This window comes from Haemaphysalis longicornis, unplaced genomic scaffold (genome assembly GCF_048455015.1).
Source record: "Haemaphysalis longicornis isolate Haplotype H1 unplaced genomic scaffold, Haemaphysalis longicornis Haplotype H1 scaffold_13, whole genome shotgun sequence".
NCBI lineage: Eukaryota > Metazoa > Arthropoda > Arachnida > Ixodida > Ixodidae > Haemaphysalis > Haemaphysalis longicornis.
The window spans coordinates 8,162,892-8,234,980 of record NW_027526233.1 but is presented as its reverse complement, the minus strand read 5'-3'; the positions used below and the strand labels follow the sequence as shown (position 1 = coordinate 8,234,980).

The window sequence follows — 72,089 nt, the reverse complement described above, 5'->3', positions numbered from 1 at the left end:
GGTGCGTGGTATACAAAATTCCGATGTCATGCCGCAACGTATTCATCGGCCAAACAAGGATGTATTAAAGACAAGGCCAGATACCACTGTGCTTCTCTTAAATATTCACATGGCCCCCATATGTAAACCAAACGTCATAAGTGCGGCTCCAAACCACCGCAGAAAGACATCGCAACCTATGAACGTGGCCGCTACATGTTTTGACGCAACATCTTAGAGGAATTTGATATCACTACTTAAGGAATGCAGCACCGTGTCAGTGTGGACTGTGTAAAAGGCACAGGCAAAGAATATTTCTTTTTGGTACCGATAACGGGTGGGTATATTGGTGATAGTTATTTTAACAGCGCAGCTGGTGTATGTCGAATCTGTGGCGCAAATATTTCAGCAAGCCAGTTTAGAGGAGTCGCGACAGACGACCCAACGACACACTCGCGGCTATAGCACTTTCTTAGACACAAAGAACTCAATGGGAACTATTCGTACGTGTTATGGAGGAGCGGTACAAAGCAGATCTAGCTAGTTCTGGAGACTCTTCGAAGTATCTAAAGCACCTAAAGCCTAACGTGCGAGTACCAGTTTGTCTACTGTTGGTCGTGCGTTACGCAGCGCTTGGGGCATGTTTAGAAACTCGCCAATAGCAGGCGCAGGGGTCTCTCAGGGGTGGTTCCTTCCTCTCCCACTTTAGGAGGGAGAGGGGAGGGATGCCCCCGCCGCTAACACTTAGCCGCAGGCTCCAATCTTCGAGGCGACGGCACTGCCGGTCTCGGGTTGTTATCCTGTCTTCCCGGTAAAATTAGAAGTTCGGCCCTCCTCGCTTTTAACAGGGTAGATCAATCAATCAATCAATTTATTAATATCTCCAAATGATACAGAAGGAGGTCCCAAGGTCAAAGACTGTAGCGGGACCTCCTGCCAAGAATAACTTAAAATACACTGAATAATAGCAGCAAATGAAAAGAGGGATGTGTACAAGAATGATGTAAAGCAGAGTCAATAAGTAAATTACATGGTAGCAATAACTATACACAATCAATTTAGAAAAGAAAACACTGAAAAACAAAGCATCAGGAACAATCTTGGTTACGTCTGAGGCAGGGACATCAGGTAGCACTTTAATTCTTTTTTGAATTTGTGGAATGTGTTAGAAGACTTAATGGCGGGTGGCATAGAATTCCATAGACAAATAGCCGAGAAGTGCGCTGTCTGTTTGCCGTAGTTAGTTTTTACTCTCGGTAAAATGAAATTGTGCCTAAAAGCAAACCTAGTGGTGTTAGTATTAACAAGACTAGCAGCCAAAAAAGAGAAACACGGAAACTCATTGCGAAGCACCTTAAACAAAAAAATACCTAGGTTATAACTCACCAGTTTGGAAACAGACAAAATATTATTTGAACAAAGCAATGAATGAGCATTCGCGCCATACGTGCTTGATGAGATAATTCGAATAGCTTGATTTTGTATTATTTGTAATGGTTTAAGGTGAGTGTCGTATGTATTGCCCCAGCATGAGATGCAGTATGTAATATGTGGATGAATAAATGAATAGTATAGTGATATTAGCGTTGAATGACTGAAGAAAGATCTTGCTTTAATGAGGATGCGCATTCCGTAAGCCATTTTTTTCTTTACATTAGCAATAATTCTCTTTACATTAGATGTGTAAGCCTTTCTTCGGTCCGTGCGGATCGTTAACAAGAATTCCCTGTCGGCGAACTGGACATGAGGAAAATTGTAGACAAAGCAGCTGGATGGAAAGTGGCGAGGAGGCAAGAAGCCCACGAGCAGGTGTTGGGAGTTCGCGCCTCGAACAAGAAAAAACGGTTCCTGTAGTCGGAACCGAACCTCGATTCCTCGGGTTATGAAACCGGGGTCTATCCGATATGCGCTACCATCGCTTTCGGGGCACGCACCGCTTCCTGTGGGTTCCTAGCCCGTGCGTTAGCATTGGACTTTGGCTAAGTTGAAAGAAACTGGCTTCGCAATTCGGGAGTTTGAATTTTGGACTTCTGGAGGGGGGCTTGTGGGTTTTGATTTATCAGTTTGCATAAAGGGAGCGTTCATTTTGAACAATCTTTCTCTTCAGAAAGGGGCGGACGAGAAAGGGGCAGAAAGATGAGTTTAAGCAGGTGAAGACCACTAGCTCCGTTGTTTGCCAAGTCTTCTAGTCTCATTTGCGAAGGCGGAAGAATCCTTTTCTGTTGCTTTCTTCGCAGGCCTCTGAGCAACGTGATGAAGGCAGCTCTTGCCGCATCGCTGTTCGTTGGAGTACTGGGGGCGCTCGGTGGAAGTTTCGCTGCCATTGCGGAGATTGCGTGGCAAAGCAAAGCAACCACGCAGTCCTGTCTTCGGGGCTTCTATTACACCGAGCCGTACCAGCTGGTGCCGACGCCTTTCATCCTCTCGGATATGATTGAATCCGCCATCAACGGCGTAAAAATTCATGTCGGGTAGTGTAAAGGCTGCTTGCATAATTGATTGTAAATATAAAAAAATACATGGTTGTCAGCTAATGCTTGAGAGGCCCCCTTTTGTGACATCAAGTCGTTCCTCGTCATCCTTATCGTCTGAACTCACGGTGACAATCAGCAACGCTCAGAAGAAGCCAGATTCTGTAACAAACTGTGGTATTTAAGAAAATACAAGCTCAGAGGGCTTCTCTTTATTGTAACCAGAAGTTTGTAGAAGGAGAAATAAATGTATTCAATACGAACGTAAATGTTGCGTCTGGAATGCTCGAAAAGGTGTAGTTTTTGATCGCATGTGAAACATGCTCGAACGTCGGAACGTGACTACCTCCTTCGAAAAGTAGACCAGAGACATATCGCATTACAACCACGCTAAGGTTCCTCGGTTGCTTTTAGGAAGAAAAAATTAAAGGCCCATCTCCCCGCGAGGGGTACTCGAGTAAATGCGTCGCATAGGGGGTGGGTGTATTGCGTTAACGTTTAGTGTTTGGGGAGTTGGTGGTAGTGAATGCGTTGTATCAGCAGCTTCTTGACGTAGTTTGAATGAGTCAAGGATATCAGGCGCGTTCGTAGCCTTTCATTCTGTGTCGGTTTTGTGGCGCAGTGGGAAGAGCACCATGTACCTCGCGTTCCGCCCACAGGTAGTGTATGTGTTGTATCAGCAGCTTCTTGACGTAGTTTGAATAAGTCAAGGATATAAGGCGCGTTCGTAGCCTTCCATTCTGTGTCGGCTTTGTGGCGCAGTGGGTAGAGCAGCATGTACATCGCGTTCCGCACGCAGTGTCGTGGGATTGAAAACCAGGCACCGGTAAGTATTTTTTTATATAGTGTAGGGGGAGGGATGCGGACTACTACGGACGCCTAGAACGGGTGACATCGTGAGTTAAAGAAATGGTCTGCATTTAAAAAAACTGTACTTAGGTATCTAGCAATATTTAGGTAAACAAAGACGGTCCCGAGCCCCTACCTAAAGCTTAAGATGTACCCGGAGACATACCCGGATGCCACCTGTCGGGTGTGTCGCGAAGCCCCAGCATGACTCGTGCACATCGTCTGGGGTTGCCTCGCATACCCGTGCGGATCAAACACAAGAAGGATACCGCATGCCTTCGAGGAAGCGGTGCGGACTGAAGATCAAAATCTTAAACTCCAGGCTGTCCAGCGAGTCATCGTGTCACCGGCCAGGTAGGGGGACCCCGGCGCCCCGGTGACGGGGAGCGGGGGGCCTCTAGCCGGGATGGTTACATCTGCGGTGTCGACGCGGGCCAAGTCGTGAATACCTAGTAATAGATCTTTATTCGACGCTCCATCAATTTTTTCTAATCCAATCAAGAGAAAAGCTCCGCGAATCCAATGGTCACCTCTCAGCGGGACGTCTTGACGGCCACGCAGTACAACTGTCTCGACAATCGCGCACAGCTTTGCCTTGCCTTCGAGCTCACCCTTTGCTTGCTGATTAAGCTGTTCGGGGACACTGCTTGATTTTCCTCTGGCGACTCGGAGAAAGCATTGGGCGTCAACTGTTGCCGCCTTGTGGTGTTCAGTCCGTGAATGATTCTCAAATGTCTCTACCGGATTCTTCCACTTCGTAAACGGTACTGTTACGAGGTTCCTACATGACCAATGAGAGCCGTTACTCGCTGCGCTCTTAGGACAAAAAAGTATGCAGATTTTGCAGAAAGCTCCCGTCCGCACATGGGAAAGTGCGAGCCACATTGATGCTGCCAGTGAGACTGAAAGGAGAGCCTTTTCCCGTTTTTGTTACCGATATTTAAAATTTGTGGCTCGGGCATCCATACGTTAGAGTATACCCGTTCTCTGATGTTATCGGGCACGTCAGTGGTATTGACAGACATTTCAATACCATTATCACAAAGAAGGCTGACAGTTTTTATACTGTCCTCGCAGTAATGCGTTCTCTCGACATGCAAGTCTCCAGGTGATGTGATGTTTTCGAGAATAGAGCCGTGTTCTGCTAATACTTAGCTTCCTTCCTAGATGCACGATAGAACTAATTATGCAGAAGTTTTTTTGACAATGGTTCCTTACTTTAATCTACAATTAATTATTGTCGTACGACTCATGCAAAGTTCCGCTATTGAAAGCACGTTAAATAAAACGACACCGAATATCCGTGCATTCAATACATTTCCAATTTCGCGGCATGTATGCCTGTATTAGCGCTCGTTCAGCTAGACTAGATACAGTCGAATCTCGTTAATTCATGCATGCTTGTGTAGGAATAGATGTTACGGTCCTGTGAACGTAATCTGTATTCTGATTGGCGAAAACTCAATCGTGTCATTACCATGGCAGTGAACCCTTTTCATTCCCTAGCGGTTTGTACTGTAATTGAAACACCAACTTACTCTGATCTAATTCGCCGCGTTCCTCCGATTTACACAAGCCCGAAAATTGCCTGCGCTTTGGAACCACCTAACCCATTAGACCAAAGTTGTCCATAGAACATCCGCTGGACATCCGGTGTCGGACATTTGGACGTCCGTTAGACACCCCGCAGAAAGCCATCGGACGTTTTACGGATGTCCGTGGGATTGTCCCATGCAAAGGAATTGCTCATCCTGCGAACATCCGACAGACGTCCCAGCCGGAATTCCCGACATCTTGCGGATGTTCAAAAATCGGACGTTTCCAAACCGACATGAAAAGGCGACGTCCGGGGAATAACAAAATGCGGATATTGGATGTCCGCCGGACTTCCCATTCTGGTCCTAGATTTTTCGAATCAGGGAGAACTTCTACTCGCTGTAAACCTCAGTACATTGTTGATAACATGCCTTGAAGCACTACTCCAGCTTTAAAAATACTTGATACAAAAGTTTCTTCTGTGGCTTGTTTATGCACAACCCTAATTATAAATGCTTGCCCCATGCACTCTGTGGACAAACTCCACACACTACAGTCAAACCCGTTTATAGCGAACTGCATTATGCACTGAGATTAGTTCGATATATCCAATAATTCGATATAGCCGAACCCGCCTATAACGAGCTTATTCTTACGAGTTCGCAATCCGCGGGAGCCCCTCCCCCCCCCCCTCCCCCCTTCACCAATTCCGCCATCCGCGTATGCAGAAACAAACACAGTACAGTAGCCATTACCATACCAAAATAATCCATTTATTCCAAGTAATAATGCTATTTTCCGCCTTAACTGCCCACGTTGCAAAAAAAAAGTGGCGATTTTTGTTTTCACTTACGTTTTGGCGGCTTCAATTAGCATAGCATTCTCTACACGAAACATTGTTTGCACCAGTTCGAGTCCGCGTCCTCAAAACTCAAAGAAGCATTGGAGGAGCACATCGACTGCCGAAAGCGCTTCATTATAAGCGTCGGACGAATTCCACTCGCGACATCATCGGGAACGCTGGCGAGCTCTTCCCACAGTTCACCGATGCTACTGTCTTGGTCTGGTCTTGCTGACTGGGCGGGTTCTGTCGCGAGTCCCGCGCGTCGGAGACAGTTACGGAAAGTATTGGGCGTCACGTCGCTCCATGCGAGGCGCAATAATCTCAGTCACGGCTCTTGCTCCGTGGTCGCGGTCAATCAGCATCTCAATCGTCGCTCCGAGATCATGCATTTCGGCGGCCATTCTAGGCGCCCAGAGTTCGATATATCGGATGTGAACTTCGTTATAAGGAATATGTTTACCGTGTATTTCCGTAATTGAATTATTTTTGTTCGATATATAGCATAATTCGCTCTATCCGGGTTCGTTATAGCCGGGTTTGACTGTATTCACATTTGTCTTGCCAAGAGTGCGAACAGTGATGTTACAAAAGCATAATACACTGAAACGTTGCAAGCTTCTAGTCACGACTTGCACTGTAATATGCACTGCAAACATCACTGCTCCCACTCTTGCCCCGAAAAAATATGAATAGTGCGTGGAGTTGTCGGTTCACAAAGCGTGTGGCACAATCATTTATACTTGGGGTTTGGCCAAAACAAGCTACAGAAGGGGCTTTTGTATTAGGTATTCTTAAAGCTTGGGTAGTACTTCAAGGCATGGTATCAATAAAGCACTGAAATTTACAGCAAGAACAGGTTCTCAAGTTTACTAAAAAACTGAAACCTACACTATTGAGCTTTATCAATCTATACCGAGTGTGTTTGGGATATTTCCTTTAAATTGCCAAGGACAAATCTTCCAGCAATGCACGCTAAAGAACAAAGGGTTAGCTTGAAAAAGTGAAGTATTGAGCAGATGAGCAGACTGCTAAAAACAAATATACTGAATGAAATACATTGCATGTTGCAAAGTATGGCATGCAAAACAGATGAGACAATGTCGAAAAGCTTCAGAGAGAGAGAGAAACAACATCTTTATTTCCGGCAAGTTGTGACGCGGCCTAAACGTCACGTTGGCGGGCCGCTCGGCTTCAGCTGCCTACTCGCACCGCCCCTTCGCAGGGCTGCGCTTTCGGCCTCTGTCGCTCGAGGGCCACCAACGTCTGCTGGACGGCCTCGCGCTGGGCGTCGTAGTCAACCTTTTCCACCGCCTTTTCCAGGCTCGGTGGCAACGCGTCCGTAGTCCATTCGCTCACTTTGCAGTTCCACAGTATGTGCGCCATGGTCGCCCGGCCCTTGCCGCACACCGCGCACACATCACTCGCGTACACCTCAGGGCACACGTGTTTTGCAACAACCGGTGTCCACACCGCTCGGGTCTGTAGTTGACGTAGCGTCGTCGCCTCATGCCTCGTGAGTTTTCGGTGGGGCGGCGGGTACACTCGCCTGCCCTCCCGGTACCACTCCAACACCTCCCGGTAGGAGGTGATCGGCAGCACCTCGTCGTGGTCTTCGTCTTCTGCATGTCGGGGGCTCGGGAACGCGTCGCGACTTGTGAGCGCACGCGCCGCCCGGTCCGCTCCCTCATTGCGGTTCTCTCCGATGCTCACCGTCCCCATGTGGGCCGGGAACCACTTCACGGTGACCGGCATCGTTCTGTGTCTTAGGGCCCCGCACACCCTGGCCGCGCGCGGGGACACATTGTCCGTTGCAAAGTTCATGATCGCGCTCCTCGAATCACTCAGCACCGTGGTACAGTGTGGGTCCGTCAGGGCCAACGCGATGGCCAGCTCCTCCGCTTGTCCCGGGCTTCGCGCCCGCATGCTGCATGACGCTAGTAGCTCTCCGGTAGTCGCCGCACACACCGCCACGGCGTAGGCTCCCGGCTTGTCCGGGTACCTCGCCACGTCGACGTATCGTGCTCCGTTGTCCGTCGCATGCGTGGCCGTGAGGGCCTTCGCCCTCGCCAGCCGTCGCCCTCGATCCACCTCTGGGTGCATGTGGCGCGGGATCGGCGGCACCTGCAACGAGCTGAGCAACCCGCGCGGCAACGGCTAAAAGCTTCAAAATTTTTTATTTAACGCTTTATATCCTCCATTGTAAGTGCAACATTTCATGTGCCCATCACGCTTCATGCCAGGAAGATCCTGTCCCAAACTTTGCCCCAACGCCTCGGTCAGCACCGGCAAAACCAACAGCAACAATTACAGGTTTCTTTTTGGAGCCACCAGGCAGAAACAGTCAAATACGTGTAAATTCATGGTTCATTTAGTCCTATACATGGCTACATTATTAGACACGCAAAATGAATTTTAGCCTGCTTTTGAGCTATTTTGGTTGTCTCGAGCCTACAGCTAATGTAGATTCGAGCAATTTTCGTCACAGCAACAAGAAAAGAAATCAGTGCCGCTTTTGTTGTTCCTGTCGCAAGTGTGAATGAGTCTTTATACACGCGGGGACTGGAAGTTGCGGAGAGACGTAAGTTTGCGCACCGAAAGCCTGATTGGGCAGGGTAAATGCATCTCCCGACCCACACTCCTCATATTTCAAGACTTTTTAATCACCAAGTAGCCAAACTTCAAGCTTGGCAGAGTCAGTGGGGTGCGTTTCGATACGATGCAGGCTTTCCACCTACGCGCTTTGACGGCGTCTATCAATTATGAGGTGTGCGCGCCGTAGTGGAGGGCGCCGGATTAATTTTAACCACCTGGTTATCTTTACCTTGCGCCTAAATGTCGTACACACGGGTGTTTTCTCTTTTCGCGTCCATCAGAAAAGCGGCCGCCGTGTCGGAAAATTGAACCCGTGCCCTTGGGCTCTGCAGCACTACGCCTTAGCCACTGAGCCACCGTGGCGGCTGTTGACGGATACGTGCGTCTACAAGCGCATAAGCAACCACGGCAAATATATTAGCACACGCTCCATGCTCATGTCAGCAAAGTGCGTTTACTTCCCCGCGTTCGCCGGCATGAGCCACACTATAGGGCACCTCGGCGTAAACACTACGACGGCGTCCCCTCTGGGGTCGTGAAATCACCCCCCTTCCTAAAACACACCGTGCGGCTTCTTACACGTTTCGTGACACCATGCCTACATTTCACCTCAAGGCCAATGCATAACGCATCTCCGCAACGACCTCACACAGCGAAAATAGCTACAACTCTTTCCGTAAACCTGAGTGAACGTAAAAGTAGCCAGTGCGCGCACCACGTCGTAGGTAGCGCCGGGCTCAATGCAAACGCGGGCATGCTTAACGACTTTCTTTCAACGAGAGTACGTGCGCGTACCGCTGATAGCTTTAAGAAAACGGTATCACTAATTTATCGCGCCTATGTTTGCGAAGGAGAGGGGATTGATTCCCTGAGCGCGGTTTTACACTGTCATTCAAAACGCGCTAAGCACGTTATGCCTAACTTCGGCACAGCGTACGGCTAGTACGGCGTTTGCAGTACACGGAAAGCTGAAGACGATTTACCCCACTCACCGGCACTTATAAAAATGTCGTGCCTTTTGTTGAGGACGCAAAAAGATGTCTAGAAGAAAGTAGCCGGGTTTCTTTCTCTAAGATAATCGAAGTTCGTTGGCGCTCCACAACTCGCATACAAAAGCGAATGGCTATGGCTATACGGTTCGCCGTGTCTTTACCAGTGTTGGCTTTGCATCAGAAAAAAAACAATGAAAAATTTCAATCCCAAAAAATACTTTTTAGCCCAATTATCAGCAAATAAAACAATACAACATTGTATATCAACCCAACTGTTTTTATAGAACTTGACGAGATCTGCTGTCGTTCTTTAAGTTGACTCATTCATCCCGCAACGTGCGCGAACAAGAAAGACGCGAGGGTTACAGCTATTGCAATTGTTTTCTGAGCTTACAAATTGTTTGCTTTCCGCTGCAGGGAGCAAGAACATAGATAACATAATTAACGCGAGGATAATTACGATAAGATACAAACATTATCGAGGAATATTGCTTCAACCATACAGACGTACGACGGGCATCCAGCGGACTTTATTGATGGAACCATAGTAAGCGTCCATGCACAAACGTAGCTCGGACGTCCGTCGGACCAAACTGAACGGAAGTTTCCCAGAAAAATAGATCCGAAGTACGTACACCAAACGGCGAGCGGGGGACTTGGACCTTCGGCTGCAAAACGGACGTCCTACGGATATCTGTGGTCCAATTGGAAGGAACCTCGAGCACTTTCGCGGGTTTCGTAACAGCCTCCCATTATCCCACGGAAGGGTTCAAATGGAGGGCCGTCGTCATTACGATAGGGCGACGGACTTGATTTTTTTTACGAGTACGCCTACGTTTGTTTAGTGTCCCACCTAACTGCAAACAGTGATGCATCGCTTCCATTGGTAAAACGGACGCGTAAGAAGAGATATTTGGCATGCTGAATACAGCTGCGTCCTGTGCTTTTGCGTGTCCGAGGCCTTGAGGACTGTGCGTAGCGAAAAAGCCGATATCCGCGCCTCAAACACAACCGCACTAGCGGACTTTTTTCATCCGTGTAAACGCAACTGTAAAGGTAAAAGACGTTGAATTAGCGCGAGAACTGTATTATGCAATAAACTTAACCCCCAGAAGAAAAATTGCTCAATCCAAGACTGCTAACTGCACATGTCTCTCCCTATCTTTGTCTAATTTTCTAATCGTCAAGATAAAAAAGTAGTACAGTATTATTTTTACAATCTGCTACTAATATATCTTCAATAGCATTTTTATGTTGAAACAGGAAAGTTTGGATTGCGTTAGACTCGAGTAAATTCGGCTTCCGGTGCTGCTAATGCCGCGTTAAACTTTTCTTGCCAGGCGAATACGAATGCTGGGTTGGGGCTTATTTACAAGCTTCAAGATAAACCTGTGCAGCCAGGCATCAGCGATTACTTCTATCAGTGACGGGTGACACGTGATAGATAAATACGCGGGAGTAAATCTTGTGGAACTTTCTCGCTCATGTGTTAGCTCAGTGGGTCTGCGCAACCGCAGGTAGGTCCTCCGTCCGGTTAGCTTCCATTAGGCCGAATCTATTTATTTAACAAAATTGTGGGTTCATTTCCGTACCGGTACTTGGGGCTCTATCTCTTGATTTGATGGCCAACTAGAGAACTTTCGCTCAAAAGGAGCCAGCCCCCCCCCCCTTGCCTACGTGCCTGGTGACAGGGTGCTGCGAGCCACCGTTTTTACTTCCGATCATCGATGCGAGCACGCGAAACATGCAATGTGCCGAGACATACAACGGCGTCAAGGCACTCCACATTGGAGGAAAGATGTACGGGGTCACCGCGTATGATGCACCATCGGAAGACTAACTGAAAGCCGCAGACATCACTAACAGGCTGGCCTACGAAACAAATCCCAACATCCTTCAGGCCAGACGAATGCGCCTCATAAACTCGGTTTTCATCATCATCCAGGGTACAGGGTACAACGACCCCGTACTGCATCTATATATATATATATATATGTATATATATATATATATATGTATATATATATATATATATATATATATATATATATATATATATATATATATATATATATATATATATATATATATATATATATATATATACATATATATATATATATATATATATATGAGAAGAAAAACTTTTCAAACAAGGTAAAAGCACGATTGTGGCCTACGTTTCAGCAAAGATTTTTCTTCTCTTGTGTTCTCTACCATCTTCAAAGTTCTACTACTCCCTATATATATATATATATATATATAGGGTTGCTGTGTACCTCTCTTCTACGACGGATGCTCCCAGTTAGAAGAACGCATGGATGTGTGCCCAGCCCCGGATTACAATATATGTAAGCTCTGGGGCGAAGATACACCATGTGAGGGCCGCAGTGCACACTTAAGTGCGCACTCTACCTCAAAGACCACAACTCTGGGGACAAGAAATGCCGGCTCCGCTATCAAAACCACCGAAGAAACGCAAGTGTGAAAAACAGAGCAGGAAACAGTAGCAAGACCGCCACAGACAGCACTTCCTGCAATCGCGACTGAAGCAATCCACTACTAAATCCGGTGGCGCTCTGGCCGGAAGGGGGGATCGCCCAAGCTCCTTCCCGCGGTTGCACAAGAAGCCCGACAGAGCAGGCAAGACACAGACCGCCAACAGGAACCAGGCCCGACTTCACCCAGGGCGGCAGCATTTCGCGATCATCGACGCTTCGTCGGCGGCCGGGCAAAGAGCGCCGGGGCCTCAAGCAGCGACGCTCGCGATCCACGTCACTTTGCGGCAACAGGGCTGCCAAGTACCAAAATAACAAGGTGAGTTGGCAAGCCGCGTTCTGCAACAGTACAAATGACGGGAAGTGTAGGGATACGTAGGATCAAAGCTTTCGCGGCTTATGCTCTACTTTGCGCTGTGAAATATCCCGATACAACCAAATCCTAAAATTGGTTTTCTCGGAGAGCCGAGCACTCAAAGCAGAGCTAGCTCAATTTGAAGGCATTCCAGCCCCAACTAATCCCGCCCGCGCCACCAATACTGCCGAACCGATTCCCCCAGCTACTGGAAGCACCGACCTAGTAAACTCAGAATTTCCGGAGCATAACTGCGCAACTGCGGTAGACACAAGCGACAGCTCCGTCTTAGAGGCTAACTCTGGAAGCGCGGTTGACGTAGTGGGAGTGGAGACACGACTCCTCACCTATCCTTCACCAAAAATGGTGGAAAGAGGGCACGCAAAAAAAAATTTGGTAGCGACGGCTATTTCATTGCCATACCAATCGTTTCCAGAGGCATTGCGCATAAATCTGGAAAACTGCTTCGACTGCTCGACTGAGACGCGTTCTGAGATTTTTTTTTTATTTCTTGGCAAAAGAAAGGGCAGGCTAAGATTAAAGGCGAACGTGGCCTGACACCGGCCTCAGCCACCCGATTTACAGCGTACATAACACGTCTGTTCACAAATTTAAGCATGATAGCACAATCGTAATAGAGAAATAGCACAAAGCAAAGTTATTACTACATTTTTTATGTATTATACAAAGCATAGGTCTCAAATTCACAAACGGATCACAGTGTACACATAAACGCAGTAATTCGTACGTATGGACTTTCATCCGTTACACTACTATGTCACAATTACGTAATTACGTATTTTTGTTTGTAATTGTTTTTAATTTCTACCTTTAGGGGAACATGTAGATATATACTTCGAACCCCTAATTCTATATCAGTATTGCGAGCGTTTTGCTTAAGTAACACTTCTTTGACCTGTTTTTTAAACGTACGTTCACTGGCGTCGAAGTTTAATTTTTTTATAATTTCAGTTGACTGGTACAAGAAAGATTGGTCACCATAGTTCGTTCTTACTTTTGGAGTGTGACGTATCGTATGCCTGAGATGGTAGCCAGAAGATTTACTAACTTGATTGTTGGTCTTTTGCTTATAAATGGTGTGCAGAACCTTCATGTAATAGATTTGGTCAGCTCGAAGCATGGAATATTCAGTAAATAACGGACTTGTCCTCAATTCTGTCGTCAAATTCGAGCGGCAGAACGCGTTTCTCTCTCCGACTCGGGTATAAACCCGGGAGCGGTAGAGACAGCCAATATTGGAGCATGGTTGGAGCAACTGCTTGGAGGTGCTGGAACAGCCGCGAAATGCATATCCGCTTCAGCCTCATGTGACGCGGCTGTTGCGCGCGGCGTTTAGTCATGCCACAGAGCAGAGGCATTGGCAAAAATGATAACTGTCCCCCTTCACCTCTCAGCTGGTGAAATTAAGACATCAACCCGTCACACCAGGTAGGAGCTTTGCGCCTATCCTAACAATCTCTGGCATACGTACTCATGCGAGCGAGAATTATTCTTTGGAGTCGGATATCTCCGAGCACAGGCACGCTAGAATTCTTCTAACAGATACTGCGCAGAAACACGGCTGGCTTTAACTTTCAAATACAAACACACCCACTTACTGCAGTCAACAAAATGTTCATTGCGAAATTTTAGTTAATTGGGCTGCTGATACCTATAATCATTATCTTACTTTGTGCCCTCCTGGCCACAAAAATTATATGCAGAGGTGGACTGCACGGCCGTCCCAGTGCTTAATTTTAGGAAAACCATAGAGCTTAATTTCGAACACCCGTTATTTCAAAGGCCTGTAACACCAACCAGTTCATCACATATGAGTTTCAAAATTCGGCAACATTACTGGGCACGCCGAAATACCCAATGCTTTGGTTTATCGGTTCGAATAAAATGCTATCATCATTAGCAAAAATGTCTGGGATTACGTTGTAGTTGACCCTTTTGTATTCGTAATTAATTAGACAATTTTAGTGACGTCATTTAAATCATTATTAGCGAGGGGACTTAATGAATGGAGTAACACTGAGGGACATAAAACGAGCACCGTGGATCAGAGACGAAAGAGGAGTATAAAATGCCATGGTTCAAATTTAGAAAGACATGGACTTGGGCTGGCCATCCAGCGCGACAATCGGACGACAAATGGGCCCCGGAGATATCCCAATGGATACTTCAATGCATCGTAGCAGCTTCTTGGTAGGCTATTGTTTCATTTTTTAAAATTTCCTTTCCCTTAGATTGCCTCGTGTACCCCGGTGTGTATTATTTCGTAGAGGTCAGGTGGGAACGTATCTACTGGGTGAGGTCGTCTCCCTAGATGGAATGATGTAGGAAGGGTATACTTCAGAGGAAGGCCGCAGGGTCTGTCTTGGCGAGGTTAAACAGGAAAGGCTGGAGTACCCACCCTTGGAGGTTTTTAGACTTCCTAACTTAATGGGCCCCGAATTAATGTTTCCGAAATGAAGGACGAGGCTACGAGATGACGGGAACGATCTAACGTAGTTGTGAGTGCGCTTTTGAAAACCGTTTTTGTTGGATATCTCAAGTATGGTCGAGCGTCACAGTGTCGAACGCTTTGGAGATATGTAAGTCAAGTATAAGCTTAGTGTTTTTTGGTTTAGATACATTAGTTTTTAGATAATTGATTGTTACATATTTAGACATTTAGTTAGATATTTAGTTGTATATGCTTTGGATCTTATGTCGGATCCCAGGTGAAATGTCGTATCCCACGCCCATCATGTGGCATGCATCCGGATTGCAGCATAAGGTCCTGAGTTGCAACATAAGGTCCTGAGTTCACAGACGAGGGCGAAACCCTGGAATGGTGTCGGGGAACAGCTGAGTCTCCTCGGCGTGTTCTATGACTCCTGCCAAAACAACAGGCTCTAGTAGTTTAAGTAGTAGTACACTGAGATTATCGACGAGTGGCGGCTTCCCATGCTTTGGTTTAACTACGGTCTTAGACGTTCTCCATTTTTCCGGAATTCGATCATAGTTTCAACATTGATTAAAAAGGAATGTGATGCCAGTGATAGATGCCTCTTCCGACTGCCCAATAATCTTATTATTAATGTAATATGCGCCATGATCTGGGGCCGCTATGGTGTTTAGTTCATAAATGGCAGCCTAGACATCGGCTTTTGTACAAGGTGCATCACAGGTGGCGTTACGCTCCCTCGTGTATGGAGGGTATTCTGAAGGCGGGTTTCTGCTATGTCATCATCAGCAGCAGCCTATCTACGCCCACTGCAGGGCAAAGGCCTCTCCCATAGATCCGCAATTATCCTGGTCCTATGCCAACTGAGACCAATTTATCTCCGCAAACCTCTTGTTGTCATCTGCCCATCTGAATTTATGCCACATCTTGCCATGCTTGCCATCTCTAGGGATCCACCCTGTTACCCTTAATGACAAACAGTTATCTTGCCTTCTCATTACGTGCCCTGCCCACGCCCATTTCTTCTTAATTTCTACTAATATTTCCTTAACACGCGTTTGTTTCCTGACCCACTCCGGTCTCTTCTTGTCCCTTAAAGTTGTGTTATGCGCTTGTGTAAATATGCGATAAGTACATGTCATATCTCCGACTACTTGTGTATCAGAGCGGCTGAGCCCAAGGACGCGGGTTCAATTCCTGGCCGCGGCGGCCGCTTTTCTGATGAGGCGAAAAGCTAAAACGTTCATGTGTTCGAGATTTCGGCGTACGTTACCCGGTAGGCAAGTGTCAACGTTAATCCTCAGCCCTCCCCTACGGCGCGCCTCATGGCTTGTGTAGCGTCGGCGCGTTAAACCTCATAATCAAATCGAAGAGTAATAAGTTGGCTCGCGCTGGTGCCGCTCTGATGGTCCAAGGTCATACTTGCTGTCTTCAAAAACGCCCCGAATTTGAGGACAGCAATCGGAAAATACTTGTGCGTATAATTTGCGCAATTCATTGATGATTGATTGTAGGTTTTAACGCGCCGACACAACGCAGGTGATAAGGCGCGCCGTAGAGGAGGGCTCCGGATTAATTTTGACCACCTGAGGATCTTTACGCGCGCCGAAATCTCGTACACATGGGCGCTTTTGCGTTTCCCCTACATCAGGAAAGTGGCCGCCACGGCCAAGAATTGAACCCGCGTGCTCGGACTCAGCAGCGCAACGCCTTAGCCACTAAGCAAGCGCGGCGGGTAAATTAATTTGTGTAATTGCTACATGGCCTGCAGGAACATGCATCTCGAAACATGAGTTGTATGCTGTGAAACAGGTTTTATCTTCTTCTCAACTATTTTCCCGGCCTGAGATCTTTATCTTACCAATACAGGCAGTTGGGAGAGTTAATGTGTGCCTCTTCATGCTACAAACAAGAAGACAATAGAGTTAAGACAATGGCGGGAAGGAAAACAACTGTCTGTCTGTCTGTCGGTCTGTCTGTCTGTCTGTCTGTCTGTCTGTCTGCTTCTTCAGCTTGGGTTTTGGCGCTATTTCCACTATGAAGGCGCGCAATTCCTTCCAAGGCATGGGCAAAAAACCATTGAGTCATTTGAGCATAACAATAGGTATTAAACCGAAGTTTCAGTGGCCTCACTTATGCCGTTGTATGCCTATACACCCTGTAGGCAAGACAACTTTCTCTGACGATGACGATGAATGATCGTGAGTGTATTAAAAAACGCTTTTTGAGGCCGGAATCGAACCTGGGTCGCCCGGGGTATGGAGCCAGCATCTATCCGATTGCTCCATTTTGACATGGTCGAAGCCAACTCAAAGCAGCAGGTATCGATTCGTGCCGTTCACTCCAAATCCAAAGTTAGGTTTACGGAATGCACACCCGAGAGTCGCTGTGGGCATTCTAGAAAAGTGGTGCGTACTTCCGGAGTAACACGTACTCGCTGTGTGGCGTTGGCCACACAAAGAATCCATCACGAGAAAGGTTCGCGTTCAAACATCGTCGCCCTTAGACAGAGGGGCGCATGATTTCAAGAGGATCAATCTTTCCCATTAAACGTTTGCTGGGTACGCGTAACCCGTTGGCACTTGGACTTTCTCTACGAACTGGGCTGTGCGGAAGGGCTATAGTTTAAATCAAACCACGGAAGTTATTTTGCCTGTTTCAAAATGTCGTGCTACATTGTTTCCTTTATTTCGCCTAGATTAGATATGCAGACTCCGCGGACACGTGTATTTGAGTAAGTGCGGTGGCTATGTTGCAGTGTATGAGGTGTGAAAAGACGGTCTTCAGCTTCAAGACTGGGCGGGCGTAAGGGAGCCAGACAGCACGGGCTTTGAAGTACAACTGGACTCATTTGTGCTGCAAAAGGAAAATAAAAGTAAAGGTGTATCGAAAAACATACATTAAACCTTATCGGCAGATGGATAAAACAAGAGCAGACACATAATGACATCGGTCACTGATCGATTTGGTACGTCGAAGCCTTCCCGAGACCTACATCATCTTCTCGAGAAGTGATAACCACGTTCTAATAATTAATGCCTGCTTTTCCCGTCTTGTGGCCTACACAAATAGCATAGGTTCCACATGCTCTCCGGTCGGAATAGCGCGTGAGGATCGCACTGTTATCGAAGAGCTGAGCACTTCCGAGAGAAGACCAAGAAAATGCAAGAGTGCAAAAAGTCCGCGACTTGATATTACACACGTGGTCCCTCAGGCGGTCATTTAGACAACGACCCGCTGGCGTTATGTAAGCGTGTACGCACTGCGAATGATCTCGTACATGTCCTTGGCCAAGCAACCAACGCAGCGTGCCGTGAACTGCTTGACCCACTTTAGTAACTCCGGATCAGATGGTAACGATGGGAGTCGCCACAAGTGTTTGCTCTAAAAAATATTCCCAAGAGCTTCTGTACCCATTACGTGCAACCGAGGTTTAAATTCTCAGACAAGCGTTTCTGGTCTACGGCGTACCCGATAAACCTCCTGCGTTCTTTTCGGTGAATGTACTATATGAATTCTCTTACACAGCTTCCGGGAAGCGGCCTCAGTTGGCAATACGAAAAGCGCGTTCTTACCGTTCTTCGATAGCGTGACATCTCCACTTATTGGTGAAGAGGGTGGCCTGCTGCATCTTCTTCGCTCCGGACACGCTGGCCTCCGGGCAAGCGTGTAAATAATGAGCATGAGAAATCCGTGCCGTGTCTAATGAAAGCAAGAAACGCTACATCAACTGCGGAGGCAACGTAGTCAACGAGATCTTGTTGTCGGGCGGACACTCTGACAGAGTGCAGTCGGTCATGGGTCGTTGTCGAAATGGTTGCCTCAGGGAGCCTCTTCTACGCACTTCAGGACGGTCATGCTGTCTTTTGTTTGCCAATGCTGAGCAGCTCTGAGCAGCTTTGAGGCTGTCCAAAACTGCTCTCGCAATCAAAATTCTCGGAATAAATGTGGTGGCGCGGCTCTGGAACCATCCTGAGCTGCATAAAACGACAAATACTACACCAACACTTTCTTAGCCGATCCATAGGCTATTCCTGGAACGCAAGTTCACTTCTTCTTCAACTCCAGGGACCCTGTTTTGTTCGTAGGGTTCTTCAGGGCACGGTACACATTATAAAGGTAGACTGACAATAAAACCTTTCACTGCAGAACATATCCCAGCTTTATCGTTGTTAGCCGAGTCGTGAAAACGTGGCCATAACCTTTTTTATCTTGGTTTCTCCGTTTCCAAGGAAAACCATTGCTGAATCACACAGAATCAAAAGTTTATATAGTTCAAGTTTCTCAAAAAGCGGGTATGCACTTTGTCACAATTTAGTTCTCAGCGTTTACAGCTGTGATGCGACGGGTGCATTTGTCCCCTCTCCGTTTTTGAAGAATTCCTAGTGCAGGTATATAGTAAACAGCGAAGCGACATTTACAGTAGGGTGTAACTCACTAGTATTCGAGAGAATAAAGCACCGGAACACCTGTCATTTCCGACATCAATGCCAAAAATGACGTTTCGGCATCAAAAGACGGGGCACGGCAAGTACCACAGGACTGCAGCTTTTTTAGTCATCTCCTTTTATTTTAACTCCCTTTTTACTGAACTATAAATATGGCGGTTCTCAGTCACACAAATTTAAAAATTACACGGGCTTCAGGAAATTTTCCTGGACACGTTTATGCTTTCCTTTCCAAGGCTGCTAAAAACATTTCAGTGAAAATATTTCCGGGCCCAGGTCGCAGCTTTATAGAGGACAACAGATCAAACATGAAACCACGCCGCTTTGGAAATGTTTTATTTTTTAGTTATTGACACAACACTGTACGCCTATTGAAGGGCTAAAGCAGGAGTGACGTAATTACAATGTGATATCGACAACATCAGAGTGACAAAACATGAAAAGCATGAAAATAGGAGGCATAACTAAAACATCCAACCAAAAGAAATTTAACACATTTGCAATAAAGGTCGAAATTCAATAGAGGCCCGTTTACATTGACCCGACGAGGGCGCCTTGAGTCGAAATAAACAGGTTTTTTGGACTCGACACCCCCATGTATAAGCGGACGGGGTGGGTCAGAGAGCCGTCGCGGCGAGTCCAGTCAACTCGGAGGCAGGGGGTGGGTTAGCTCGCTCGTCGGGCTGAGTCGGAGGGCCGCGGGGAGCAGAATACCGTATTTGCGCGGTTCTAACGCGCCCCCAATCGTAGCGCGCGGGTAACTTCGCGCAGGAAAATTCTAAAAAAAAATGTGACACTGACGGTACTGCGCAGATGGAAAGACATGACACCACGTACCTGGAAGAGGGAGATTTTATTTGGCGTGCAGTTCTAGAAGCCAAAAATGAATTGCGCTTCACAAGGTTGCTTATCCAGCTGCTGCTGGAAAAAAAGTTATAGCGGGGAACACTGAAGTTGCTTGCGATTTCAAGTTGCTTGCGATTTCAAGTGCCTTGATCTTCATAATTCTAAGCGTTAGGGGCTAAGCAGAAGCACAAAAAAATGTGCAACAGCTGACCAGGGTAAGCGGCATGCCATTGAGGAATCAGTGCGCCGAAATTCACTCACGTGGTGTTGACGGATTGTTTTTATTGGATTGAGTTGGATTTTGCGGGTACTTCGTGTCCGTTGCGCATGGCAATGCTGCTGGTCGCTTTAAAGCCTATTTCGGTTTTGAGCCCGATTGTAACGCGCACACAAATATTAAGCTACCTTTTAGCAAGAGAGGATGCGCGTTAGAATCGTGAAAATACGGTAGCCCCTTTTCCGTGAACCCCGCCGCTCCCCTCACCTCGACTCTTTGGACGGGGTTCATATAAACTCGGACGCGTCGAGGTAAGCTGAACCCGCCACTCAACTCACCCCGCCCCCGTCGCGTCCATGTACACGGGGCTTAGGGTAATTGTCATGTCCACGTGGTCAGTGACGAGCTGACGAACGGGCACACTTCAAAAATGCGGTCTATTCGCCTCAAGAAGAACACGTCTTTTCAGCGACTGCTCAACAGCAAGGTCCCAAAGCGTCTCTCGCGTGCATTGTCCAGCGCCCCGCGGTGTCGGGGGCGGCGCCGGCGAGAGAAAGGGCCCCTTCGTGGGGAACACTAGTCGGCGCGCTGTCATGCGGGGCCGAAAGAGAATGGAAGGCGCTTCCGCTGGGGAGCGCGAACACAACATTTCTTCCCATCTTAGAAGAGTGCCTGGTAGCGGTCAGGGGGGTGTCGGGGTGGGTCGCGGGCATCCTGTGCCGCCTTTGAAGATGGCTCTGGTCGAACGGGCGTGAGAGGGGTCCTCCTTTCCAGCCAAAACATTACGCAGTGCCTATTCTGTGGACCAGACCACAGGGTAGTGTGCAGCTTTATTCTGTGGACCAGACCGCAGGATAATGCTCAGCATTATTTTGTGGACCATTTGAGGCGGCGCCTGGCGGTGCTGTTCGACGCAGTCGTGTCATGCAACGTTTATTTCAGTTTCAGAACTGCGCCGACTGTGCCTTCCCGGTTGGGCGCTCTGGTCGCGAGTTGGAGGGACTTTAGGCGACAGCGTTGACGGCGTGCGCCGGTCCGCTGAGCTCTCAGTTGCGTTGTGTAGTTGCGTGTCTGTTCTACAAGTTTCTTATTTTCGCTTGCGTTTGTCTTTACCCTTGTGCGAGAACCTTGCCTCTTCAGTGCATTCGGTTGTACGGCCGCGGAAGAAAACGTTTCGTGACTCCGTAAACACGCTGTTTTCTTTCATGTGCTGTCTTGGTGCACCGACCTACCTCACGGCCGGCTGTACGAGCGGATAATAATAATAGGAATCTTTATTTGCAAGAACAGTACATATAATTTCCCAGCCCACTTAAGCAGCTGATGCTAGTGAGATGGCTGAGCACATGCATCGTGCATTGGGCACATGCTTATGTCCTTTACAAAATGAACAACTGTAAGTAAGCCGAAAAAATTCTGAATGCTATCACCGTCGGCAGGCGCGCATGCGTGTTCTGCTCCTTTCGTTTACCGCCGGTGCAGCTACACGGCGCTCCTATGCGGTTCGGCCACAGCTCCCGCGCTCCAATTACTTCTGTCGGCACCTACTTCTTTTTAGGGGCCAAGTCGCTTAGGGGCTGGGGCTGTTGGCATCTCCCGTCGTCGTAATCGTCGTCTCATGTCACGGTACTACAACACCCGGACACTCGTTTACGCCTCGCGCTAGAGCGCTTCGTAAGGCGTAATTAATATGCAGTGCTCGGAGCTTACGTGGTTACCAATTTTGGAAGAATGGTCTTTCGATGTTTATGATAGTTTTCGCCCACCAAAGTTCGGTGAGCGGGTTTTAAACCGACACGGATATGTTTTAAATCAGCGTCGTAGTCATTGACGAGACTGTTTGTTCTATATGCAATAAAGAAAAAAGAAAGCGTAGTAAAAAAAAGAAAAACACCGAGACTCTCGTTTACGCCTCGAGCTAGAACGCTTCGTGCTTCGAAGACAAGAGACTTTTACAGCAACGCTGTATACCTCTATCCCCCCACCACCCCCCGACGGTTTCATCTCCGTTAATCCGAACAGCATTCCCCTTTACGCACAGCAAGCGATGCAGGTAGCGTTATGTCGTCGTCAGGCACTTAGTACACAGCATAACAGAACACACGAAATCAAGAAAGACGTCCGAAGCGGCGAGCCCTACGTTCCACACCACGATGCGGCGAAATGCGGCCGAGTTCACGTTCACAAAAATTAGGCGGGCAAAGAAACGTCTTCAACTCCCGATGACATGATGCCGACCGTTTTAACGCTACAGGACGCTCAGTTTGCGCCGTATTTGTCCCGCGCGAACTTTGTAATAGTCGCAATGTTTATTATGGAACAACAAGCTTGGCATGGCTTCAGTTGACTTCGGGGCAGGCTTGATAAAAAAAATGTTGCGGTACGTTAAAAATCGACATCAAAAATATGTGTTACTAGGTTTATAGCCTAGGTGTTTTGTAAACCAGATCACAAACCTGTGGACAAACCACGCAGAAAACGCTAAGTTGGCCTGCCCCCCGCAAATGTTTGTAGACCAACCACCTACAAAACATATATTAAGTGTACGTGGCCTACACAACCACGATTTTGGCAATCCTGGTCCACAGAACAACGCTGAACATTATCATGTGGTCTGGTCCACGGAATAAAGCCAAAGGTTATCCTGTGGTCTGGTCCACCGAATAAAGCTGAACATTATCCTGTGGTCTGGTCCACAGAATAAAGCTGAACATTATCCTGTGGTCTGGTTCACAGAATAGGCACTGCGAAAACATTAGCCTCGCAGGGGTTGGCCTGTGGTATTTTGCACTGTTGTGTGCTGCTTGAAAAGGAAGCGGGCCAAGCGTCGCTGTAATGACCCTGTCTCGTCCTTGCAAAGTGCCCGCTTCAGTTCGGCCACGTAGCGTTCGCCTTGGCCGTTCGTTGCTGGGTGGTATGGGGCGGATGTCACAGCTGTGATGCCGTTGTCTTTGTAGAATCGCCTGATCTCTGCCGACACAAATGCCGTGCCATTGTCCGATACTATCTTTTGAGGTAGTCCGAACGTTGCAAACAACTCACGCAGGGCATCGATGACTGCTGCAGATGTTGGCCTACTCATTTCTACAACTTCTAGCCATTTCGTGTAGGCATCCACCGCAACTAGAAATGTTGTTCCTTCGATTGGGCCTGCAAAGTCAACGTGCAGGGTGTGCCATGGAGTTGTTGGCTTCTCCCAATCAGGAATGGGGGCTCTCCGCGGGGCTTGTTGGTTTCCCTGGCAAGCTTGACACGTTTGCGCAGCTGTTTCAATGTCGTAGTCAATTTCTGGCGACCACATGTAGCTGCGAGCGCCCCTTTTCATGGCTACTACTCCTCGATGACAGCATGAATGAGCGTCATGGCTTGCTCGCGTAGTGCGCGCGGTATAACGACTCGTGACCCAAGTGTCACGCAGCCGCGATGGAGACTCAACTCCGTTGCTCTTTTCTTAAAGGCGTTCAAGTTTTCTCCGGGGAGTTTCTGCACGTGGCCTTGGTGCAGTGCTTCGCTCAGTTGCGACAACGTCGGGTCCTCTTGCGTTGCTACGGCGACCGTGTCGGTCGTTAGCGGTGGATTAGGCAGGGTTTCAAACATGAGCACGCAGCCCACTTGTGAAGGATCTTCAATTGTTTCGCCCAGCGGCAGACGACTCAATGCATTCGCGTTCTGGTGCATGTTTCCCGGGCGGTGCACGAGCTCGTAGTCGTACGCTGACATCTTTATGCACCACCGTGTCATACGGGGGGACAGCGTATGAGGTATTTGTTTCTGGGGACCCAAAATACCCAAAAGAGGTTAGTGATCTGTAATGATGATCACGTGTCTGCCAGCAATGTACTGGTTAAAGTGTATGGCTCCATACATGATTGCGAGTCCCTCTCGATCCAGTTGCGAGTAGTTGCGCTCTGCCACTGAAAGGGTGCGGGAAGCGAAAGCAATCAGTGCTTCCCTGCCTTGATCGTCGGCTTGTGAGAGCACTGCGCCCACACCGTAGGGCGATGCGTCGCAGGCTAGAAGCGGGAGCTTCGTTACATCGTAGTGCCTGAGGACTACGCGCCGCCGGAACAGGTCCTTAAGCGCTTTGAATGCTTTCTGGTTGCGTTGCGACCAGCTCCATGGGACATCATTTTGCAACAGGTAGTACAGGTCGTTAGCCACAGTTGCTCGCTGCTGTAGGAATCGATCGTAGAACGTTATGAGCTCAAGAAAGGACTGCAGTTCCTGCTTGTTGGTTGGTGCTGGTGCCTCACTGATAGCACGCACCTTGTCATCAGTGGGATGAATGCCTTGAGCATTGATCAGGTGCCCCAAGATCTTAACCTCGGGCACTGCAAAACAGGATTTGTCTATGCTTAAGCGCAAGTTGGCGCTGGCTAGCCTGCAAGTACAAGCCCTAGGCGTGCTGCGTGTTCTTCCCTTGATGTGCCGCTAATGATCACATCATCTAGGTAAACGCACACTCCTGGAATTCCAAGAAGCGTGGACTCCATGTACTTCTGGAAAATTGCTGGGGCTGCTGCCACTCCAAGCGGAGGTCGTTTAACCCTGTAGAGGCCTCTGGTGGTGTTTATAGTGAGCAATTCAGATGTTTCTTCGCTCACCTTCAGCTGATGGTACGCCTGGGTCAGGTCCAGCGTGCTAAAATTCGGCCTCCACGGAGTGGGCTGAAAACCTCCTGTGGCGCTGGTAGTGGGTAAGCAGAAGCCTCCGTTGCCAGGTTCACGGTGCTCCTGTAGTCTCCACAAAGACGTAGAGTTCCGTCTTTTTTCCTGACTCCGACAAGTGGTGTGGCCCAGTCTGAGTGCTGCGTCGGCTCAATGACCTCCTACTGCTCGAGCTTGCGAAGCTCTTCGTCGTACGCTGACTGCATGGCAAAAAGTACTGGCGTGGCTTTGAGAAATCTGGGGCTGGCGTCCTGATGGAGTTTGAAACTGATCACAGGTCCGTTGTGACCGGGTTACAGTCCGCAGAAAAAACGAGAATTTGAAAACGCTAGCTCTAGCATTGAAGGGCGCTAAAGTCGGCATGCCGGTGTCGTGTTGGGTGAATGGTGAATGGTTGGATGTGTTGCTCTTGGCTCGTGGACAATTTTTTATTCTTGAGAAGATGAAGAAATTTTAACCTTTGGATTTTCTGTAGTAATTCCAAGGTTGGGATGTTATGCTCGCTGATAGGTTTGATTTGTGATTCGCTCGAACGGTATTTGTAATAAATGAAGAGAACAGGTTTACGCTGAATTATCTTAAGTGCATGAACATTAGTTTTTGTGTTAAGGAATTAGGGTTATGCGTGCATCCTCCACGATTGGTGTTACGATGCATTTACAGGCTAGCTTTTTTAAGCTAGGAGGAGCATGTTCGATCCTATGTCTTTACGAACGGAGCTTACAAAAAGAAGATGCACAAATGTTGGAAATGTGTTTGGTAAAACATCAATTGTCTGTTATTGTTACACCAAAGTACTTGTCTTCAGTAACTTCCTTTAGAGGTTGTACTGAAGGGTTGTAAAAAAAAGATAAATAATTCTTTGTTATTTTTATTAAACGGATTTGTCGGCATGTAGGTTCATATTCAATTTAAAGCACCAGACGTATGTGTGACTAAGGTAGAAATTCAATACTGATTTGTCTCGGTGTCTATATATATCAATGAATGATAAACAGTAATCTTCAAACATCCTAATCTGAACAAGGCCGAAATTAAATTCACAAGATTGTTAACATATATAAAACGATCACGGACCTAAGACGCTGCATTGCAGAAGGCCAGATGACTAGGGTAGGGATTGTGAAAAGCCATTATCAATACGAACGAGTTGCTTTCGTTTACTTAGGTACAAAGATGTCCAGGTAATTACAAATGTATTTAATTGTAATTTTCGACTAAGGTAAACATAAGCAACGACATCAAAAGCGTTAAACAAATATAGAAAAATAGCACCTACTTGGCCCAACTTGTCAAGAAAAGCTGTCAAACAGAACAATAGATGCTAATGCGCGTTACTGTAGATAAACCTTTTCTAAGGACGTGGTGAAATGAAGAAAGCTAATAAGCTCGTGCAGAGATTTATGAATGTAGTTAGCGATATTATGTTCAAGAAGTTTGCAACACGATGATGTCATTGAAATTGGTCGGTATTTACTTGGGCATGCAAGATCATATTTTTTTAATACAGGTACCAAGCTTGCGGGGTTCCTGTGAAAATGCAATCCCCGATGGAAGAGATGTACGACATATTACAACCAGATATTGCGATAACACCTCGGCGTAACGACGAAGAAAAGTCTTGGGCAATTGGTGAGTGCCTGGGAAAGCTTATGTTTTAAGATTGAGAACCAAGGAGATAACCCAAGGCGGAGATATAAAATCACTACCAGGAGCGGAAAAAACGTCGATCGTACGCATGGTATCACTTTATTTAGAAAAAAATTTAGCAAATACGCATTTAAATGTTCAGCAGTATGAACAGGATCAACAAATGGCATTCCGCCGTGGCTAAGTTGTTTTATTTGTCTTTTCTTGCAGGACAAAAAACGCGAAAACTTCTTTGCACAGATCTGATGAAATTTCTCAAAGCACCGGCTCTTCGAGTTGGGGAAGGCAGAGTTAAGACCGTTTTGGTTTGCAACAATGGTGCCATGGTCAGCCGCTCAACGTTTTAGACATTTGATTTTTCTTTTGATGCGCAATATAGTACGCAACAACTACGAATCAACGCGACCGCCTGGAACGGAGTCTTAAGTATGTCTGATAGCCGGCTAGTGCTTTCGCTTCTCTTCTCAAGCTCTACCAAGCTTAAAAGCATGCCAGAAGTGGCTGTTAGGGGCGTTTAAAATCACTCGATTTGAAAGACGACACTTTCGGCAATCCCGAAAACGTGCCTTTCGATGCGATTTGTTGTCGTTGTTGTTTTAACTATAAATATTTGACGAAAGTTCTGTATTCGGGAGAAATCATACTTTTGATACAGCGGTAGCGTTTTAGATATCTTTTGTGGCCGAACAAGGCCGAAAAAAGCAGCGCGAATAGCGTGCCTGCCAGCAAAAAGCGCCTTCTTGATGGTACGAAAATCTTTCGCTCACTAGCTACTGCACATGCCCCGGCTTGTTAAACAATGAACCGGACCGCTACATTTTAATGCCTGTTTGCAATTCTTCCTGTTGAAAATAGGCGTTGTTTTCGGCAAATGTTTCGGAAATTTGTTGTTTCAAGAGACATCTTTCAAAGAAAATCGTTCCCAAAGTAATGGTGGCCAAATAAAGAAACCAAGGCGCATGACATCTACAGTTGTAGTTCCCCAATGACAGGAAGTGACATTTCACTGTTGTGCCTTCATTGCAGCCAACAACGGGAACTTCCAGACGATGACAGTGGCTGAGAACTCGGTTCCCGGAAATGTCAACGGATTACCGGTCCCGGTTGGAGTGGCAGCGGGAAACGGCCAGGAGGGCTGGTGGCAGCACACGAAGAGGATCTACGCCCAGCGATGGAAGATCAGAGACACCGTATTCCCCCTCAGTCAGCAATGCTGGGGATTGGCATGGCTACGGCAGCACTCACGGCCAACCTGATGGGCTTGGGAATAGCAACCATGCCCTTAGCCTTCGCCGGAATAGGTGACTTGACCTCCTGGACCATGAATTACTACTCCGGTCATTGCGGCATGTTGTGATCGCAGTCTCGGTAAAATTCAAGTTTAAGGTAAAATCTCATCTGAAAAAGCAACGGAATTCACAGTTCTATTCACGAAAGCCAAAAGTTAGACCCAAATAACTATAGAATTGTGTCGCAGTGAAAGGGTTCTATCATACAGATTAGAGAGTAATGAAGTTAAAGAAACTCTACAAGGAAAACTACCTACTGCAAGGGCACAGTTCCAATCGGTTCACGCAGTAGTTGGTGGTCTTCACTTTCTAATGAAACCCACAGGTCAATGACTAGGATCCTAATGATGTATTTTTTGCTGATTTTGGCAATATCTACGCACGTGCTCTTCAACTCCTTTTTCAGGCTGGAGTGCCATCTTCCTCACCCTTCTTTTTGGCGCACTCGCTGCGTTTAACTCCCTCCTTCTGGGATGGTCCTGTGACATCCTCGAAGAACGACACGAAGAGTTTCGGAAATTCCACTGGTACACCCAATACACGGACATTGCCTCAAAAGCATTTGGACCATTAGGCAGGTAATATGTCTCTGTTTTTAATCACTTTTTACGTGTGTTGATACAGACGCTTTCCTAAATGATTATCACTGTGCCTACCTTAGGATACGCTAGTGAACCTAACACATCAAAGATAACATTCGCACTGTCTTACCTTTTGAACCACTAAGACAGTTAACCATTCTGCTTTTACTGCTTAATTATTTCAAGGCATAAAATACATTTTTGGTGAAATTTTTCTATGTTCTTTCCGCGATTGTCGTTAAATTTGCAATTATAAAAAGATGATGCGACATATATCACCTAAACTACTGAGTTGCTTCCTTTCGACGCCATTCGCTCTCAGCACCCCCCAAGAACAATACAACTTTTATAGAAGTTGCCTTTCCACAAAATATGGGAACGCAGTTTTTATAGGTCTCTGCAGTCTTGAGATTTTATTATTATTCTACTTGAATGAAACCCATACATAAACACCACTCGGATATTTCATGTTTTCTCACCATTCCCGCACTTCGCCTACTCATGTTGATGAGAATATTTGCGTCAATTGAGACAGTTAGTGGCGCGAACCTTTGGCTTCAGCGCCGCCATATATTTCTCGGAGGTGAATGAATTTGGCTCACGACATAATATGTGCAACACGAAAATAAAAAAAATACTTTGATCATATTCTGGCTCTTCTGCCCCTTCAGGAATGCACCACCGTGTATCGTCTCACAATGGAGGATGATACAACCTCCCAGGTAGCACTCTGTGAACTTTACGTACAGAATGTTTTGTTTTTCGTGTTTCTGCCACGCGGCGCGCGAGAAAAAGTTTAAAGGAAGCAAGACGGAAGAAAGTACAAAATCAAGAGAGAAGGGCTGGAAAAAGTACATATAGTCACAAAACCAATAGTCTACAGGTATTCATGATGTCCAGGTAGTCTATCAGCGACCTGCAGTATCTATCTTCCGGCACCCAGCTGTTCTAGTCATCCGGTTTATACCATCGGAAACCGACCTTTCTGAGCACGTTGTCTCGAGCTATCCATGTTCCCGCGCACGTTTACAAACGATGTTTTGGGTCACCTACAGCACAACCAGCGCCCGCCCGCCGTGGGGCTTATTCTTGCCGCAATCTAACCGGCTGTGGATAGGGCTGCTTCCCGCTATCAAAAAAACGATGCACAGAAAATGACCATTTTCCCCTCACCGGACATCCCATATATACCCTTGGCAAGAGAAGGTGGGAAATGAAAGCCAGAATTGTACTGGTTTTCCGGCACCTATAATCCGTATACTTTACTCTATTGAAACGCACTTCAAGTAACGCGGCGAGAAACACGATAATGTAGAGCATGTCATGGTAAAGGTGGGCGACAGTATGGCTGTCCTCCTTAAAAGGCGGTGCGGCGGGGAAATAGGCGGAACGCCCCGGAGACGAGGGCACGAGCAGCGACACGTGCCGCCTCAATCCCCGCTAGTGAGGCATGTCGGGAGGTCCACAATAGATATGCAACGCGCTGAAACGGAAACCCCCGAGACTGAGAGAAACATCGTGAGCGATGAAGCCGGCACAGTAATGGCAACAAAATGTGAGACACACGGACGACTGGTGCATGCCATTTGCATGGCACTGTTTGTTACGATGGCCGCCACGACGAGTCGTACGCGTGAATTTGTGACACATGGTCCGACGCGCTCATGCAATGCGTCGTTGGTGCCGCTCAGCCCGCTGCTTTTCCTCCATGGTTGCCATCCTTCTGAGGCCCACTGCGGCCGATTTAGATATGCGCAAGAGAAGTCCTAGCAGGAAAAGAAAACCATTATCAACTTTAAGTGAAAATGAATAGTGCTATTACGTTATACATTGCATTTTTATATATATGTTCAGTCCCGCGGTGTGGTGGGAACATTTAGCACTCGTGATTCCGCTCGTCCATGCTGTAGGTACCGCTGGCAACATTTGCCTACCAGGCGGAAAGCGCGCGGATTGGCGGCGGCGGCGGAGTGCTGATCACCACAAAATACGGGGAATTACCACTGGCGCCTCCTCAGGCCTTTGAAATAAACTTTCTCAGCGATCACACCTTCGGGCTGTCATTGGATGCGGCCCCAAGAGGATCGCAACGATGGCACCACTGCATCTAGCTTGCCAGTCGCACGTCGTGAGCCTCGTCCTACTTGCGAACGTCGCCAAAACTGGTCCGAACGATCGGTAGCAACGATCAGTCGCACGCGAATCGCGCGCCGCAGTCGTCCATGTGTCTCGCGCTTAAGCCCTGGAGTTGGTCACAATGGCAGGAGGCTAGGGGTGGTGGTTGCGGCATGGGCACTGGTGGTTTCCGCGGCCAGACCAGGAATCGTGGTGAAGATCACGGCGGACGAGAATACGTTGCCCTGATGACGGGTCACCACGACGGTGAGTGGCGACATGTTAAGGTAACAAGCCGCGTTCATGTAACAAGTATTGCTCTTTGGTGCTTGAATCTTCACAAGGAGCACGGATTCAGGTCAGGTGGCACCGAGGCTTGCATATGCGAAAAGGTTCTTGAGAAGGGGAGCCAATGGGAGCTTTGTTCACAGTGTAAAAAATGGGCCGTCGGGGTGGAACGTGTCTTTCTCAATTAGTGCTGAAAAACGCGCAGCACAGAGAGTCCTCGTGGCTGGCTTATATCACCTTTGAAGCATGACATGATCGTGGAGATTTTTCGCGCATACCATCGACCGTCATCCTGTCAATTCTTTTCTTTGATCTCGTTTCATCGCCTGGTCACTTTTTCATAGACGACGTTTGAGTGGCTTTCCGCGTTATCCGATAAAAGGAACAGATGTTTGTCAGCGGCTTTCTACCTCTTAACGAAGACCCAGGGTTCTTTATGTTCCGCTCGTCCGCTTTAAAGGAGCCATGAAGAGAAAATGCAAGTTGGTTTTATTCAAAAGATTTCGTGTTTTATAGTGCCCCCAGCGCTTGTTCGGATACAAACGGTACTTTATTCACTGAAAAATTAAACAATTTAGGTTAAAATTTTGATTTTCCCGCTCAATCGTGCATTTTCGTGGTCCCAAGTGACATCACTGAAACCGACCGCTCTGCAGCCTAGAGTACCTTCATTCACGCATCCGCCGTACAGGGTAGAGACACGTATACGCTGGCGCCGCCATTTTCGGTCGCTCGCTCGCCGCCGAAGAAAGTCATTGTGTCAAAACCGCGCTAAAATTATCGCCGCAACGTGGTTTACTGAAGAAGTTTGAATCATATTGTCTGTTTCGCGTTGCTAGGTCTCGTGGGAAACGAAAAGAATAACGCGTTGAGCCCGTTGGCCCAATTGCGGCGGCACGGGACCGTTCAAAGGTTGTCTCCACCCTGTACAGCTTGTTGGTTTGTTCCCGCGTTTCTTTACGTTCCGTAACCTAGATGGCGCCACCATACCGTGGCAAGCGTTTGGTTTGTTTTTGCCCGCATTTAAACCTGGCTTGTTTTTGTTCTGGGAGAAAATATTCGTTCCCTGAAACAGTGCCCGCTCGACAAATGGGGTCACGTAAGACACCGTTTCTTGCGTCAATCGGCCAGTGTCGTCTGAGACAACCCCAAGCCCCGTAGTGCTGTGCAGCGAAACAAAGCATGCTGTGCGCAGTACGAACAGCAGAACGCATCAGTACTTCTATGTTTACATGTGCTTTCGTAACTTCCACTGTTTGTCCCATCATTCGTATTGCTTTGTAAAGAATGTGCCCTAAATTTAAGCGCAAATCGCTCGTTCGTCTAGTTTGTAAGTTCTACCTAATTTGAGTCTGCTTCTGCCAGCCTCCGCCAATCGCAGAGCTTAGCTCATGTGACGACATAGGTTCTGTTGCGGGAAATGAGCTGGTGGGTCGCATGACCATTCCCGTTTTTCCTAATTATGTAGCTTATTTGAGCGAAGTTTACGTTAAAAGTGGTGTCAGTATGATTCTAACGAGACAATCTTTTGAATGAACCAAACTTGTGTTTTCTCTTCATGGCTCCTTTAAGGGACCCGTGTACCGTACAGAATACATGCGATTGACCATTGTTCGTTTTTTTTTGTTTCTACGAATGTCGCATATATGTGGTTTGCTTTTTGATGCATAAATGACTAGGTAACCCCGCACTCGTCATGCGGTGCCTCCTTTTATGGACAAATTCTTTCGCAGCAGATCAAGCGTTACTTCAGTCTGTGCCAAACCGAACCGACCGGCCAAATCGCCTGAACAGGAGCACACGAGTGAGAAACGGCTGACGCCGACCAGAGCTGATCGCCCTGCTCGCGTCCCGCCGCCCACTAAGGCTAACTATGCCTCTGTTGTTTCCCACCTTCCCTCGCGACGCGGAGCTTAGAAAGGAAACCCCAGCCCCGCCGGCGGGTTCTTTTAGGCCGCAGCCCTTTGGCGTCCGTGTCTTGGCTGAGCCGCGTCGACATGGTAACCGAATGAACGATGGCGTTACCGAATAGGGAAAGAAAACGGAGGAGGAGAGGGTCGCGAAATTGTGAGGAGAGGACTGTTCGGCGTGGCGGCGCGAGCGCTCTCCGAAAGTGTGCGGTGAGGGAATGGGGAAGCAGTATGCTGCGCCCGCAAGAGACGCTCGTCTGCGTGACGCTGCCGAAAACGTGAGGGGGGTGTGCGCGTGACGGTGCTGCGCGTTCCCTGTCAAAGACGCGGGTCGGGCTCCCTTGCTGAGACACACTTCACACCGCCGACGCCGAGGCTCATCATCGCTGCCTTCAAGAGAAATCACGAGTGAGTGCTGTCTCAGCGCACTGCCGCTGCACCCAAATATCGCACTAGGGAGTATCGCAATTGCCAGCCAATTTTTTCCGCTCTTCTGTAGGGAGGTGCGACGCAGTAAACGGGGATTCTTTAGCGTCCGGCATCGACTCTCTGCTTCGGACGGGAGTGCAGCTCGGCCAAGCGTAACAACGTGTTCAAGTGCACTATAGATGCGTTCCCATTTTTGAGACGATAATGCCAATCACACGGCACGTTGTCTGTAGTCTTCGGTGTGGCAGAATGTCCTACGCCACAAGGGTTCTGACAGATACACTGCTACCCTCTTTTCAAGCATGAAGCGAGAAGATTCCGGGGCTGACGACCCCAAATATCTGCCGTTGGAGATTTAGGACCTTACCTGAATGAAGCTCTGTTCCCCAGAGATCTTTCAAACGCGAGATTCAGAATAACGTATTACTTTAAAGACGCGCTACTTCCGACCTTAGCCCAGTATTCAGAATCCCTCTTCCAGGCGAGAATCCAGTCGAGGAGATCATTGAAAAGGATTTTCTCATTTGAAAGCATTGTTGTATCTTCCCATCAACCGAGTCGAGGGAACACATATAGTGGAGGGCTGACCCATAATACTGAGGCCTGCCCTTGAGAAGGCAGTTGAAGTTTCGTTTCGTGCCCCGTCGTGCAATACTAAATTGGCTAGAAAGCAGGAAAGAAACAAATCACGTATTCCCGAATCCGGAATGCTCCGTTTTATATTAGGCAACAAGGAACAAAGAATATTCGTGAATTTTAATGTTGTATTATGGGGTAAGGTTTTTCTTTGTGGTTCCAGTGCCCGGAATGCAAGACTTTGAATAATTTATTAACTAGCTTCTTCTCCCTGCCCGTTACCAATAGCTACAGCCATTCAAGTCTCTATAGTTTGGTGCGTCAGCCGGTCAAATACTCTGAAGAACATAGCAAAAGCCGTAAAATCTGTTGCCTGAGCATGAAGGCACTAGGCACTGCACCGTACCTGAGGTGTCGATTATAGAACCTTGGGCTGTACAATTTGGCTTGTTTGTTGAAGGTCAACGTTTTGTTAATTAATCTTTCGCCCAAATGTACTGCGCGTTTTACGATCTACTGAAATTTAGGATTGAGCCTACCGGAGCTTCGAGTTTAATGTAACTAGTATGTTCCTTTGTGGGTTTCGATACGTCTGTCGACGTGCGGGGACAGTTCCCACGATATCACTACGCATGCCCGCTTCACTCTCCACCAATACTGTCCTGCCCACACCGAGAAAACCCACCATCACGTGCGCTCATGGCCGCTCTTGCAGGTGAGCTCCTTGGCCTGCCAAGCACTTCCGCACTGCACTCATCTCCCGCACCTCCCCTCCCCTAATTCTCTACAGTGTGCTGACCACGCCACACTGATCCAGTCCATGTGAGCCTGCCTTCAAGGTCCCATCCTTTCCAAAGTTAATGCAGAGCAGTGGTAGAGAGCGCTCGGCAGCAAGGACCCAGAAGTCCAGGAACTTCTGGTCACCCGTGCTGACAACGTCGCCGCCGGCCTCAAACCGGCAGCCACACTCCACACTCCTTCCGTCGACCAGCCTAAGGCTGAATAAAGTCTCTCTCTCCCTCTCTCTCTCCAACAAGCAAAGGATAGCGAAGTCAAAATTTACGGCACTGTCTAATATTATGCGGAGATTGTGTTCAAGGATATCTGTCCTACTTTAATAGGCGTTAGTCAGTGCGGCAGTTAGAAACAGTACCCCAAGAAAACTTCGTGTAATTTTTTCTGTTTTTCTTCTTTTCATATTTACAGGAAAGTCGTGGTGGCGCTGCGCCTGCTCAGCGTGGTCGGTCTCCAGGCGGTGCTACTGGTCACGATGGCCGAACATGGCTGTGACCTTGTGTTGTACGTCTTTTCCACGGGCAGAGGAATACCGCCATGCATGTTCTGCGGCCTCTTGGCCGGCATGGGAATACTTTTCGCCATCGCCCCCGTGGGCTTCAAAACACGATACTGGTGAGCAGCTGCGCAGTCACTGAGGTTGTTGTGGGGTAATCAACACAGTAATCGACAAAAGTAATCGACACAGAAGGCGGTTACGCAAAACTCGCAGTGAGAGGTGTCAGTCACATAAGGCTTTTCAGAAGCGGATACTCTGTCGAGTTCTTATCAATTCGAAGCCAGCCGGATTAGCCTGCGCTTACATTCACAGCGACGTCCCTCTAATAGCGTTGCGTGCACAAATGTCGCTATTGGCGACCGTGGCGTCGATGTCGACCGCCTTCCTAGCGCTGTTTGCCATCATGATTTACTGATCATGTTTTGCAGCTCATGAATGGTGAACACCTATAAAATATTTTAATGCGAAAGGCTTAAGCACACCATCTTCCGGAACACGATCGTTCGTTTTCAGTTAAAAAACTGGCTGGCATTGTAAAGGGTAAAGAAACAACACATCTGCGCTAGCAAGCGATGTGTACCCGGGTCTACCCAGCCAACGCTCGGTGCGTCCCCGCTGGGCCTTCTCCGGAGGCTGTCAGCAGTGGAAGAAAAGTTGAACCATTGTGTGCGCCGGGAAAAGTCAACGTAACGGCACGCGAGTGGAGCCGGTGCACCTCAGCCGCGCAGCTATGGCATGTGCCAACTGCCTGTCTGTTGAAGTATTTTGTACCGAAAGGTGAAGAAATCGGAGCTAATAAAGGTATGCAAACATGTTGCTGCATGTTGAAGACAACATGTTAAACATAAATGAGCCAGAAGAAAGACCTTAGGCTGCATACAAAATACAGAATTCATGGTTGTGTACTTAATCGGAGTGGTCTTAAGGGTACTGATTTTGCTATTTTTAGCAGGACAGTAGCAAAGGATGCCCTACGTTGATTGCAAACTAAGGTTGAATACCTCATGAACCCACCCTAAAATTTCCCTCAATTTTGATGCGAAATATATTGTACCACCTAATTGTTGACGCTAAGCATAGAAACAACTGTTTATTTGTAAGTTATTCGCATATACCTCGGCAGGCCGTAACCGTACCTTGTGTAGTAGGACAAAAAAAACTTTATACCGCTATGACTTCCAGCCAGACCGGCTAGGCACGAGCAGGAATACTGTAAAAGGTATTGGCAATCAACAAAAGACGCCATCAATTAATAAAAAAAAATTCTGTTTCCGTTGTTCTCTCGTGGGAAAGCTGTAATCACAAAGTTCGATATGATGCCCAATCGCGCAGGATTACAGCGGTGTAGCTTAATTCCAGTAAGCTGGACATATTAATAAACAAACACAGCTCATTTTGTGTGAACGGTATGAAGAAGTTTTTTCACAAGCCGTGACGTATAACACAAATCAAAAAGATGTTCAAGCATAGATAAAAGGTCGAATCACGATCGCACACCTGTTCGGAATAGACGGGAATCACAACGCAACTGTTCTTGACAAACCCGTACGTTAAGCAGTTGTTGCAACCGTTCCCGTGTCACTCGTTCCTGGTGCCCTCTTGTATTCATTGTTGTCATGGCAAACATTTACCGGGCCTTTTTTAAGACTGAGCCACGCCGAAGCTGTCCTGGCGCGTCAACAGGCATAGCTGTTCGCGGTACCAGCCATCCAGAAGCCTCCGATGCGTTCTTACATTCAGAATACAAAGAAATTACCGCGTGGCCTAGAACGAGAAGTACAGAAACGAGAAGTACAGCAATATAAGCCTTGCAAGTCGGAAACCATCCCTACGAATGGTTTTCCCCCTTACGAAGCAATGACGCTTGCCAGGAAGCCAGAAATTAACAGCCGGATTTTCTCAAGCCTGCAGAAAACTGAATAATGGAAGTTTTAGACACTGAATATGCTAAATTGCGTACAAAATTTCATAGTTTAAAGTGTGAAGCAGGTATGAGTTAACCCGTGTTAACTGGAATAGAAAGCTGAGTTTGTGGAAGCTGCTTTGGGAAATGGTTGGTTTAATATCTGTTTCTTCCTCTAAGGGTGTTTAGAATGCAAAATGTGTTCTCAATTCCCCGGAGCATTTCTTTATATAATGGGTTCATATATGCATTTTGTTACAAGAAAAGTGCATATGATTCCATGTTGCGAACGCCATCGTGCTTAGGAGTGCATGAGCTGCTTGCCGGAGGGATGACTTTTTTGTGTTAGTTAAGTTTTCTTTACTAAAACTCTTTCCTAAGTGAAAAAGAACCCAATTCTCTGCTTGAATAAGGATGTGAAATTCACTTCAAGGTGGTATATTATCGTTCCAAGCGGTGAAAACTCCATTCTATATCCATTCTTTTTTTCCAAATTTTTCGGAGACCCTATGTAGCTTCGTTCATTACTACCAAATGACGTCTCTCGCTAGGCGCACAAGAAAACCACACGTGCAAAGTCCCAATTGAAATATTTACACCAAATCGGTTTTTCTTATTTCAGGAGCAACATTGGATACTTGCCGTTCCACCTGGTGCTTCTGGTACTCCTGATTGCTGGTCTTGCAACCATCAAAGGCATACCTTACTACTTTCCGGGTATTGCGAAACGCTTTACCCAACCTATATCGGGGGCCTCGTTTTTCGGCGGACTCGGCATTTTAGCCTTCAACTACGCAAACATCGCAGGGTTCACTCTCGTTCGTCGAGACATGAGAGCTCCTACCGATTTCAGCAAAGCAGCTGTTGGCAGTGTTGCTGGTAAGTGGGCGCTGTGTCAAACGCTACTTAACAAGTCGAAAATAGGTCTCAACAAGCCTAAATACATCGAAACATGTTGATAACAAGTCGAAAATATAAGCTTTCTGTACAGGCGTCATAAAAACTAATTGGAACATGGTCTTGTAAAATTAGGGGGATTTCTTCTTTCGGAAATTGCCTGGGTGCATTGCTGTGCGTTTATGTAGACCTTCCTAATTTGAAAAGCTTCCTGTAAACCGGTAACAGCTGTCACAAAGCTACGAAGACAAATATTTTGTGATACTCACAAATTCTTGTTCCATTTACGTAAAATGGCACTTGCACGTTTTGCTGTTTTGCGTGCACAAATGATGCAAAACAAAGTGATTTATCTCAAGACCCTAAATTTTTCTTTGGACTCCCGGAAGGTTCCGGGCAATAGTTGTCATTGGATTCTACCGACTTTGTTCTTGTTTGGAATGTTTTTCGTGTATCTTTTGCTTTTATTCACTGGAAATCTGAAATTAGTAGAAGTTTCTTTACTTCTCCGAATACCAACGGTCACAGCTCATCCAGTAAGTGGCTGTTAACAAAATGTTTTGCGTATTTTGTCAAACGATGAAAATCTTCATGGAGACGAAGAGTATTCTTATGCTTTTGAGACCTCTCTATTGGGGCATAGGTTCTCGCAACTTGTAAATTTTTCACAATGGCTTGTATGGGAACCTAAAGAACAACTGAATGACCTTTATTGCCTTGATGACCTATTTTATCAGTTCAAAAAAAAACTACCATTAGCTTCAATACTGCATGTTGTTAGAACTGCCTTTTGGATACCTAACTGTCGTGTGCTTTCGTAACTCCGCCTTGGAGGACTACGAGAAAAAAATTTTTTAAGCATTAGGGACAATCGGACTTTCGCACCCATTTCATTCGCAGGTATGCGACGCCACGTAGCTGATAACAGAATAATTCCGGCTACCTCTCTCTGTAGGAAAACACGCCCGATAGAGTGCCTTGCCGTACGGCCGATAGTGCTATTATTACATGTTCACCCCTCTGGAAAAAGTTGTAGTTTCAGGCTTCTGCATTCGCCGCCAACGAGAAAGAGAGAGAGAGAGAGCGAGAGAACGAGTGATCTTTAATTAGGTCTGGCGATGTTAGCTGGGCTAAAATGCCAAACTTGCTACTGCTATCTTCCATCGATGCCAACGGCAAATTTAAAATGCCACTTAGACTCTCCAAGCGGGCAGAAGCAATTTTACATCGCATGCGGTTAAAAGTCGCATACACGTGCAACTTCCTCTATAAGATAAAACAAGCTACTTCGCCACTCTGCCCGCACTGTGATGTGCGAGAAACCCTGCAGCAACTGCTCTGTGAATATGCTTGATTCAGTGCACAAAGAATGTCCCTCGCAGTGGGTTCGGGACTGCCGCTTTCCGTGGACATACAACTAAAGGACGTTTTAGGACCATGGGCTTATCCCAAACGAGCATTACGTGCTACCAAAATAGAGTACCTGCAACACACAGGTCAATACCAGTCACTGTGAATAACTCGCCGTTTCTGTGCGCATTATGTTCATGAACATCAACGCCATCATCTTCATCACGTTCAACGAGGCGAGAACCCACAACATTGCCATTGAAACGAAACTACGTGGTCAGGTATGGAGAATGAGTGGTGCGGGCATATATATGGTGTACCAAGGTGCCGCCAAATGAAACTTCCCGCAGGAAACTGGTGGTTCTAAGGTGCACGTAAAACCAAGTCGTACTTCCCTTGCACAGGCATGTGTTACGCCTGTGGTACAGTTACTGCGGGCCGCGGCACTTTATTTTTGTAAAGGGGAACTTTCTAAGTCTCATTTGTGTGGTCGGTCGTAATACCAGAAGGCACTGCAGCAAAAGCTAACTTCCCCCAGTTGGTTTGTAGAAATTCAAGGCACTTAATGGTAATGATAATGAATAAACACGAAGCGTCTCACGAAAAAAGCACTTAAAGTAGACGGAATCGATCTAGGGTCCGTCATGTTATGACGCAGACGTTTATTATACTCCAGTTTTGTAGTACAAAACTGCGTTTTAACCATCTTTTTCTTAAGAATGGGGCTTTGATTTTGTTGATATCAAAACCGATCTAGCGTACTTTACAGATGTGGGTGATCTTAACCGCACGAACGTACTTCCTCTACCTGTGATGCCGACGGTTCAAGTTATCGCCTTTTTGGCTTGTTTCTTTGTTTTTTTTTTGCTGTGCCCTTTCCTCATTAACTCCTGACGCAGTTTTAAAGAACATTCTCCTTGGCTACCAATTTCCAAATAGTTTGGCCTCTCTCGCTATCTAACCACCCAGCCAAAAGTTAGATAGTTGCAACAAAACGTACATCTAGGCACGATCGCTCCCAACTCCTAAGTTCAACAGAATCTACAGCTGGGCTAGTTGGTATCCGTCCATCCTAAACAGCGCTTAAAGCAGCCATGAAGACAAAATACAAGTTGGGTTTATTAGAAAGACTGCTTAGTCCCGATAACAATGATACCAATATCATCGCAATCTTCGAATAAATAACGGAGATATTAATGAAAACGTGTAAAGCTAAAGCGACCCCCTAGCCAATTTCCCGCAACTTTTCTATGACGTCACGGAACCTTGTTTGTGCGATTGACGGCCGCTTAACTGACCTGTCGCGACGACACATGACTGGACATCTGTAATGGGGCCTCTAGTTCTATTTGACCGCATCACTTGAATGCTAACGTGCAGTTAACGCACTGAAAATTATGTTTTATTGTTGGCCCGTATGACGTCATTATTGCTCATAACACGTCCCTGTGGCGCGAAATTTGAAAGTTTTTAATTACTTCTTGCGTTTTTTTCCTTAAAAAACAGCTTTTGTGGCTCTAATGGAGCTGAGTGAGATACTGAATCCTAGTTCTTTCAAATTAAGCAAAGTTGTATTTTCACTTCATGGCTCCTTTAAGAACGCAACGACGAGGAAGAGGGGACACAGTAAGACAGCGCTGTCATAGAGCTTCATAGTAATATATACTAGAGGTAAATCTGGCGCCAATGTCTAGGGGAGCCGCGCTTCAGCGAGCGTGCCGTCATGTGCCGGGCAGGCACGTTCCACTGGTCTTTGGCATGGCTCACGAACAGGCTGAAAAGTTGGCTTTGGCTGCAAAAATGCAACAATATTACTGCAGAAAATTACTCGAATTTGCTCTGCTATTATAAAATTAAAGCTACAGAAAGATTGATTTGTCAAGGATTATTTAGAAGCTTCATGAAAGATGAACAAAAAAACAGTTACCCCTTTTGGCTTCAAGACGAAAAAGAAGCCATGTGGCTAACCAAGCTCGGAGGAGGCGAGGAACGTCACTAGCTGCAATGGCGCCGCCCACGGTGGCCCGCGAATGCAGCGCCAGATTTCCCTCCAGTATACATTATTATGAAGCTCTACGAGCGCTCTCTTGTGTCCTCTCTTTCTCGTCGTTGTGTTGTTAAGCGCTGTTTAGGATCAAGTCAGAGGCGTGGGTAATCCATGTTCCCTTTATGCTGCGGCATAGAAACTAAATGCGTTTTTGCGGTAAGATGTCAGCACTTAAGGGAGCCATGAAGACAAAATACAATTTGGGTTTATTAGAAAGACTGCTTAATCCCAATAACAATGATACCAATATCATCACAATCTTCGAAAAAATAACGGAGATATTAAAGAAAACGTGTTAAGCAGTCTCGACTCCCTAGCCGATTTCCCGCAACTTTTCTATGACGTCACGGAACCTTGTTTGTGCGGAAGACGGCCGCCTAACTGACCTGTCGCGACGACACATGACTCTACGTCTGTAATGGTGCCTCTAGTTCCATTTGACCGAATCACTTGAATGCTAACGTGCAGTTAACGCACTGAAAATTATTCTTTATTGTTCGCCCGTATGACGTCACTCTTGCTCATAAACGTCACTGCGCCGCAAAATTTGAAAGTTTTTAAATACTTCTTGCTTTTTTCGTTAAAAAAACACCTTTTGTGGCTGTAATGCAGCTGAGTGAGATACTGAATCGTAGTTCTTTCAAATTAAACGAAGTTGTATTTTCTCTTCAGGGCTCCTTTAAGCGACAGGAGCAATGTTATTTCATTCTCGAATGTCCATTAGGTTGGTGTTTACGATAGCAAATGAAAAAAAAAAAACACAACGCCCATAAAAACAAAAGGCAAGTTGCTCTCTTTATCACTAGATAACGCGTGGGTGGGGCGAACAGAAGATATTTAATTCAGCTGAGGAAATCGGCATTGTAGTAACCATGGAAAGAGCGAAAGGGGGACGAAGAAGCCTGAGGGGTGGGAGGGGAAGAGGGCAAAGAGTGTTGTGTCGCTAAAGCGCAGAATAGCTATTCGACATTTGCAGGGAAGTAAGTACATGTGTATATTTTAGCACCCACTTTTTTGTCTGTTCTCACCAAAAAGAATCCAACACGTATTCGTGAGTAAAAATATTCCGGTACTCTTCATTATTTCATTATCTTTTGTCTGAAATGCGCCCAAGTTTTTTTGTTTACACTAAGAATTGTTGACATGCATGAGCCGACCTCTTAGGGTTAGTAGTGTGTATAGGTTCTGCGTATATATAGGTCGTTTAAGGCCTTTTGAATTACGCAAAATTCTTTTTAATTGTACTCCTCCGGCAGGAGGGTAAACAGCGGCAAAAGATCTACAGCGAAAAATTGTGCTCAGTAAACAGTTTGGGGTTCGCTGGTACGCCCATCACATCGCCTGCTAGGAATTAAATTCACTAATCTAAGCTATCCGTAACGTTACGTATCACGAACGTAAAATGCGTCTGACGTAAGAGACCGGAGTGAAGTGAATACACAAATAAGCTGTTGAACGCATCGCCAATCGTTCATGCTCAGTCCTCGTGCATTTTTTTTTCTGTATTGAATAAAGAACTTCAAAATTGCAACGGTGGGGCACGCCTTTTCGTCCGTACTTTTATAGCCGGGTCACCTGATCTTCATTTCCATGGAAGGTTATTTTCGTATTGAAGCCTAACCAGCAGTAAAAAAGCGGTATTGAAAGTAATGATAACAGACAGGAACCGAGCGTTACAGATGAGAAAGCGAACTCTGTTGGAAGATTATGGTATACATACTGGGAGTAATTACGGCGCGCCAAACCCGAATTTCAATCACCGTGCCAACTTTTCAGGCTAGTACACGATAGTAAAGTCTTCGTCTACGGTTAAATTACCTGTATTGCTTAACTATTACTTCATGTAATACTAAATCTACGACCATTACCTTTCTCTACTACTAATAGTACTACACAAGAAACTTGACTAGTACTGCTACGATACACACTTACTTCTGTTGGTAGGATCACTACTACAACTAGGGAGCCCTGGACCATTATGAGCGCAACATAAAGAAAATTGAGGTGTCGCTTTACGTGTTTTACCCGGCTGAACGCATTTTTCGCTTGCTTGTCTGCAAAGCAAACACCCTCGCCTGCCTGGTGGTTGGAGCCGTGGGGTATAGCGCCTGCGGTGCCGTAGTCAACGGAAACATCGTCAGTTTTTTTTGGTACCCGCTGCCGGTGGGTCTCCGAGTGGCTGCGGATGTCTTCATGTTGTTCGTCTCTGCCTCCACCATGATACTCATCAACGCGACGCTGGACGAGCACGGCAGCTGCGATGACTACGGTAAGCGTGAGCTGAAGCTCTCAATGCTAAAACCGCGCGGGGTTTCTGAAGTACCCCAGTCACACATTCTTGGGCGCCGATTTATTCTCAAAGCTTTTCACGGGTTAATAAAGAAGGCGAGAGCAAGCAGCCTTGCACAAAGAAACGTGCTGGCAAATTTTTTCACGTGCAGAGAGGCTCCAAATTAAGTTAATTTGTTTTGAACGCTCTTGTGTATATCAAGAACGCAAATGTATCAAAGATGCCCTTCGCGAACGTGCGAACAAGCTGGAACTCGCCCCAAGCAATCGTCTATCAGATCATTGTAAGCAATGTGGGTACACACCCTCTTTCGAGCATTGCAAAATAACCAAAACTCATAGGGACCAAAGAGCTTGTGGTATCCTGTGAATAGCAGGGCATTCAAGATCGCGGTGACACGTGCTCTACCGCTGCACTACCGCTCTAGCGCCGCATTAACGTTAATCGGACTCTCTAACCTGTTTATTTTATAAGTCTTTTGTTTTTGTTTTATTGTCTGCCATTATTTACGCCTCTATAATGCGTTCACGAGAAAAGCCGTTGGTTGTTTGTTGGTGAATTACCATGTTGTCCTTTTTTGTTCTGTTCACTGCTCTGTTTCTGGACGTTCGAAATGTATCAATCGTCCCAAATTTTCATTTTGTTGACACCGTTCCGCCGTTCAGTCCGATAATAATAAGAAAGACGTCTAACCCCTGAGTGTCTGTCAAACAATTTACCAGCATTCCTAAACAACACGTATTCATGAATACAGAGATGGCGTTGTGAGAGCGCCGGTCGTATTCATGAATACAGAGATGGCGTTGTGAGAGCGCCGGTCAACTGCGGCAGTGATAATAACACGCCTGTGCCTTGCCCAAAACATTGCACTCAACCATGACAGAGCTTCCACTTTGAATTTATTGGATGCAATCCGTGACGCGATTTGTTTCATTTTTCGTGATCATCTGAGGCATGGACCCTGTTCTGTGAAACCGAGTAGCAGTGCAGTGCACCAATCGTCTTTCAGCGAAGTCCCTTATCGCCACAAACCATGCCTTGCGTTTTCTTTGCTTATCTATCTTGTTGCCAGGGTCTGGCTGCGCCCGGCTCTCTTATCTGTTATCGAAGCGAAGAACGGGCTTTCTTCCTTTTTTTGTACACCGTGTCGGCTACCTGAGTAGATGGGGAGGATGTCTGGTGGTGTCTTCGCTAGAATAAAATGTTCTTCTATCGCCAGTTCCATGGTTTCGGAAAGAATAACGCGAAAAGATAATTGCTCGCAGGGCAAGCGAAGCGGCATTTCATTCGCCGACCATCGTTTCTGCAAGTCATTCAGTTCACTGCTGCGTCCACACCTGTCTTTAGGTTTAGTGCAGAGCACAAGTTCTCTGCAAAAATCATTGTTTACTGGAAGAGCTGCATCGTTCTTGGCTTCGTGAAAATATTATGCACTTCTCGTGGAAGTGATGAACGTAGGTTTTACTGCTCCAGTAACCGACTACCCACATTCATTCATTGACAGGGAACCTGTGCTCTTAGAGGGGATACAACGCCGTGTTAGACTGACAGGTAAACATCGGATGCAGGTCCAATCCCGCGGAAACAAAAATGCTTTAGCAGTGCCAGTTCTCGTGCATCCGCCGTTTGCAAGACCAGACATGACCGCTTTTCTCTCTGCTATTCTCCGCAGTGCCACGACTAGTTACTTCACAAAACCTGGGCCCCACCATAAAGAGGCTAAATAGACCTATCCCTGAATATGGCCATCGGCTGCAAGCTTGTACTCAAGAGAATTACGCTACGCTGTTGCAGCGACTGTGGCTTGACGTACCATCAGCACCTCATCGATGGGGACAGTGACCAAGACTGAGGAGCGCTCAATGTTCCAGAGACCCTTCCAAATGCTGTCTTCATCTCTCCATATTACCTGCATCTAACACAGATGCTATCCGCATCATTAGCTCGTTTAGGAGTGGTCGGGTATCTTCCGCATCCCGTAGTCTTCCACTCACACGCTTTTTTAGCCTTATATGGCTAGGGTTCCATGTATTTTCCATGCCTGCAAACAAACACTCTGGTGGTTTCACTTGTTTTTGAAGCCTATGATGTTCTCCAGCGGTAGGCGCTGAAGAATGAATACCCCGCTCTCTGTGCTATTATCACGTGGTCACTAACAAAGTCGCACGCTTCCCTAAACGTTATTCGAACCTCAATAACATAGTTCTCGTCACTTGAGTATTCATTTTCACAATATTGGTTAACAATCGGCACCGTTTCGAAGATAAAAACTTGACAGGCCTTAGGCTTATCAGGTCATCACTAGAAAATACAGTTTCCAATTTCGTGTTTGGAAGATAAATAATAAGTGAATACAAATCTAAATGCGTGAATAGATTGCAAAGAATAGCATATGAGAGTCACATGATAGTAAAATGAGCCACAATATTCTAAGCAATATTCAAATTGAAAATACTCAAACAATACTAAGTTAAATACGACCAAAAACATAGAATGTAAAGATCACAAGGTACAAAAAATATTTCAGCAATTATTCAAGTACATATCGAGTAAATAAATTTCGAAACACCTGAAAAATGTGCGTTGAGATAGCGATGATTTAATCGATACCGGCAAATATTTCTACAGCGTTATGGCCGGAAAATGGCAATTTTATTAACGTTGTTGGTGCTACCTTTCGGAAGTAACAAATTATATTGTTCAGAGAACCCAGTAATTTTTGTATTAGTAAGGTAACATGCAGTGAAGGCAGCAACAGAGACATTATTTTGACTACTACATCAAATACGCACACCTAACGTTAGGTGCAATGAACACGTGATAAGTATTACTTTGAGATTTTAAAGGCGCCTAGAACCGAGACCCTGTAGGATCTGAAAGTTATCTGAAAGTGGCTCCTGGAGAGCCGTGCTGCGCATGCGCGAGGAGCAGTGACGTCCCACAGCACACAGAAAGTTGGTCGCTGCCAGGCGTCTGTCACAAACCCCACGTGCCCAGCGTCTTCGCCGACCTCCGTTCCGCACATGGCGGCCCTATCCACTTGATGATCCGGCAAGGGGTGGCTGGGTGTGGAACCGATGGTTTGTGCGTCGCAGCAACACCGGCGTGCGCCTGTGGAACCAGCTTAAATCTCGGGCGGATGGTGACGCGGTGTCGGAGCCGCTTGATAAATATACATGTGTCGCAGAATACGTATACCGCGTGTGTATGTCATTGAAGCAACAGTAACCATAATAATCAAGCTAATCCTAGACAGCCAGGAAAGCTAAGAATAAACAGCCGTACCTCAGCTCGCGCTACATACATCCTGGCATAGCCGAGCTAAGCCGCTGCTAAGTTTTGTAGGATTCATGCACAAAGCGTTGTTTCCGCACCATGGGAGGATGTATCTGAATCCGAGTTTAGTTTTATTACTGAATAATTTAGGTTTCGATAGTACGAAAATATCGTGGAATCATCTTCCTAAAGAATGCAGAATCAAACAAATTGGCCTCCTCTGAGGCCAAATATCAAAACTGAGCGCCGTAAGAACGCGATCACTATCGATTTTTTTGCAGATTTTCTTTGCTGCTGTCTCAAGAGGATCTCTCCGCCTATGCTGCTGGCATGTCTGCTGGGCCTGGCCGTTCCATTGAGAGGGCCGTTGATGGCACTCGTCGGTTCCCTTGTTGTCTGCCCCATTATCTACATGCTTCCTCCGATCTTCTATTTCAAGCTGTGCAAGGGATCGGACCAGTGGCCTGAAAAGTAAGGCCGTACACCGTTTGACATTCCTTTGAATGAACGAGAAACCTCCACATGTTGTAAGCCAATTCTTTACATTTTCCAAACTTCGCCAGAATATTTTAGAAGTTTTATACAGTAATCATTTGTTGACCGCAACCACGAAGTAATTGTGGACGTTGACGTTGCCGCATAGGTTCCTTAGCGCTGTCTTTCGTGTCATAGGCTTCTGGTAATGACTATGTGGCAACCATTTAGCCTTCGCGGCACCGTTACCATAGAAAAATACATTTCTTCTGAATTAATAGGCACGAATAGGATTTATATATAAACGAGATTTTTGCAAACTACGGGAACCTTTTTTACAGCTCTCACAACCATCCATCACTTGACAAAAATGAGAGAGAGAGAGAGAGAGAGAGAGAGAGAGAGAGAGAGAGAGAGAGAGAGAGAGAGAGCTTTCTTTAATGAAGTCTGGTGATGTTAGCTGGGCTAAAATGCCTAACTTGCTACGCCAGTTGATGACATGGTGAAGATGATGGCGATGATGTTCAAGAAGTTGATGCGTACAGATACGGCGAGTTATTCACAGCGACTGGTCTGGACCTGTCTATTTAAAGGATAAACGCAAACAAGTAAAAATGAAAACAAGCGTTTTTTCATTCAACGGTGCACGTGTGTAGGCTTTTACAACAACACACCGAAAAGTAGTTAAAGGTGCCTTCCAAAGCAAGTGAGACGAACGCACATGAAAGTGATAAGAAAAGCATGCACCCTCTGTCTAATGACGACTGCGGTTAACCTCGAAGCTTTCTCGTGAAGGATTTATTGGTTGTCGCCGGAGTTTAGACTGACTTACAGATGGTTTGGACATTGACCCGTCAAGCGTCCACTTTGATACGTACGCAGTTTGGTCTTCTGATCGCAGCAGCTTTAAATTTGAACCTTCTCCGTTAGATTTCGCACGAAGGAGGCTTCGCGTTCAGCAATCCTCCTCGTTCGGTGTATGGGGTATGGTTTCTCGGTGTGATTTTGCACGTCCACGCATCCCTCTCTGAAATAAAACTGTTCCATTAGTGCCAGAATGGAGTTATAGAATATTCGTCGGCTTCATAACACGAGGCACCGAGGTTCGATTCCGATCGCGGTAAGCGTTTTAGTGCTCAACACTGGGCCGCTGCTACTTCAGTTTAGTAGCGGCGATGGTGTCAGACACGGGCACGGCGACGGCGTTCAGCTGAGCGAGTGACGAGAGAAAAAAAACTGCGGAGGAAAGTGGGGCGAAATGGTTCGGGTAGACCAGTAGGCTGGGTCCGCACAAGATGCTGGTCTGTGCGACGCTTGGAGAACACCTGTGTGTGCGGTGGGAGGAGGGGAAACTTTATTTTTTAAGAGTCTGGGTTACTGAGGTGTGGTAACCGACAGCTGCAGCTTGCCGGTGACTTCGGCCGCTCGTTTCGTTAGATTATTCTGAACCTGCAGGTATGAGCTGCCCAGCGCGTCCTCCCAGTGCTCGCCAGTGGGTAATATGGGAAATGGATCTTTGGGGCAGTTCCACATGAGATGAGTGATCGTGTCTTGTGCACCACATGCAGGGCAATTGGGTGAGGGATACACAGTAGGATAAATTAAATTCACCCTGGAGCGACATTGTAGTGTATTAGTCTGCATGAGGCACCACAGTCGCTCCTCGGCGTTAGTCAGTTCCGGGTGAGTAGGCGGGTATCGATGGCGGGTAAGGATGTAGTGCGCAGTGATATCGTTGAAGCCCAATAATAGGCTCTCGCGAGCCGACTGCGCTCCATGGAGGGGTACAAGACTAGTTCCTGGTCGAATGGTAAGCTCTCGAGCTGCTGGAGGCGTGCGTACGGGTGACGATTACGTGCGGTCACTTCCTGAGACGCAGTTTGCGGTCCCTTCATGAGACGCATTTCGCGCCGCTTACTCAGAAGCTCACCATCGTTGCCCTCGAGGGAACCCACGAGTGAGTGCTGCCTAAGCGATGACGTGCGTTTGCTTTCCAAGCCCCAGTTTAGCTGTGCACAAATTTCGCATTAAGGAGGATCGTAATTGCCACCCACATTTTTTTCTTTCACTTCACACAGGGTCAGCACCATGGTCAGCAGAAGACAACTTTCCTGCAGTGCCTCTTTAAGCGACCTACTCCATCAGTACGACATAGAGAGCTTCGGTTTAAAAGATGCTGTGTCGCGTTGTTAAATTCTGTGCAGACAATTTATTCGGCAACAGATCCGGTCAACCCCCTCCAGCCGGGGTTAAATTCAATAAAAATCCAAGTAAAAAAAAACTGCCGTGGGCAGTCGCTGACCGACTCGCCGCTGCTGGTGACACAGAAACACCGTTCGGAGGTTTCGATAGCTACACTGTTTCCTCTGTCTGTCTGTATACCTACTTGCGTTCTCATTCACTCCCTTCAAACATGCCGTGACGTAACTCGGAGCTCGTAAAAATAAGCTCACCCAACTTGTCACACGGTGGGGCTGACAGTCACTCACGCTAATTGTCTTTACGCAGATGAAAAATTAATCGTATACTTTGCATCGGCTAAACAAGCCTTGAAAGCACCTCTTCTATTTTGCTGGGCCCGACCAAGGCGAAGGCTTAGTGTCCTTACTGACCCTGTTGTACTACGCAAGTGCGTCCTCTACAGGAAAGCCCACTTTCTCTTCTGACGATCACGAACGATCGTGGGTGAAGTAAAAGAACAAAAACGCTCCCCGTGGCAGGAATCGAACCTGGGTAGCTCACGTTACGAAGTCGGCGTCTATCCGATTGCTCCATTTTAACATGATCGTGACGAGCCCCAAGCAGCAGGTACCGATTCGCGCCGCACACTTCAAACCCAAACGGAGTGCATGCCCGAGAGTTGCGGTGGGTATTGTACAAAAGTGGCGCCAACCTCCGGAGTAGCCCATACTCGCCGTGTGCGATTGACCAACCAATGAATTCATCACGAGAAAGCTTCACGTTCAACCACCGCCGTCGTCATCGTTGGACGGATACGGGCATGATTTTTAACAATGCCTTCTGTATGGCACAAACACCATGTCCCAAAAAGCTTAAAAATTACACTCATCAGCCTCCTATCAAATATCTACAAGTTATTTACAAAGTTAATTTTCAACCGCATAAGTGCGGCTTAAGTCCTTCAACTTCCACAAGAACAGGAGGTCAGTTTTTGGAACGGTTTCTGAGCTTTAGAAGATATTCATGCTATCAACCAGGCATTCGAAAAATGGGCAGAGTATAATACGCCGTTGTACATTGCATCTTTAGATTATCAAAAAGCATTTGACTCTGTGCCCACTTGAGCTGTAATTAAGGCGTCATGCGATAACGTAGTCGGCAAGCCATATTGAAGCAAGGAGAATTGAAGTCTGATGATGGTGACGCTTTTCAAGTATATGTACGACGAATGCACAGGAAACATACGGCGTCATCAAAGAACTCCTAAGTCCTGCAAGGTGACGCAATATCTCCGAAATTCTTTATAGCCTGTCTCGAGGGTGTGTTCAGAAACTTTAAGGTCAAGAAAACAGGGCTGCCAATAAATGGGAGTGCCTGAGCCACCTAAGGCTTGCAGAGGACATTGTCTCGTTAAGTTAAAGCAGTCCAAAATTTCAGAGTATGCTTGACAACTGTGCTCGTAAAGTTTGGCTAGAGGAGTAAAAATAAACACGAAAAAATCAAAGGTGATGTTCATCACCATGTCAAAGAACACGACTTCAAGGTAGGTAGCCAAATCTTGAAAACAGTAAACGATCACGTCTATCATGGGCGAATCATAAGTGGCCGCCTTAATAAAAAGAAAAATTACTCGTATACTACGAATGGGGTGGGCTGATTTTTGTAGGAATTCTGGTATCCTGAATAGTAAGTTTCCGCGATCACTCAAAATACTGGTATATAACCGATGCGTTTTTCCAGTAGAAGCATGGGGTCTCACTAAGGGCCTTGAGAGAAGACTTAAAAGAGCCCAAGGGACTCCAGAAAGAACGATTCTTTGGGTCACGCTAATGGATAAGAAAACAGCTGCGTTTATAACGGAGCAAACTGTTGCGGAAGTCATTCTAGCTCAAATTAACCTAAGAAAATGGGCATAGGAGGTACACGTCGTGCGCGTGAGGGAGAATATATTGACCATCTGTTTAAAGCAGCGGCTCTTGATAAACCGTAAACGCTATAGTGGTGGCTAAGGTATGTAGGGACGAGCTACGAAAATTTCGGGGAGATTGTGGACTAAGCTAGCACTTATAGGCGTGGCTGGAGATCTTTGTGACCTTCGCCCTGCAGTGGACACATTTAGGCTCAGGATCGTGATGATGATAGTGAAGATGACGATGATAGTGGTGGTGGTGCTGGTGCTATAGTGGTGTTTGTGCTGGTATCGGTGGTGGTGATGACGACGACGACGACAATGATGATGATGGCGATGATTGTTAGTCTCGTGATGATGACCATAGCAAAAGACCATAAGAAGTAACCACAACTCGCCGGCATTCATAATGTAATCCTTCGATTGCGAGAAAGATAGAATGGAAACTTTATTGGCCGAGGAAATGGGCGAAGGCGAATTAAGTCCGGATGTTGGTGGTGGAGGGCCAGTGCCGAAGGGCCGCTCCTCCAGGACGTCTTCTTAAATTAGGTAGGCGAGGTCTTGGTGACCGTAGGCCGATGCAGTGCCTTTTCGAAACCTCTTCCGCCCTCTCGACCAGGCTTACCTGTAGGTCCGGGTCGGGGCTGCGAAGAAAGGCCTCCCATATCTCCTCAGAAGGAATTCCGGAGAAAGGGTCCTGAGGTCATTCCCGGATGGTGGTGTGTTTGCCAGATCGGCATGACCACCCACGTAAGGGACACGCCGAGTTTAGGTAAAGGCTGGGGTTGATGTGGGTCATAATGGCCGGACTGGGACAGACAATCATCTCAAGTTGGCTCCAGACGTGGCTTTGGTCTACTGTGAGGGATTTAGGTGCCTGATAGTACATCTGGTGGGAGAGAAGGTAATAGTTATCACCATCATCATCACCAGCCTATCTACGCCCACTGCAGGGCAAAGGCCTCTCCCATTAATATCCAATTACCCCGGTCCTGTGCAACTGCGACCAGTTTATCCCCGCAAACTTCTTTATGTCATCTGCCCATCTAACTTTCTACCGCCACCTGCAGCGCTTGCCTTTGTCTTTGTAACCGAGAAGATGGCCGCACGCGGACAGGGCCAACGTTACTAGATCTATTCCAGTTGTAAAACTCCGCCTGAAAGCGGCGCGTGAACGTGACCCCTGTTTGTTTACGCCCGCGTGGTGGCGCTGCGGCCACGGTCAGCCCGATCGGTCGGCTCGGCGGGTGCTTCGTCATGCAGCACTCCGCAGTAACCGGGACACAAATGGGTCCTTTTCGTGTTGATTCTGTCATAATTTCTGGTTTTAAGCTGGTGGGCAGGTTCAAAACGTATATATTTACGTCCTCGACATATGTTTATATCTGTACTGACGCTGTGGTATGGGTACGCAGTGCTTGGTGCCGACGAGCCCGTCTGACCGCTGTATGGCTGTCCCTGTTCGTTGTGCGCGCTATGTACATAACTGATAGTACAGTGCATACAATGCTTAGGAGTAGCATGCAAAGGCAATCTCTCGAGAGTTTTAAGGGCCCTCTGAACTGAAATACCGCTAAGATGAGCAAAGCATCGATAACTGACGTTAGATACTTGCGAGAACTATCTGAAAATTTGAATGGCTAACTTGAGCCGAAATTGTATATATTAAATTTTTGGAACTTCACACTTCATCCGGCATAAATCTATGTCTGCAAGGTGCCGGTTCGCAATGCAGCGTTCCACAGTTTACGGACTGTAACGCGAACTGATGTTTTCGAAACGGTTGAGTTGGAATTTCAGAATTTCAGCTCGTGGGGCAGGTTCGGGCTAACATTTGGGTGCTCGGTGCGCGAAAATGTCAGTACTAAAGTAAATTCTGCGTGCTGGGCACACAACGCCGGCGAAGGTGAGGGAGGCGGCAGGCATATGACAAAAACCACACCCGTTTGATAGTTTTCTGGTGGACTCTTTTTGCACGCTAGTAATTGTTTTTGTCACGTGAGAGCTGCCGTGTCGGGAACTTTCTCAGTCGGGTAACTTTGATATTAAATTAGAATATAACCTCATCTGCGTTCTCGTACTCCTACGTGGAAAAGGTTCTAGGACATGTGTGCTGCTTATATTTCGTTTTCTAACCAAATCCTTCCTAACTACGCAAAGAAGCATTTTTTGAATTTCTGTACTTACTGTTCGTAGCATTTGCCAGCGGTCTTCATATGCACGATAGCAAACTCTCTGAACTTGTAGAGGAATTATCCAACGTGTTAGATGAAAAGAACTGTAGGAGAGGGCACGAGCTACGATTGTAGGTACTATTTTGTAGAAACTATGGGCACGTTTGCTCGTTTCGCATGCACGGTCAAAGCAGGCGAGTTTTATGCGGCCGCTGTCATCTCTGGAAATGCTTACCCACAACAATGACGGGCACATGTGAATATGTGGTTTGCATAGTAAACATACAAATGTTCCATCAGTGCTCAACGTGATCGAAGCCGTACTGAAATACATATCCGAAAAGAGCTGTGCCGTTCGTGAAGGCGTAATGGGTCCTTGAGAAGATTCGTCTTTTCACTCGAAGATCACGCTAAAATTGTGGCAACTGCTTCAAGAAGTAGCAAAGCAAAGCAGCATGTTAGCTCAGAAAGCGCACGGGTTCGATTCCCGGCTGCTGCGGCCACTTTTCTCATGGAGGCGAAAAGCGAAAACACTCGTATGTTTGAGATTCCGGCGCCCTTTAAAGATACCCAGGTGGTCAAAATTAATCTGGAGCACGCGCGCCTCATCGCCTGCGTTGCGTCGGCGCGTTGAATCCTGTGGTTCATGATTGATCGATTAATCAATCACAAACCACAGACGGGCATTTCGGGAGCGCAGTGCGAATGCGAACAAAAATGCCACCCACGCACAAACTCACTCGCACATGCGGTTTCACGCGACGGCTGCGTTCCGAAGCCAGCAGACCGGGCTGACCTAGAGTGCCTCGATGCGCGCGCCCCCGCTTTCGCGAGCATCAAGGCACCCTAGGCTGACCGTGTCGCGCGCGCCGCCACGCGGCGTCACGCGCCACGGCGGAGTTTTATAACTGAAAGGATCTAGAAACGTTGGACAGGGCTTCGTGGTAGGGAGACAAGCTCGGCCCATCCAGTATAGTTAGTCCTCGGGATAGGTCATGGGCGGCCTCGTTTGTCTCGATAACCGAACGCGCAGGGTTCCAGATTACTTGTACAGGAGATTGCGAGAGGTTTTTTGTTGTTGTTGTCGTTACCATTACAGCGAGTTCACAAACTTATCCTTTTTCTTACTCTGCGTTCTTTACAGGCCCCTCAGCAACCTGATAAAACCAGCTCTGGCCATTTCGCTGTTCGCTGGACTACTGGTGGCACTCGGTGGAAGTTACTCCGCAATAGCGGAGATCGTCTATGAAAGCCAAGTCGCCACGCGGTCCTGCTATCACGGCTTCTGCTACATCGGCTAGTTACAGCTGATACCGAGGCCCTCCATCTTCACACACATCCTCTCATCATTCGTCAGCAACATGAATATCTAGGTCGGGTAGTCTGTACACTGTGAGCGTGACCGACCATAGATATTAAAAAAGCACACGGCCATAAAGTGAAGGTGACACTGCTTCGTTACACGACGCAATTTCTCATCATCAATGTTCACGCTCACGAAGCCAAAGAGAAATTCGCACGTTGTATTTTTGCCTATACGCCACTGTCATCATCAAAAATGTTGCATGCAAATTACTTTTCTTAATATCAATTATAAGTGCTTTATAAATAGACCAATAAAAACTGCAATAAGGAATTGCGATCTTATATCCCTAATGCCTGAACAAGTGCAGTAAAGCGAAGCTTCATAAGAACTACAACATGCCCGAACCTCGAGAACATGCACCTTGTTCTGTAATTTAACCAAAGACGTACTTTCTAAGAACTATGGTTTCTGTCAACCGTTTGCGGTTGAACGGTATGGTGGGCTGACCTATTAATATGGTGCCGGAAGTTTATTTATTTTATTTATTTAAAAATAACCCTAGAATAACCACTAGGAGGGTATTATACAGGGGGCGGGATGTATAGAAAATGAACAATAAAAGAAAACTAACAACCCGTTAATAGGAAACAAGTAAATACAAGCGGGTGCGAGGCAAGAGAAAGAACAAAGGATAGAAAACAAAAAAAAATTTGGAAGGGACTCATACAAACCTACGAAAGTACTTTTTGGGGAAGTTAACATGCAAGTAAGTGCGTAAACGTTCTTGAATTTTCGTCGAATCGGTTGCAGTTGCATTGTGAGGTGGTAGGGCATTTCACACAACAATTGTGCAAGGTATGAATACTTTTGAATATATAAAGTGTGGCATTTCACACGTGTTACTTTTCAGGCATGGTCCCGTCGGGAAAAGATGGTCGTTGGCGAATAAAAAAAAATCAGCATGAAGTGAAGAGTGATGGTTCAGTTTATGAATTAAAGATAAACGTCATAGTTGACGCCGATGTGATAAGATAGGTCAAGAGCCTCGGTTTCATATGTCGGTCGGTTTCATACAATTGCTCGGTTTACTAAATTGTACACATTCATAAAACAACTGACAAATGGCTGCTGCGTCTTTCTGGCCCACGGTGTCCACGTGGCTGGTGACAGGAGCGGCTGTGTCACGTTCCACGCAACACGCTCCCTCCCGCTCCACAGCTGTAATGCAACACCGAGCTCCGATGTCGTTCTCCATCCTCTTCTAACAAGCAGCTTTGTCTAACGTTTTCTTGTACATGTCGATATCGTGCGAATATGAATGGTTTGCCCTGTGAGATAGTGTTCATCTGGACTTCACGGTAAAGGATCGATATCTGAATGCCAGCTTTAAATTGAGAGCCATAATCAGAGTTTATCTAGCCTCTACTTTCTCTTTGTCAGTTGGCAATGTTAAAGTTCTTCTTCTAGCCCGGGGCTTCGAACCTGATAGCGACTTGCGCCCGCGGAGTTCAGCCCGCACCCGGTGAGGGACCGCCAATAAATGTTTCGGGCCGCCCCACCACGCACCCGGGCCAGGCCGGAAACGGGCTTTTGGTTCAATCTGCGCCCTTGAAGTGCTAAATCTTCCCGCCACTAGCCTTCTTAAAAAAGTGTGAAATCAGTTCCCGGTTTGTGCATTCCAAGTTATGGTCAACAAACTACTGGCATTGTTATAAGGCCGACACTGTGGAGCATTAACATTTTTCGCATAGCTTGTGAAGCATGCTTCTAGGTTGGTTTTTTGAGGAAATTGTCATCGGAATATCCGCTGCGGAGTACCCGCAAAACAGGGGAGCGTCGTTTACGTTTTGTAAGGAAGTGGTGCCTGTGTGGACGTTCTTTCTAAAATTAGATATCAATATAACGTCACTAACAAAAAAAGCCGCTTCGTCGAAGATGGTATAATTGTTGATAAGTGCTGTTTGTATCCCGATAACATGCATAATTTGTCTTGTGCTAACGTCGAAACTGTGGCTTTCATAAATTCCAACATTCAGCACTGCCCCTTCTTCAGCGCTAGTCTAATCTTCACTTTCTTGTTTTTTTGCGAGAAGGTAAACTCGTGGTGATAGGAGACGTCTCCTTGGACGCTCGTGAGGAATCTGTGCTAAAACTTGGACCAAAGTTTTGTTTGAATACTCCGTTGAATACTGTTGAGCAGCTGGCTCTGGCGCGTAGTGTTGCAAAAGCCGTGACAGATGTGGAAAGGGATCATTTTGTCGGTGAAAGTGTTGACGCTGTTGCCAGGCACGGCCCCGCGGGTAGGAGGGAGGCTTCATTGAGCTCGATCTGCAGTCGCTTGGTGGCTAAAGGCGCCCGTCTACTCGAGTCGGATAAGGAAGGCCATTTTGTTGTCCTAGAGCAGTCCGCATTCGCGGAAAGGGCACTCGGTGCGGTGCGTAAGAATTTCAAAGAGGTACATGTCAGTGGCATGGGAGCCAGGGACCGGGCCCTGGACACCCACAAGCCGGGGGTACCCTTCCGTTCTATCGTTTCAAAGCGAGGGTCATGGCAGGTGGCTGTTTCGGGGTTTTTGCAGAAGCATTTAGAATCTTTGACCATCATTGATCCGTTTTCGGTGCGGAACTCTGAGGCGGTTGTGGAGTATCTGTCCTCTGTTGGTTGCTTGAACGTCTCGGGATTTAGCGTGGACGTTGAGGACCTGTTTTACTCCCTATCTCACGATGTGATGATGATACGTACTAGAGAATGCATCACAAACGACAATGATGAGCTGGCCTTTGTGAATCGAAGTGGAATCCCCGTGGAGGCGTTTTTAGAGCTGCTCAGTTTCTACCCTCAGAGTACTGTCGTGGGGTTTGAAGATAAGGTATACGAACAAAAGTCGGGAGTGTGCATTGGGTCTAAGGTGGCTCCAGTCCTGAGCAACATTTTCCTGGGCAAGGTTGACTGTGATTTGCAGCTCGCTTTACAGGGTGTTGCCACTAAGGTGTTCCGCTATGTGGACGATTTTTTGGTTCTGTGCTGCAACGTACAAATGGAGTTCTTCCAATGTGCTGTTCTTGATGCCTTCAATGCAAAAGGTGAAGGTTTGAAGTTCACGACCGAGGTTCCAGTTGAAGGCACCTTGAAATTTCTTGACCTCGAGCTTCGTTTCTCACGGCACCATACATGCTGGATGTACGCGCCCCGTTCTAATAAGCCACTCTTGAACTTCGCCTCTTTTCATTCCAAGCTGGTTAAGAACGGGATAGACCACACGTGTCTCAAATCCGCAGTCAGCAAGTCATGTTATCATTTGGCGCAACAAAGCTTTAATGACAAGTAGTTCGGCTGGAGAACGCAGGGTTTCCCCTCTCCATCCTCCAGGCAATCTGTCAGCGTCTTGTGAAACAGTTGAAAGAGTTCGCGCATCACATAACAGATACCGACCAGAGCAAAAGAGTGGCAGTCATTCCCTATGTACATGCGCTGTCGCATCGCCTCAAGAAGACAGCTGACAGATTCGGCGTCAAGGTGGTGTTCTCGCCCAGGAACAAGCTGGGCAGTTTATGCGCCATGGTGAGCAACAGGCTCGATTCCCGGGGCGATTCCCCCCCACGAGGTTGTTTGATAAAACACGGCCTCCAATTTGTTCGTTGCATGACCAATGTTGTGTACTCCATTCCCATGTCATGTGGCTGGGTGTACGTCGGCCACACCGGCCGCTGTCTTATTGTACGCCTGAGGGAGCATAATTCCTCTTTGAAAGGAAAGCCCTACACACACCTGGCGCAGCACTGTTCAAAATGCGGTTTTCAGCCTCGTTATCAGCCACTCTTCACGGACACGGTAGTAGTTTTTAAGCACAGAGACCGTGCCACCAGGGAACTTGCAGAAGCCTTCCACATCCGGATTAAGGGTCCCGGTTGCATAAGTCACCCGTCACTGAGTATTTTAGATAAAGAAGTGCAGCTTCTCAAGGAGAGGGGGTAGAGGATGACGGAAAGGAGAAGAGAAAAGGGAAGGGATTGGGGCGGTTCTCTTGTACGGCCGTACGCATGTGCGAAGGGCACACGTGCTGGGTTGTTCAGTCTGGGGGTGGTATAAATGTGTTTCGTTTTCATTAAAACTTTCAGTTGGTAGTAAGCGCCTGTGTCGCTCCCTTTCTCGTCCCTGTGAAAAAAATTTTGCGCTTAAGTTTCACTCATGGAAATTGTTTTTTGTGATTATCTCAAAATCTCAGATGTAAAGCGTAGTCCTTATGTTCCTCCCATATCCTGTGTCGCCAGCTTGGCTGCCCCTGTGTTGTGGGGGTCGATCGCCGAGTAAATCATCCTCTATCAATTGTGTCCGTTTTCCGAAACCAGCGTTTTTACCGTATTTGCATGCCTGTAACGCTCCCCGATTGTAAAGCGCAGTAAAATTCAGCACCCGGAAACCACTAAAACCACTCGGCGGCGATTCTACCTCGCACACGAAATAACGCCGTTAGCAGACACCTCTACGTTGCACAAACGATTTAACGCTTGTGGTAATGGAAGTGGCTCGTCGGGCTCGCCGTTTACGTACGTCAGTCGACGATTGTTTAGAGCTCCTTGAACATCTGTTATCACAGTCCGTAGCTCCCAAAGAGACGTGATTCTCTTGGCGATTGCCTTGCGTATAGATGTTTTCATGCTTCGTATGAGGCGTTCACAGAAACCGCCCCACCAAGGTACACACTCCGCAATGGCCTTCCACTTGATCTTGTGCATACTGGTCACTGGATTATTCATCAATGCTTCTGACGATTTGTTCATCTCCCTTTCGGCCCGTTTGAAGACCTTGGCATTGTCGGAGTATATGACCTCTGTGAGTCGATCTTCGAGCTACAAATCGTCGAAACGTTTGTAGGAAACTGTTTGTGGTCATATCGTCTGTCAATTCTAAGTGAACTCCTCTCGTCACTGCACAGGTGAAAATAGGACATATTGTTGTACTTGATGACCTTTGTACGTTGCGTACAGTTTTCCGGTGAAGTCCGCTCCAATAACTTGGAATGTCTTCGCTTTGTTTACCCGATCCGCTGGCTGTGTAGGTACTGGCTGTTGTACGTGTCTTGAGTTGTGCCTTTTGCATGTTACGCATTTGCTAATGACCTGCTTTACCACCTGCCGTCCTTGTACGACCCAGAACTTGGTACGACATCTTGTGAGAGTCTCCTGAACACCACTGTGCAGCACCAAGTTATGAACGTGCCGGACTAAAGGCTCGGTAAATCGTGCCTCTTTTGGAAGTACTATGACACAGCGATTTTAAATGCAGAGCATCTCAGTAACTCACGATGTCACCCGCGTCGGCGTCCGTAGTCCGCACCGCACCCCTCCCTACTATACAAAACGAAAATACTCTCCGGCGCCAGGTTTCGATCCCTCGACCCTGCGGGCGGAACGCAATGTACATGACGCTCTAACCACTGCGCCACGAAGGCGACACAGCATGGGACGCTACTAACGCGCCTTATATCGTTGACTCATTCAAATTACTGCTTGCGAGCGCTCTCTCGTCAGCAGTTGCCACAAGTGCAACAACATTAACGTAACGCAAACTACTTAACGTCGTGCGCCCCCGGAAATGCTCTGCATTTGATCGTGCCCCTCGCGAGGGGGATGTTTATACAGGAACTCCTACTTCTAGCGGACTCCTGGCGCCCTCTTTCTGCCATTGTAGAGACTATGAGGCGGTCTTCAAAGGGCGCCAAATTTGAATTCTACAAAATCAATTTTTAATGCAACCCGCCATCGCATCATTAACTCCTTTCTCATATAAGCTGCCATGGTTGGGACTTAGGGACAATTTCGAGCAGCGGTAACAAGCTATCACTTGAGCTACCTGCACCGGCCTGGACCACTTCGCGGCCGTGGCCGCCGCCTGTACAGCGACCGTGCGGCTCGCTCAAGCCCGTACTACATGGAGCTATTTCGCCTGCGAATTCGCTGATGCGGCGCCGCTCGTGCGGCAAAACTACCTTTTTTTAAAGCGCTGAACTGTAGTCACCCTTTGTGTCGTATGATGTCTCCGTCGTCCAGGTACACTTCCTTTCCATGCAGCTGAAAACCTTCGTTCTGACTGCTGCCTATGTTTGTTAGGAAAGGCTTCAAACACTTCTGAGTTTTCTTAATCCAGTACTCCTCGGCCTGTGTTATTTTCTCTGCTGTTAGCGGGCCTTTTAAACGTCTCCTTTTCGTATTTTCGATGAAACGAAACTTCCAAGCTGTCACACGTAGCAGCTTGTTGTAAGAGCCATATCGTTCCATGTTGAGTATTGATGCTGCTGCTGGCTCTGCTGAAAGTTCGTTGCAATGTACCGTCTCTCGCTCGCCCTCATTGTTGATGTTCAAGTTGTCTTCTGTGCTCAGGCGCTGTTCATCGGAATTGATGAAGCTCGGACCGTGCCACCACATTGATGACTCTATTAGAGATTTGGCGCTGATTCCGCATGTGAGCATGTCTGCGGGGTTCTCTTCCCACTGGACAAACCCGCAAATGTGTTGGTTTGTTCTTTCGCGCATCTTTTCGTTCTTGTTTAACTTCCTTGTCAGCTGGCTGAGGTTCAGCATTGCAGTGTCCTTGCTGGTTTGTATGTCGATGTTTTCCTTCCACGGCAAGTTCTCCTTATAGCGCCCATTTTCTTTCAACACCGGCGCTTTGCATTTTCCAACAACCATGCTACTTTTGTTCTTCTGAATAGTCCTTGATTTGATTCCGATGGCTTCTAAGCTCCAAAATCTTTCCAGTTCTGTCTTCAACCCCAGGTTACTTGTATCAACCTTGAGTACCATCACCGCCTGTGTCTCTTTGAGTGTGAGTCTACTGTCGCTGACCGGTCCATGCACTATCCAGCCAAGTTTGGTCTCGGCGGCGACTAGTCACCTCTCGATGTGTCCTATTTGTCCTGTGACGAACTCCGAGTAGTGATCTGAACTGATGAGAACTCCGGTTGTCCGAACGTCCTCAGTTTCAAATTCATCGTCCGCCAATTTTAGCTTGAGTTCCCGCATCTTGTCTCTGATGTTTCTGTCGGGTGCTGGGAGATGGCTGTGTGAGATGCTCCCTATTTTATGGGCTTCGACAGCTATAGCGGACTCCTTTTCTAAACTCTTTACCATCACTTTCACGACGTCCATGAATTGAAATTTTTCGTCCCTCCAAAGGATCCAATTCTTAGCTTTTCTTGCCTTAGCGTCTTTGCTCCGATCTTTTCCGCTAGATATGTAGTTATAAAGGTTCTTTGGCTACCACTATCAAGCAGTACTCGACAGATGTCTTCTGATGCTTCTCCTTGTACCCATACTGTTGCTTTGGGCAGCAACACGACGTTTCTAGTCGGGTTCCCCACTGATCGCATCAAGGACGTTGCTGTTTGCTGTACCATGGTGGACTGCTGTCACTTTTTGTCCTTTCTCTTGCGTATCAATGTTTCATGGCGGCCTTTGCATCTCTTGCAAAACACATTTGCTTTGCAAATCCACGTCGTATGATTCGCCCGAGTACATCTGAAGCATGACCCGTTCTCGGTTAGCAGCTTCTTTTTGTCTTCCATAGGTATGCTTCGCGTGCAGTCTTCAGTCAGGTGGTTAGTTTGCTTGCAGAACAAGCAGGCCTTGTGTGCAGAGCTGTAGAAACTAGAGGTGGTGCTGTACGGTTTTTGTTCTACTGTTTAGATCCCGTACCTGCTGTTTCTTGCTCCCGCTGAGCTTCCTCACGTAAGCACACCTGTTCCCGTAGAAATTCAATCATTCTTTGCAGCGCGTCGGCACTTTTCTTTCCCATTGATGATGTTGTTTCTTCGCTGTTTGCCGTCGACCTGTTTTCAGATGCCTCCTTTGTCTTGAATTGGAACAGTAGCTCTGCTGGCATGGCCTTCTTCAGTCCTGGCATCAACATTGGGGTGTAGCACTCCGTGTTCACTCCTAGAGCCTGCAGTGCCAGTGTGTATATCTGCACATTTTGGAAAAGCTTTCGCAGTGCTTCCGTATGATAGACTGATGGTACCTTGTCGAGTCGTAACAGCTCTTTCATGTGCAGGTCCACCAACTTCTCGGGTCTCCCAAATGTATATTTTAGTATCATTATCGCTTGTTCATAGTTGCTTTCGGCTGAGAACTGAAGTCCTTCAATCGCTGCGGCTACTTTGGCGGTTAGTGTCGATAGGAGGTAGTTGAACTTCTGTCCATTGCTCATATTAGCTCTCAAGTGAACTGCTGATTCATATTGCGTCCAAAATCTACTCCCATAAAGGGAACTTCCGCTGAACTTAATCATTTATAATTTCGGCAGCTTCACAAGCTCCTTGGAGTCTTGCGCACCGTGCGTTGCATGACTCGCCGATCCATTTTTCTGTGTTCGCGCTTGAGCTGAAAGCATGCCTTCCGTTTCCTCCTTTAAATAGTTCTCGATCTTTTATGAGATGGCGGCAATTTTCAAGTCGTACTCTATAACCCAGGCAGCACAGGACTGTTCGGCCTTACTCAAGCCGGTGTACTTTGACCGGTGATTTTCTGACCGGCCTTTCTACGGCAACCATGTTCGGCCCGTGTCCAAATGTGGGCCTTTTGGTCGTATACGGCCGTACTCCCATCACTGTCCAACGGCCAGTATCCGTCGGCCAACCGACCGGCTTACGTTCATACGGCCAGATTCCAGCCGTAAAGCTCCAGCCATCCCAAAGTCACCCGTGTGCGGCCGAAGTACGGCCACCGCAGGACAGCCGAGATGCGGTCGTCGGACTCCAGCCGGACTGAAGCTGCCGGAAATTCGACCGTGCTACGAGCATTGTAGTTCAGCAAAAGTACGTTAACCGTGCTGACGCCGGTGAACGACCACTGCATGCAGCGCAAGCAGATGACTCAATCGCGCTGTCCAGCAGCACAAACCCACCATTTTGGGTCCACTGCAACCACATCAAAATGAGCCCGCCCGCAGCCACCATCCGTCCAGCCTTCAGCGCAGCCTGGCTTAATTATCAGCGTCAGTTTACACCAAAATTAATTTATTCAACAGTGCTCACAAATGGTCGTTCATTTAATTGCTGTGCCTCTTTTACTGTCGAATAAAGCAAGTATTCATTTCTTTGCAGAGCTGGAATAGATGTATTGTCCACATCCTGATATCTTCTGTGGGGCGGCTTACCTTTAATAAACAAGGAAGGATGGGGGGGGGGGGAAGGCGTATACTTTAGTGGGTTGAATTTCACAAAGATGAAAGTGCCGCTTTTAGGCAATTTCTTTTAAGACAATACTTTCATGCTATGACTAAATCAACTATTTTTACAACAGCTGCTTAACCAGTTTTTGTTGTATATAAAACCGGTGCGAATGCCTTTACGAAGCGGTTCGTTACTCCACAAAACACTCAGCAGCATTCAATTTAATTTACTTCACACAAAAAGTATGTCCAGTATTTGCCCATTTTTCTTGCAAAGAAATTTTCTACTCGATCAACTTTTCTTATGACCTTTCACAGGGATGATCCTAGGAGAGATCGAAGAAGTACATTCATTTTCAATATATCTCGGAAAGCGAAAAACACGTGCAGCCGTAACTTTTATGTTGTGAACATGCCTATTTCTCTGACAACTCGTGAAATAAACTCCTCGCTATTTATATTCCCCGGCCGTTCTTAAAGCAGTGTAGTTTACGGTATAAGCATTCAATTGAAATGAAGGTTTTCTTGTAAAGTTTACGTTAACACACTTTTTAAGATTCAATGACTTTTCTGAATCAGCACACCAGGATGTTATTAATTTGAATCATTCTGCAAGTATTCGGAATCACGTTAATTCGCTAGTGTCCTGTAAATTACGCAGTCATTCGCGAACATTTCTAACAAAGATTTGAGGCCACACACACAAAAGAGGGCCCGCAACTGAGCCTTGGGTAATTACTGAGGTCGCGGGAACATATCCGGACAAACAACCATTGAGAGCGACCAACTGCTGTCTTAGAGAGATATACTCGGCTATCCATGCAATAACCGATTCATTCAGTTTATTTCCCGCAATGTACTAACAAGAACGTGATATGAAACACCGTCAAATGCTTTTTTGCAGCGCAAGAAAATAGTCAGATACTTTAAGCTTATCTATTGCTAGAGCCAAATCGTGCGTGAACTCAACAAGCTGCGTTGAGCAAGAAAAACCTGATGAAATCCGTGTTTGCTAGGATGCTGGCGGTTATGTTTAACCAAATGAGTCATATGCCACGCGTAGCTAATCTCAATTTCAAACACCGCAACTAAATTAAGATCCAGTCTTCGTCATTCACAAGGCTCTGTTGTTATGGCAAATTAAAAATAACAGTTGTTTCTAAATAGGCAGTCATAAAATCCCATAAAGTAACATAGCGCAGGGCACGAAGTTGAGCATGCCAATACACGAGCTTAGCCTCTGCTACGTTTATCACAAACAATATAGTGCACATTGTTTTTCGCAGTTTTATTGTGAGAAGAATAGCAGGAAACGTGCGCTTTTCGCGCCCTTGCCTTTCTTTGGTGGGGAGTCCTTGACATGGCGCCGGTTGAACTCTTGCGTGGTGGCCGCTTGCTCGACACCCTTTAAGGCCACTCATTATTGTGAACCACCGCCATTTCGGGTCGGACATCCCGGCCGGGTCGATGTCTCCAATGTTCTCCATTTCTTGAGGAGGTGAATAGCCTCGAGCTGATGAGTCGACGAAGCTAACGGGCGAGGCGTTGTAGCGGCTATGACTGGCCAGGCTCAGCTCTCCCGTCGGTGTGGTACACTCTTCTTGTCCCAATGTATGACATTTCGATGGCCTAAACGTTGAAGACAAAGGGACGAGCCGCCGAGACCCCTCCTGATGATTCCTTTAATCCTGTGAACTCATGATGATGATTATGGGGCACGAGAGGGGCAGATCTACTTCTTTTACAACATCCTCCCCCCGCGCGACAATGAATCAGCAGAGTCCGCAGCCAAAACTTGTTTAGTCCATGGAGAGTTCCTTTTAAGTCCGTGTAAGCCAGAAAAGTCCGACACCTCGCGCCTTCCATCTCCACCGGTGGTACCGATGTCTTGGCGTTGGTGGACCCACGAACCGAGCACCTGCGGCCACTAGAGGCAGTCTTGTGAGGAGACTAGCTGAACTTCTTTTGTCCATCTTGGCAGCAGGTATTACTTGCTGTTTCCGCCTCATAACATTTTGCCTAGTGGCAGCCGTGTACATGTGGGACATGTTCGAAGAAGGCTTTCCTTTCCAGGAGATTATGCGCGTTGAATTCATGGGGGCTAATTCAGCTCTGTGCCTTGACATGCGGCGCACTGTAAGCTCTTTCGCTGAAAACTGTCGGTGCACACAGATATCCTTCCCTTCCCCAAACTTTAGTTTGCGGCGCCGATTCTTTGGGAATGGTGGGAAAGTACTATCCAACCCAGTTTCCAGCTCCTGTGCCTTCGGAAGTTTCCCCTTAGCAGTTTTCACCTTGCTTCGGTTGCACTGCTTCTTCCCTTGGACCATATATGTTAAGTGTGAAAGACAAAGTAGGTCGCGCCTTAAACATTTCTTTCTGTCTTCGACCGGCGAATTGTCCGAAATCACCTTCCGTTCTCTACTCTTGCACATTTCTTCCGTGGTCACTTGAGGTGCTCGAAGACTATAATGCTCCTTGGGTGTTGCATTTGATGGCAGGTTGTCTATGGTCGAATCGTTGCTTATGGCCTTTGCTTGCGCTAGTATAACCGTGCTAGTGATCATTTCCGCTTGATCTGATACTTTATTTTGAGCGGTAACCTGGTTGTACTCGGTCTCTTCGGTGTTAGACACAAGATGGCTGGTTTCCAGCAGCGTTACACCGCACGAATTCACATTTTGTTTTGTCGGAAGGTGGCTTTTGTCATCCACTGCTGCATTACGTTGGGCCAGGTGAAAGAGCTAATGGAATTCCTAAGAATTCAAATCGAAATTCACGAGGAAGGAAGACAAGGACAGCCTCCCTCCAACACAGGTCGTCGGTCCGTCCAAAACGCCGACTTGATCTCTCCAGCGCAACCGGAGGCACCCGTCCCCTCAGCGTCAGCCTTGGCCGCGAAGTCCGAGTCCATAATAATACCGGCGTGTCCCTTGTGTGACAGCCATGGTCACAAGGTGGCGGACTGCCTAGTTGACATGTCGGCGAACGAGAAGAGGACGCGATTGCGCAACGCTCAATGCTGTTTTCGGTGCGGCCGACGCAACCACGTGGCGCGTCAGTGCAGAGCTTCCCGCAACCTGACCTGCAGCAGTTGCAATCGGCGCCACCTAACCGTCCTGTGTGACTTGTTCAATCCGACTGGCAGCAGCACGCCCAGATCAACACGCCAGGTACAAGCTAGAGAAAGCGCACCTGCTGTCATGACGGCTTCGAGCGGACACTCCGGGGCAACGTCAGTGTTGCTCCAGACGGCCCGAGCCTTGGCAGAGGGTGTACGGCGACGCCTTGTTGTTTGAGTGCTGTTAGACTCCGGCAGCCAACGCACCTTCATTCGCCAGGACGCGGCTAGGGCCCTGAAATGCACGGTTCTTGGTACGGAAGACCTATCCATAGTAACGTTCGGTACTGCGAGGTCACCCAAGGTTCTACGGTGCCGGCGAGTACAGGTGACGCTACGCGGACAAGCTCGTGGAAGGCCGGTCGTGTTGGAAGCTTTAGAGGTTCCGAAGATCTGCTCCCTTACGAGCCCGGAACTCGACACCGCGACCGTAAAAACCCTTATAGAAAAGCGGTACGACATAGCCGACGCCTTCCATCCGAGCACATGGAAGGCAAATGAAATCAGCGTACTGGTTGGTTCCGACGCCTACTGGAAGGTGGCTTTTGTCATCCACTGCTGCATTACGTTGGTTCGCGTATAGAGTATCGGTACTCTTCCAGTATTCTTTCATGTGATGTCGGTGTTCCTGCAGCTCTGCGTATATTCGGCTTCTGTAAGACGCAATTAGGTTTTCTCGGGCTCTCTGCGCTTGGACCACTTTAAATTCAGCCTTTGCCTTTGCCATACAAACTACTTCTTCAAACTTAAGCGCATCTTCAACCTCGGCCTCTAATTCATCAATGTCCACGCTGTCTTGAACATCTCTGTTGATCGCTTTCAGTGCGTCCCGATACTCAATCAAATTACGAAGAAGTTCCTTTAACTCACTTATTGGTGGTCTTTCGATTGGGAGGAGGTCTTCAATCTGGCCGATGATGGACGTGATACCTTGACGGACGATGCGCCGCTTTTCAAGTAGGGCCTCCATAGTCCGGTCCAGCGTCGCAAATTCCGTAAGGGCTGGTGACCGGGCTGAGAGGGCACTAGTCGGCATCGTCTCCGCGTCAGTATCGGCCCCGCATAGGATCATCGTGTTTGGCATCGTGCAGATATCTCCTAAGGCTCGGCTTGTTCCTTCTTCTTCTTAGGCTGCTCCGATGTTCCTCGAATCGGCGTCTTCCATCTGTGGCTTCATTCTGTCTCCCGAGAGGTGAGAGGGCGGCCGAAGAGAAGCAAAATTCGCTCAGTGTGGCTCACCTCTCGAGGTCCCTTGTCCCGGGTTTCACGGCACCAAAAATATGAAGACAAAGGGACGAGCCGCCGAGACCCCTCCTGATGATTCCTTTAATCCTGTGAACTCATGATGATGATTATGGGGCACGAGAGGGGCAGATCTACTTCTTTTACAACAAATAAGGTTATCCGATTGGTGTCGAAACAATAGGTTAACTATAAACCCTAGCAAAACCAGTTTCATAATTTTTCACTCCCAGCATAAGCAAATTACCCCAATCCCGCATCTCCGCCTTGGCACGCATTTTATCTACCCTTCAGATTACACTAAATTCCTAGGAGTGGTCCTCGATAAACATTTAAAATTTCACTTGCACATCAAGTCACTTATTAGTAAAGTTGCGTTTGGTATTCATGTACTAATTAGAACTCGCGCATATTTTCCTCTGCCTGTGCTCCGTTCTCTTTACAACTGTTTTGTACACAGTCATTTAACATATTGTTTAGGTTCGTGGGGAAGCACCTATGATGTTCATCTATCACCGCTTGTTTCTTTGCAAAACCGAGCCATCCGAATCATTAATTACAGCCATCCGAGAGACAGTACTCCGAATTTATATTCTGACCTTCGAATCCTACCCCTTCTATTTGAATATAAAATAAAAATGTGCATTTTCCTCCTTCGCGCTAGAAATAATGAATCCATGCACACCTACATCGACCAGTCGTTACTTTTTAACGCCAACCACACCCGCTTTTCCGAAAACAATAACCTAATTCTACCAAAAATTCGCTCAAACTACGGCAAACAAACTGCCGTATTCGCCGCCTTTTCAATATGGAATGAACTACCGACCCCCCTCAAATCAATTCACTCTCCCAATTTTTTCCGAAACCAATTAAAACGTTTTCTATTATCTACCTTGGCCTAATGTATCAACGTGTTTTTGTTGTAGCACCATTTTTTTTTCGGTGTTTCTGTTTTTCCGTCGAATCGTTTTTACTGCAATTTTTTGTGCATATGTTTGTATTGCTACAAATGAATGTATATATATGTGCGTATGTATGTATATACATATATGCATTGCTTTCTGCCTGTTTTTTGCTTATTTTCGTTTGATGTGTTTTTTACTTGTTGCCAACTCTACGCTGTTCCGTTGTGCACTTTGTCACAGGAGGTCCCCCCGACAGTTTTTTTTAACTACGGGACCTCCTCGGTATTACTCTTTGTACGCTCTTTTAAAACGTGAAAATAAATAAACTTCAAACTTCAAACGTTTCCCTGGTAATGTCGAGTGCGTCCTTGCACCTTGCCCGTTCACCTAGAACACTCATTACTGTTTGACAAACGTAGTTCCTTCATTTAAAACGTAGAAACACCGAGCGGATGAAAAACGTGTCTGCGCCATTCGACTGCCTAACGGGTCCTTCTTCACCCAGGGAAAAACCGGTCCTACATCGGCGGGTCCTCTTCTAAGCACGTCTGTGCATGAATTCTCGGCGCCCAGACGCGCGCTGTTGTTCGCATAATGACGTATAACCTGATACCTTACGAAGGCCGGTCTCCTCTTGAACACCGGTTGCCGCAAATTCTGCGTCCCTTCGCTTGCCGTAATTCGGCCGAGGACCGCTAACAAAATGAAAAACGTACATTCGAGGCCGTAAGTCGGCCGGTCTCTTTTACAACACCGGCTGCCCGAAGAAAACGAATATTCTGTCGCCGGGCGCGCGGTTCACCGTTGAAAGAGCGGATGCGCGGCAGCCGCGCTACGGCCGGTCTCCTTTCGAACACCAACAGCCACAAGAATAGGAATATCCTGTGTCCGGTCGCTTGCCGTGGTTCGGCTGAATACCGCTTCCCGAAGGAAAAGCGGATGCCCTAAGGCCCTACTCCGGCCGATTTCTTTCTTAACATCGGCAGCCGAAAGGCAACTGAATATCTGGCAGCCGGGCAGCTGCCGTTGTGCGTCTGAACACGGGAGGCCGGAGAAATACCGAAGCGCTGGTTGCCGAATGTTGGCCGTTCATCGTATGATCAGTGGCTGCCAGAACCTGGATGCTGGCTGGACATGCCAGAAAGCGGCCATAGACGGGCCAGTCTTGGGACACACTTTCTGTGCCGCCTGGGCAACTCTCTGGAATTCACTTTCCTCTACTTCATCTGTTAAATAACCTTCCATCTGCTCGTCGCACTTCGCTAGGCTTGATGCTATAGCCTTTATGTGGGCTTGCGTGGCAATCAGGTGTTCTCTGTCGGCTCGTTGCTGCATTTGAGCCTCCGCCTCATTAATTAGCTGCGTGACGTTCGTTCGCAACGCATTTCTCTTCTTCACGACGACTTGTTAGCTCATTTTCTTTTCCGAAGTCGAGATTCCGCTTACGTTCGGGGATCCGTTGGCTCCGTGGATGTTGGTCCTGCTGCGATTTTCTCGTCTTCTCCTGGCTGCTTCGCGGCTCCTCTGCCGTTGTCTTCACTGCTGCGCGATGGCAGGTTGTCTTGTCTGGGTTGCGGGGAGTTGTATCCTGGTCACGGCACTATCTTTAGTAACGAGAGCCCGCAGGACCTTTCCACGGCATAGGTTTAATGAGAAAGGAACAGGAGTAAAAGCTAGATGATGATTGTTGTGCGCCCCACGAGACAAGGCTTCTTCTTCTTTACTTCTATTGGGCATTGTACGGGAGAGCCGCTGATGATGATCTTCAACATAAGATTCGGCAATGTAGCACACGGAACGATGACCTGGGGTCAGGCGGAACGATGACATACTGATTGTAATGCACACATCCGGTATAGCTATCGCAAAACGAATTGCAGTGGTAAGAGCAATAATGCAGTGATTCAGCGATAACTGAAGCTTCTTTTTAACAAAAGATTGGCTAACACATTCAATAAGGTGTCAACTAACTAATTATTCAGGGTAACCAAATAATCTAATTCATTGGTAGTATTTATGTGCCTGTTGTAAGATTTTTCGGTTTTGTTACAAATAAAAAATGTGTGTTTCATTGGTATTAGGCTCTGGCATTTGAACGCGCCAGTACGCAGGCCTAAATTTAAGGCTTCAAGGTTAGAGTGATGGGCGATTCCATAGCGACGATAGCGATTTCGACAAAATAGGAAAGGGCAGAAAATATATCCCAGCGTCATATCTCTTGGCGTTGGCCATATGAATAGTCGCTAGGACACATAAAGTCTGTTCGAGAAAGAAGGTGGTGAATCGTCCCTACTTCATCTGTTTTTCCAAAATCTCGTAATTCTTCAAAGTTTGTTTTGGAATTGCGCCACTGCCCTTGGGGTGCAGCCGCATTTTGAATTTTTGTTTGTATTTTGATTTGACTGTCGTTTTAAACTACTAATTGTTTTTTTTTCTAATTTCAGTGATAATTCAACTCATCGAACCAATTCGCGAACCAGTCCATGCTCCCGAGCCGGTTCGCGAACCGGTTCTGTACGTGATTTTGTGGAACCGGAACTGAACCGGGACGAAATGATTTCACGCGAACCAGAACCATAACCAAACCGGTTTTTTTTTTGTTTGACACACTGCTTTCTTGGTATATCGAAGATTAGAGCCGATTCCCCGATTACCTTTTTGAGAGTATTTCTCTGGTCGTTCCGAAATAAAATTGAAAACACCCTTGTTATGATCGGTCAAATTAGTTCAGGTTAGCTCTGGAATAGTTTTAAATGGAATTTAAGTTCGGTTAGATTGGGGTTAGGCTTATTATGTTGGTTTACGTCACGTTGAAGCAGTTTTTTATGTGAGTGATGCTGGGGAACGTCCTTCAACCACACTGCCATTCCCATTTCATTGCAGAGTAAACATGACCAACCGAAACTCTTAGATATGAACTCCGAGAGAGTGGTCAGTTATGATGACAACTCGCTTCTGAGGA

At 47.1% G+C, this 72,089-nt stretch overlaps 1 protein-coding gene across 3 annotated transcripts; it reads left to right on the top strand.

The window, feature by feature from the left end:
* Nucleotides 1-11,896: 11,896 nt before the first annotated feature.
* On the top strand, nt 11,897-69,435 carry LOC144164233 (uncharacterized). 3 transcript variants are annotated; one of them, XM_077694754.1, is made up of 9 exons: nt 11,897-12,080; nt 26,260-26,381; nt 27,426-27,700; nt 28,095-28,266; nt 34,794-34,997; nt 37,407-37,663; nt 43,141-43,347; nt 46,926-47,115; nt 54,527-69,435. In XM_077694754.1, the coding sequence occupies exons 3-9, from the start codon at nt 27,571-27,573 to the stop codon at nt 54,681-54,683; spliced, it is 1,317 nt and encodes a 438-aa protein (XP_077550880.1). In that variant the 5' UTR covers nt 11,897-12,080; nt 26,260-26,381; nt 27,426-27,570; the 3' UTR covers nt 54,684-69,435. The 3 variants fall into 3 exon arrangements, with proteins under 3 accessions (XP_077550880.1, XP_077550881.1, XP_077550882.1); XM_077694755.1 differs by lacking the exon at nt 26,260-26,381; XM_077694756.1 differs by lacking the exon at nt 43,141-43,347.
* Nucleotides 69,436-72,089: the final 2,654 nt, after the last annotated feature.

Bases quoted from the DNA above. Each gene is read 5' to 3' on its own strand.
- LOC144164233 (XM_077694755.1), top strand. From the start codon at position 27,571: ATGGAAGATCAGAGACACCGTATTCCCCCTCAGTCAGCAATGCTGGGG. The intron at 27,701-28,094 runs GTGACTTGACCT...CTCCTTTTTCAG, and splicing joins CTTAGCCTTCGCCGGAATAG to GCTGGAGTGCCATCTTCCTC. The intron at 43,348-46,925 runs GTAAGCGTGAGC...ATTTTTTTGCAG, and splicing joins CGGCAGCTGCGATGACTACG to ATTTTCTTTGCTGCTGTCTC.